This window comes from Microtus oregoni, unplaced genomic scaffold, assembly GCF_018167655.1.
Source record: "Microtus oregoni isolate MIOR12 unplaced genomic scaffold, Mior012 000048F_ref0000485, whole genome shotgun sequence".
In the NCBI taxonomy this organism is placed as follows: domain Eukaryota; kingdom Metazoa; phylum Chordata; class Mammalia; order Rodentia; family Cricetidae; genus Microtus; species Microtus oregoni.
The window spans coordinates 3,467,971-3,537,212 of NW_024543222.1; the positions used below are offsets into that span (position 1 = coordinate 3,467,971).

Here is a 69,242-nt window from a genome sequence, read left to right on the forward strand (position 1 = left end):
GAGGGGGATTAAATTCACCACCCCTGGAAGAACAGCCAGTTCTCTTAATAGCTGAGCCGGTCCAAGTTGGTTTTTTGGTTTTGTTTTGCTTACGTTATAAAACGTAATGTATGCATCTTGCTCTTTGTTTCCCCCCCCTCAGTATTTCTTGGAGATGATTCTGTATCAACACGGAGTTGCCTCATTGCCTTTAGCAGCTGCGATGTGACATTGCCACATTTTACACCCAACCCGTTTCTCGCTCTCCCATGCCCGTCAGGACAGGGCTGGGGCCGCACGGCACAATTCTCTGATGCCGCGGAAGCATCACTATGCATATTCTTGTCCTTGGCCATCCAGGGGTGTGGACTCTGCCCAGATGCTAACGCAGCACCTGTAAGACGGAGGGTCAGATTGTGCCTGGATGCAGTCCCGGTTGCCCCACCAGCGGTCCCTCTGTCTGAATGGTACTCACATCATGGAACTCACATGCATTCCAGGCAAGCTCAGCCACCGACCTGTGCCCCTACCCCCAAGGAGTGGTTCTTTTGCTGCCAACTGCATGGATACACAGGATGTGTTGAGAGCCCATAAAGGCCTCCTGCATTTGCTTTGATGAAATCCCCAGGTTTGGGGTTCTTATCTGCCTTTACTCCAGCCGTGGCTTTCCATGGCAGGGGACTGGGAGGAGAGACTTGTCACCCCAGATAACACAAACTAACTCAGCCTCCAAGGGCTCTTGCACCCTCCTCCAAGCATGTAGTACGCATAAATTCAAATGAGCATGCACACACACGTGCACATTTTATTTTATTATTTTTAAATGTATTTATTTGAACGTGTATGACTGTTTTGCCTGCAGGTACGCATGCATCACGTGCATGTTTGTGGAGGTGAGATGGAAACGTTAGATCTCCCAACATGAGAGTTACAGTGTCTGCAAGCCCCCATGTGGTTGCTGGAGACTGGGCCTGGATCTCTGGAAGAGGAGCGAGTGCTTCCAACCACTGAACCATTTCTCCTGCCCCAAATTTTAAAAACTGAGTAAATGGATTAAGAACAAGATGGGCTGTCCCGAGTGGTCTGGTCACAGGAGAGGGCACAACTGCCTTCCCTCCTGCTTCTTAAACTCTCCAGGTGAGAGAGGACCCAGCCAGGAGGAAACTGAGGAAGTGAGACCGGCCATGAATGACATCCGGGGACCTGGGCTGCTCCCAAAGCAGCTTGGAGTAAATCTGGGCACAGAGCACTATGTGCCATGTGGGTCAGGACCATCAGGACAGCACAGAGCAACCAAAGATAGCGATCAGTGGAGCTCAAGGAAATATCCCCCCTCCCTCCCTCCCTCCCTTCCTTCCTTTTTTTCTTTCTTTCCTTTCTTCACCCCCCCCCCCATGACAGGGTTTCTCTATGTAACCCTAATTGCCCTGGAATTCGCTCTGTAGACCAGGCTGACCTCAAACTCAGAAATCCATCTCTGCCTCCCGAGTGTTCCACCACCACAGAGAGAAAATGCTTTTCTTTTCTTTTCTTTCCTTCTTTCTTTTTTCTTTGTTTTCATTTTGGTTTTGGTTGGTTTTTATTTTAGGGGGCTTTTGTTGTTCTTGTCTGGTTGTTTGGTTTCTTTGTATTTTAGTTTGACGGGTTTTGAGACCAGGTCTCTTTGTGTAGACTAGGCTGGCCTTGAACTCCCAGAGACCGGTCTGCCTTTCCCTCCCTAGTGCTGGGATTAGAGGTGTGCACTGCTGCCACCATGATTTCCTCTCTGTTTCTTCACTCGCTACCCAACCTAGGTTTGTGGCAAAGGCCAGGGTGGTAGACCGGGAGGCAGGGGTTGTCAGGAACACTGTAAGGAGCCAGAGTTTTGACTCAGCTCTGAGACCAGCACAGCACAGACCTCCCTGGCGGGAGTCTCCCCAAAGACTGAGGCCATCGGCACTGGGGCTGAGGATGGGGACTCCAGACCTGGGGGTGCAGGTGAAGGTTCTTCCCTGTGCCATTCCCTTCCTGCCGCAAGTTTCCACTACCAAGTGGGAGGCTAAGCCAGGCCCTTGGAACCTGAAGAAGGGACACCCCCTGCACTTCAACTTCCTACAGCTGGCCTGGACCAATCCTGTGTGAGCTGCTAGGCGGGAGCATAGAAGGGTTGGACAGGGTGTCATAAATTTTGTCCTCAGCCCAGGTCCAGGGCCATGAAAATGAAAAGTGGTACCCTACCTGGGAGTGGGTAAGACGGCCACAAGGGGCCACCTCTCATGATGCAGAAGAGCTAAGGGAGGGCTTCTGGATCCAGGAGGGAGATAAGGAAGAGCAGCTCGCTCCTCTGGACCCGTTGTGGCTAGAGATGGAGGCTGTGGGTGAACTGAGGGAGGTCCTGCCCTCAGTACTGCTAATAATAGCAACCAAAACAGCAGCTGCTAGCTGGAGTCACAGGCCTACAGGGGCTTCCTGCTGCTACCCCTCTCACTCAGAGAGAGGGATGCTGAGGCCCAGGAGGCTTGGGGAGCTCTTCGAGGCCTCAGAGGTAGTCAGTGACAGGTCAGGATTTGAACCCCCCAGCTCCTGAGGATAGCCTGTCAGCTTGGATTATTTATAGTTATTTCTTGTTACAGCCAATAAAGGAAGCCAGAAGGCCTAGCAGGTGCTGCTTCTTGCTCAGTTAAGACTAGGGTAGAGTGCCAAAGGCCTGGACCTGGGCCGCCCACTGTCCAGGAGGCTGGCCACTACTCCAAGATGTGGTGGCCTTCCTCTGTCTGCCACAGGCTCCCAGGTGAACCAACTTTCAACCTCAGCAGGAAGCCTTTGTCCTTGGCTGCAAACAGCGACTTTGCCCTAAGGAAGATTCCTGAGAACTAACTGCCAGTCTGGGGCACCAAGACCAAGGTTCTGCACACCTCAGTTCCCTTCCAACTGCTCTGTGTTTAGTGCTGGGGTGGTTAAAGGGACAAGACCCAGCTTCCAGCAAGACTTGGTCTGGCCTAGAAGGCACAAGAAGAGGTCATTCTAGTGGAGAGAGGAGCACCAGCAGATAGAGAAGACCAAAGGCTCCCTGAAGGAGGGAGTTGCAGCGATTGGGGCAGCTGGAAAGGGAGACAGGGTGTTTTTGTTTGTTTGGGGTTTTTTTTTTTTGCGGTGTTGCGTGCGTGCGTGCGTGAGTGTTGCTGAAAATCGAACCGAAAATCTGTATGCTAGGCAAATGCTTATTTGTGGTCTTCAGTGGAGCAGAGAGACCAACATAGCCCAGGTGGCCCTCCAAGACAGAAGCCGCGGGCCGACCACGCCCCTCTGAAACACCGCCCACACACCAAGAAGCCCCGCCCCAACCAGATCCCGCCCACTCCCAGGCCCCGCCCCTGCGCCCTCGCGCAGGTAGGGAAGAGGCGGAGCGCCAGCGCCCAGCCTTGGTAGAGTCACCGCCTCGCCGCGCTGCCCGCTCAGCTTGCTGCAGCTTCCCGGGTCGTGGGGACTCTTGAGAGGTGAGCGCGGGGCACTGGGCGCGGCGGAGCTCGGGTCCACTAGGCCGCGGGTGTCTGGGGAGTCCCGGGACTGCCCGGCACGGCCGCGGGGAGGGTCGGGGGCTGCGCTCGCCCCAGAGGCTGAGGCTGGACTCACTGTGCCCGCTGGGCCGCTGGATTCCACACGCAGATCCTTGGCCTCACCGGAACCAGGACCCTATGGGGTTCCCCGGGGCACGGTCACCAGATGTCCCGGCGCGTGGTTTGCGCACAAGTTTAAAAGCCCAGGGAGGAAGAGGGCACTGCCTAGTGTTGGAACGTGCGGCCCCGCCTTCCACCCAGAAATCCCTGTTAGACCCTTTTAAGACTATTCCCCTTTCTCCCGCGTGAACTCCCAGAGCCCGCGGGTGAAGTTTGTGCGTGGAGCCTAGCTGAGGTGGAAACAGGTGCGGGGGTGGGGCGAGGCTCACACCGTCAGAGTTGTAGTCAGGAATAGCCTGGTTTATGGACCAAAGCATTTGGGGAGTTGGGCCCCCAAGTGATGTGTCTGCATTGGGTTAAAGGTTGGGGAGCTGTAGGATCTGTAGAACCCAGGCCTCTACCCCCACCCCAGGGCAGAGAGGGAGCCCAGGTCCATGCTTTGACCCAGCTCCAGGAAATACTGAACGGGGCGTCTGTAGGGTTGGCACTCACAGCGCGAAGGTGATGTGTATCTGAGGAACTGCCCCACAAGTGGAGTGGCAGCTGTTCCTCAACCGGCTAGGTCGGGGCTCCAGTGTGTGTGTCTCTGCTGAGGGAATGGAGCACCCCCCCACCCCCCGCTATTGTGACTCTTTAGGTGGGGGCGGGGGAAGAAAACGAAACTTGGTTCTCATAGGGGCGCTTTTGTCCGCTGAGGACATTTGGCAATGTCTGGAGACATGTTGGCTGTCACTGTCCAGGAAGGAAGCATGTATTGTTGCTAGCGTGTTGTGGGTGTGATCAGGGGTCCCCCCCCACAATGCACAGGTCAGACCCACAGCAAAGAGCTGGGCCCTCCAAAAGCCAATATTGAAAAACCGTCGGTCACCAGGCCCATCAGGGTACCCTTGTAAATTCCTCTTCCTGCCTCAGTTTCTCCAGGGACTGTGGGATGAATTAAAGTGAGATGAGAGAGAGAGTAAGGAGGTGTGAGGGCGATTTTTGCCCTGGCAAGTGTCCTGCCATGGTGCTACAAGGCTGTCTTTTGCCTGCTGGCTCCTGGCCCTGTGGAGGAGGAGCTGGGAACAGGGGCCTTCTGGCAGCACAGGCCTGGAGTGCTTCACCCAGGATAAGCCCATGGTGAGCCTAGTAACCCTTGAGCTCACATATTCCTGGAGATGGAGGAAGGGCAGGACCAAGTTCTGTTCCCATAGAGTTTCCCAAAGCTGGACAAGCAGAGGCCTCATGGATGGGGGATGCCATGTGACCCACTGGAATTTTCCTTCTGAACACAGAACTAACTCCTCTGGATATTTACACCAGGAAAATAACACCCAGGGAATAACGGATCTACTAATTCCCCGCGGCTCCCCGCTCTGTTCTTCTAACAGGGTCGGTTGCCTCTGTGGTGGTGTATCCGGGTGGGCTCAGGCCCCAGGGATTAATAGCTGTTAAAGCCACCCTACAGAGCCCCCAAGGGGTGTTGGGCTCCTGCGCTCCTAGCTTTCTGGGAACGGAGGTGGAGGGTGTTGCAGGTTAGGTAGGGGAGGGCCAGAAGAGGCAGTCAGATTCTGTCTCCCCAGAAACTAACATCTCCCTCTCCCCTTGAGCTGTGTGTTTTTAGAATTCTTGCTTGGGAGCTCTGGTGGGTGAGAAAGGAGGTGAGGGGGTCTTGATTGATTGGTTGATTTTTGGTGTTTTTACCCTAAAAGCCTGATGTGCCGCCAGATCTGGTGATGGGCTCTGAAATCCTAGCATTGGCAGGAGAAGCAGGAGCTTGTCATTCTTAGCCACAGAGTGAGTTTGAGGCCATTCTGGGCTGTATGAGACCCTGTCTCAAAAAAATTAGCCAAAGACCTTTTCAGCTGGGTATAACTGTAGTGGTTATCCGACTGTTTGTGCCTCTGAAGGTATAAAGCTAAACACTCAGACTTCCTCAAAGCCACCTACCCCAAACCTGTGACTCACTTGCTCATTCTGGTCAGTGACCCCCCCCCTCCTCCCACACCTTGTATACACGCCACTGCCTGGGGAGGCAGCTTCTGAAAGAGCAGGGACAAATCATAGCAGGCAAGCTCTGGCGGGCCCCTGGGGTCTCAATCCTGCTCTGGGCTCACTGATAGTTTTCTTGCAGCCTGAACTATAGACAGTGCCTGTGTGTGTGTGTGTGTGTGTGTGTGTGTGTGTGTGTTGCCTGCATGCAGGACTTCGCACATGTGTGTGCTTGATGCTTGCTGAAGCCAAAAGAAGGTATTGGATCCCCTGTAACTGGAGTTACAGATGGCTGTGAGCTGCCCTGTAGGTGCTAGGAACTGAATCCAGGACCTCTGGAAGAGCTGCCAGTGCTCTTAACTGCTGAGCCATCTCCTCAGCCTCATTTCTTGTATAAACTGTGTCCTAGACAGGCACCAGATGACAGCAGGAAGAAGCCAAAGGGCACAAGTGTGCAGGCTCTTCAAGCAACTCCCCCCACCCCCAACTCAGCACAGCCCTTGGGACTCGTGGGATCCTGCCTAGGTATTGCCCCATTGCCTGAGGGGATTTCCAAAGTGACCTCACCATCTGCCTCGTTGGGAGCAGCTCCTAGTTTCCTATCCAGATCGGAAGGGCTGGGGGGGAGGAGCGATCAGACTCAGCACTCTTGAGTGCTGGCTGACCTCAGCGGCCACATGGCCCTGAGGCAGGGCCACTGCCAGGGCGGGCAGCTCTTGGCACACAGGCGGCCTCACAAGAGGAGCCAGTCTCGCCTGGCCTGCTGTTGGGAAGAATGAGGGTTTTTCCAGGACTGCCCCCAAGTATCCTTGGCTTCCCTGGGCTGCAGACCCGCATAAGGGAAACCCTTTTTCTCATCTTCAGGGAGCTATGGAGAATTGCTGGGTGTCACCTCCCTTGACCAGATTTCGTCAGGGGCCCAGATACAAGCATTTGGGGTTCAGAAGCTGCTGGAAGGCAGTTTCTGTATGTCCGGGTCTGTCGTGTACTCCCCCTCCCCTGCATAGTGGTTTGAGCCAAGCGAGTGCTGGCAGGGCGTGGGATAGACACTGTGGTTGTCCAGAAGGGCAGGTGATCCTAAGCTCAAAGACCAGGAGGTAAGATACTGGGGCCAGCAGACTCCAGTCTGTGTGAGTGCTCCATAGGACGGGAGTCTCTTAGGTAGTCTCTGCCTCGGTTTCTCCAGATGTACAGTACAGGATTATGAGGTGACCTGTGAACCTCTTCAGCCTGGTTATGGCTGTGGTGGGGACACTGTGAAGTGAAGTGAGCCAGCACCACACTCCTGAGATGTGTTTGGGGATAGGTTGTGGTGCACGGCACAGATTTGATTATTGGAGAGACCCTGTTTTGTAGGCTACTGGGGTGTCAGATGAGAAAGCACGTCCATATCATCTGAACCCTAAAAGGAGCAGTGTCTGGGGCAGAGAACCCCTTGGGCCTGGGGGTGTGTTGGGGAGCCCAGCTCCTCTGTCTCAATTGGTGGCCACTGAACCCATGTCCACAGTATCACAGCTGCTGCTCCTCATTCCTGGCACAGGGTGCATTTTCCCTCTCCAGGTGTGTCTCGGAAGGGTGGGATTCCGGGTAGAAGCAGGACTGAAAACTGAGGGCTCAGCGGAGCCCTAAGGGACTTTATCAGTCAGGCTGCATAGTGACAGCTGCCTCCGCCCAGTCTTAGTGAATGAGATAATGTTTGTGAAAGCTCCTTGATAAGCCGAGAAGTGCTTCTCAAGCAGTTGGTGTTCCCACTCACGGGCACCTCTCCTGGCTGGTGGAGGAGGGAGGGGTTCATGAGCCAAAGGTCTTTGCGCCCGATCTACTTAGACTGAGCCGCCACTCCAGACAAGTCCTTCCACCGCTTGGCTTTTCATGATGCCGAGAGAACCGGCGGGGTGAAAAACCGGCGGAGAGGCGGCTCAGCGGTTAAAAGCGTCTGCTGTTCTCACAGAAGGCTTGGATTCAGCTCCCAGCATCCACATGCTGGTTTGCCACCGTCTGTAATTCTATTTTCAGGGAACCCGAACCCAACACCCTCCCCTGGCTTCCACAGGCAAGGTGGGTATGTGATGAACAGACATCTATGCAGGTAAAACATCCATAAACACCCAGAAAAATATAATAAAAGTAAATCTTTTTTTTCCTTGTTTTGTTTTTCGAGACAGGGTTTCTCTGTGTATCTCTGGCTGTATCTCTGACTGTCCTGGAACTCTGTAGACCAGGCTAGCCTTGAACTCACAGAGATCCACCTACCTCTGCCTCCCTGGTGCTGGGATTAAAGGCGTGCGCCTCTATCGCCTGGCCCATAAAAGTAAATCTTTAAAAAAAACAAAATAAAACTTGCCAGGTGGTAGAGGTACCTTTAATCCTGGCAGAAGCAGGTGGATCTCTCTGAGTTTGAGACCAGCCTGGCCTAGAGAATGAATTCCAGGACAGTCAGGACTACACAGAAAAACCCTGTTTGAAAAGCCCCACCACTTCTTGACTATGGGATCTGGATCAGTGATTTAATGTTGCTGACCCTTGATTCCCCCCCCCCCCCCCCCCCCCCCACACACACACACAACCTGTCAAGTAGAATCCTGACATGTGGCTCTTGGCTAATACATAGGCCACATGGGTCATGATGGTGAAGCTCGGCTAGGGGGGGCAGAAGACCATCAGTTAGCTCCTGGTTGTGTGTCAGGCCTTATACGTGCAGGATCTACCATCCACGTAGGGACTGTCACCCCGTGTCATAGCACAGGAAACTGACAGGGTAGCCAGGCCTCATTCTCCCCCATGAACGTCCTACACCACCCCGGAGTGAGATTGAGAGTGGTGGGCAGGTGAAGGTTCACCTGCTGTGGGCACAGCTTCCATGGTCCCGTGTCTAAGTGCCCTAAATCCCTAGTACCCATTGTGTCTGGGGCTAGCGTCTTCCTGGGGAAGTAGGGTGCCCTAGGGCAGAGTTCTGGGAAATCAAGTTTATTAGCCTATTAATGAGAACGTACAAGCTGAAAAGTGTCTGGCTGGCATATTCCCTGCGGGGGGAGGGGGAGCTCCTAGCCTGCAGAAGCAAATCTTGGCAGGATGCCCAGCAGGGTGTCTTGAGAATACTGAGGATAAACAACATGGGGCAGCTGGCAATCCTTCCTGGCTTTCGGGTGCTCACACCTGGCCTGGTCACCTTCTGACTCCTACCGAATATAGGAGGACGCTGTAGGGTAGGGTGAGACTTTGTCCCTCAGTGGAGCATGCTGTATGATAGGCGAGCCCTGGTTACTGGTGACAGAGACACCAGGTCTCAGACTTCACTGGGCTACATGAACAACAGATTCATCTCAGTTAAGTGACATATTCAAGATCACACGACAGAGCTGGGCCCATGACGTAGCATGATGTGACGTGGCATGCATGCATGTGACGTGGCATGCATGCATGATGTGATGCTGCCTCCCCAGTCAGGCAGTTGCATTATCTGCAGCTGCACTCCCAAGATGGCAGGTGGAAATTGGGTGGGTGATTGGTTTGCAAGTATCAGACAAAAGCCCAGCTGTGTGCATGCATGTGGTGGTCACACCTTGGTGTCAAGGCACCCCAGAGAAGTAAAATGCACCATTTTACTCAACCCTTCCTCCCAGGCTCCACCGCATCCTGCCCCAACCACTAGGCTTGTCTCTTATGGCTTTGAAGACCAATGAAAACCCAATTCCCAGCAGCCAAGGTTGCTTTGACAGGCAGATCATCCATATCGAAGCAAGCTCATGTTGATGTGGTACCCAGCGTTGAGTGCTCTCTCTACAGGGGGCGTCCTGACATCTGGGACTTCTGCCACCCCTCCCAGGGGGAATTTACAATTTTAGGAGACCAGACAGCTGGACAAACATCCTGGACCCCAGCCACCCATTTGCTGTCTTTGAACTGTCCCCTGTCCCCTAAGGCTGTGGCCAGCATCCTAGCCTGTGACCTGCTGCCACCTGCCTGGGTGGGATAGGGCTCTGTCCTAGGTTCTGCCCAAGACACCTGCATCTTTACTCTGTTGCTAGAGGGGGCCTGCCTCCCCCAGCAGCTTCTATAGTCACAATTTCCAGAGGAACTTTGAGCTGGGATTTCTGGCTGCATACCCATTTCCAGTATATTAGTGTGTGTGTGTTAGCAACATGTGTGTTAGTGTGTATGTGTGTTAGCAGGATGTGTGTGTATTAGCAATGTGTACATTAGCATGTGTGTATGTCGCTGTGGTGTGTTAACAGTATGTGTGTTAGCAGTGTGTGTATGTTAGCAGCGTGTGTGTGTATGGGTTAGCTCTGTGTGTTAGCAGTGTGTGTGTTGTGTGTGTGTGTTGGTTAGCTCTGTGTGTGTGTGTTAGCAGTGTGTGTATGTTGGTTAGCTCTGTGTATGTGTGTTAGTTAGCTCTGTGTGTGTGTTAGCATTGTGTGTGTGTGTTGCTGTGATGGAATCCAGGGCCTTGTGTATGCCAGGCAAACTGTCCGCTGAGCTACACTCATGCCCAGGTGCTGCTGCATCCTGAGCCTTAGGGATACAGAACTTGCCCCCTCCTCCACCTGAGCCTGCTGCTAGACTAGAGTCCCCAGCAGAGGAGGGAGGCAGTCACATCTCTGCCTGGCTGGCTTGTGGTCCAGAGAAAGCCCGGATAGATGGAGGCAGAGGGGAAGATAAGAGCAGGGCGCCACACCTACACACAGGCGTCCTCACACTTACTTCTGCCGTTGGCAGCTCCCTGGAGCCTAGTAGCCGCTTCCCGTGTCTGTGGTGGGCTGTGACGCCCAGGTTGCTCTAATTGGGTCAGAGGGAGGCCAGAGCTTAGGGTCTAATGAGGAAAAGCCCAAAGAAGTCAGCAGGTTGCCAAGTCCTTGGACCTGCTCCTGCAGGTCTGGTCTTGTGAAATGAGGTTGGCACAAGCCCTGGGAAGTGAAGGAGAGAAAGAAGTGGGGGCTCTGTCAGCGGGGGGGGGGGGGGGGGGGATGCTGCTTGTGAGATCTGTTCAGGGCGTAAACCCACAAACCATTTTTTTTTGTGGGTGGCCACCAGGCGCAGGCCAGTGGGGTGTGCTGGCTTTGTGTTACCACCTGCTGCTCCATATCTGGGGTTGGGAGGGCACTGGGAAAGGAAGGAGTCCTTTCCCCTCCTTCTCTGTGGTCCTGGCAGCCTCCTGCCAGACCATAGATCCTGCTGCCCCCTGCTCAAGTCTTATGACCTTATGACCCTTCCAAGGTCCTGTCCCGGGACCTCATGTCAGCTTTTCACATTGCTGCCTTGGCTCCATCAATCCCAGCCTCTTATCAGGGCCAGGAGCCGCTCAGCAGTCACTGGCTGTGTGGGACCGATCTGGAGACGTCTTAGATGACAGCTCTGTCTTCCATGGGCTGTCCTCCTCCAGAACCATCAGGGATGGAGAACTTGGAGAGGTCAGCAATGGTAGCTTTTTTTCTTCTTTTTTTATAACAGAGGGTTGCAGCAGTTGAGGGTTCCGCTTCCTCTTTGTCAAGCTTTCTAAAAACTCAGAGGTTCCCAGCAGGGCCCTGGGAGGGAAGGTGCAGTTTTGGTTTTTGTGGCAGGGAAGCCGGGGAGAGAAGTTGCTTCCTTGCCCCCAGCCCATACCGTCATCACCCTGTGACTCAGCAGGGACCTGACAGTAGTCTGTCTGCCGCCGCCCCCTTCTCTGCCCACTCTCTGCATGCTCCAGGACTTGCCTACAGCCCAGAGCTGGCTGTGGCTTCTGGGCCAGGTGTGGTTTGCTTAAGTCCCCTGTTTAGGTGACTTGTAACCCTCTCCTTTAGTCATATTCCGGGGTGAATAATGGTCTTTCTTCCCCTTTCCCTAGAGGGGAGAGGGCCAGCCTTGGCCATCAGCCCTCCCCTCTGCCGCCATTTCTGGCCATATGTGGCTTTGGGTCCCACTCCTTTGGGGAATATAGCTGTCAAGCCACCTTGATGCCCGAGTCTACAGAGCTTAAGGGAGTAGGAACTTATTAATAAAAATTAATAAGAACTTATTAATAAGAATGCTGGGGCTCCAGAATCCCGTTGGGGAGCGCGCATTGATTAGGGAAAGGGACTCAGGTCAGACCTGTGTACAGGTGGACCCTCTCCTGCAGCAGAGTAGGAGGGCAGTGGCACTAATGTCACCTGCCTGGTAAGGGAGGGGCACCCTGCCTGGTGTGGTTGGGGGAGCACTCCCCAGGGGTGACCTTGCCTACCATGCCTGGGTTGGACCTGCCTTGTTTGGGAGTGGCTGGGCCCCACCCTTTGTGGGGAAACCGGATTCTCTGGGCATTCAGGGCAGTTTCTGAGTCTATGTGTCTGTGTGCCCAATCGAGGCCACTGCTGGCTGGCTGCATGGTGCTATCTAAAGGGAGAGCGTGCCGACCCTAGTAGAGGCCGCGGAAGCCATCTGTCAAGGGCACATATGACATCTCAGTGTTGCTGTGCTGTCCTCTGTCTGCCCTGCCCCCATCCCTGCTGGATACCACACTCTACGGGGAAGAGGAAACACCGACCCACCCTCCGCCCTGGTATTTAATCCAAGACCATCTCTGGGGCTCTGACTAGAGACGCTTGTCGGGAAGGCTTCTCCTTAGAGGTTAGACCAGGATCCAACTTGGGCAGGTGGCAGAGGCCATAACCCTTGCCTAGGCCCCTTCCACCCCCACCCATGGGCAGCAGCAAGCCTGGGGTCTTGGAGACCTCAGCGGATATGACTGTGGGCAAGAGGAAGCCTGCTCCCAGGATGTCACAATTTCCTCTGTAGTGAGCAAGCACTTCTGGGGGCGGGAGATAAGTGGCTGCTAGGGCGGTTCCTGCAATTGTCCCCGTAGCCTGCCCTGGACGTCGGGAACCTAGAGTGAGTCTGCTCAGCCCCACTCCTGTGCCAGGCAGCTGCCAGCACACGCGGGATCACCTCTACACAAGCTGGGGCAGAGGGGTCAGGAGAAGATCTGGGAGAAAGTGGTGGAGAAAACCTTCATTATCTGGGCTGTCTGTGGTTGGATATGAGCTGTCGCCTAGCTTAACTGGCAGTGGACAGAAAGGGAAGCTGAGGCACAGGGACTCAGCTACTTATAGATTCACGGCTTTGGTGCAGGTGATGGCGAGACCTTCCTGGTCACCAGCAGCCCTATCCCTGCTATCAGACTTTCTGTGCCACCTAAGATTGTCCCAGAGGTTGTGAACTTCCCCTGTCCTGTGGTCATAGTCTTGTCTGCCTTTTTCATCTGGAGATTGGCCCTGATAGCAGCACAGGGAGATAGGGAAGGGAGGGCTCCTGCATGTATGGGGGGGGGGGGGTAGTCTCCAGCTTGAGTGGCTTGGCCTCTGAATGCAGCTCCTCAGAAGGGAATACAGTGTGTATGGCTAACCAGGGAACCACGCCACTGGGCTCCATTCTCAGTCAGCACCCAGTAACCTCCGTCCAAGCTCTGCGGTGGGACAGGGCAAGGCGAGTGACCCCCAGAGCCTGCCCAGCGTCCATGAAGACTGACGACCTCTCCCCATCTGCAGACTCTCACTCTCCCCAGAGGACTCCATGGGGACAGACTGGGTGTGAGAATAGCACAGGAGACTCCTGACATCAGACAGAGCTGTGGGATGCTGTGAGAGCAGCGTGGTGGCCAGGCAGGCTTCCTGGAGGTGACACTTGAGGGGGAAACACGACACGTATGCCCAGAGTCCTGGCTGGGTTGCCAGCGCTGAGGGCAGGGTCTTGTACAGCAGCCCGGAGGTCACGCAGGTCCTGACACCTGGGACATGCTGCCCAACCACACCATCGCCCTGACGCTGAGCAACAAGAACGGTTCGTTTTCTAGGTTAGGTCTCCTCAGAAGTCTTCCGTGGGGGCAGTGGTGGCACATGCCTTTAATTCCAGCATTTGGGAGGTAGAGGCAGGTGGATCTCCATGAATTTGAGGACAGCCTGGTTTACAGAGTGAGTTCCAGGACAGCCAGGACTTTACACAGAGAGACCCTATCTCGAAAAACCAAAAAAAAAAAAAAACCAACAAATTTCCGTGGTCTGTGCTGCTGCTGCTGGAGGCCGTGTTGGTGTCCATGATCCATGTTGTCACCGGAAACCACACTGATGTCTGTGATCCTCGAGCCACCATGTGGAAGTCCGTAATCCATGCTGCCACCGGTTTCTATGGGCACGAGGGCTTCTGCAGTGGTTTCAATGCCTGCTGACTCATAACTGAGAATGACAGACGATGATGGTGTCTATGACAGCCTCTCCCCACAACCCCCACAAAGCAGTCCAGACATGAGGCTACCGAAGAGAGTCTTTTTTTTTTTATTTTTTATTTTTTGAGACAGGGTTTCTCTGTAGCTTTTGGTTCCTGTCCTGGAACTAGCTCTTGTAGACCAGGCTGGCCTCGAACTCACAGAGATCCGCCTGCCTCTACCTCCCGAGTGCTGGGATTAAAGGCGTGCGCCACCACCGCCTGGCTAAGAGAGTCTTTAATAACCCAAATAAACTTAAGTTTCGCTAGGCAGAGGTGGTGCTCACCTTTAATCCTAGCACTCAGGAGGCAGAGGCAGGTGGATCTCTCTCTGAGTTTGAGGTCAGCCTGGTTTACAGAGCAAGTTCCAGGACAGCCAGTCTGGTTACATAGAAGAACCTTGTCTCAAAATACCAAAAAAAGAAAACAAAATTGAATGAACATGCCGAAATGTGTAATATTCACAGTTGATGGCTTCTGCTGGGAGATGGGGAAGGATTCAGTTTTTATGAAGGGGCTGGCCACGGGCAGTTTCACCATGCTGCAGTCAATACATGGGCAACACAAATTAGACTTGGTGGGTTTTTTTTTTTTTTTTGAAGGGGGAGGAAGGGAGGTTAACCTGGAAGGAAGGAGAAGTAAGTGTGGTTGGGGTACATTGTATGATGTATCGTATGGGGGGAAGCAGTAGGGGCTGGCCAGGTGGACGAGGTGGAGGCATGTGGCTGCAGGGCCTCAGATACAGGAGGTGGGAGCTTGAAGGAGGTACAGGGGGATAAAGCTGTGTCTCAGAACTGTTGCTGTGAAGAGACACCATGACCCAGGCAGTGTATAGAAGAAAGCATTTAATTGGGGTCAACTTACAGTTTCAGAGGATTGGTCGATGGCCATCATGGCAGAGAGCTTGGCAGAAGGCAGAGTGAGAGAAACTGAGCCTGGTGCGGGCTTTTGAAACCAGCAACACACCCCCTTCAACAGGGCTACACCCCTAGTCCTCCCCAGACAGTTCAGCTGGGACCTAAGCATTCAGACATGAGCCTGTTCCATGGCCAGACTGGCGGAATAGGGTTAAACCTGCAGTGCTGACTCCCGGGAGGTACCTTCAGCCCCTCATTCCAGAAGGGTCTAGCTGTTAGCTAGAGAGAGTCACGGGTGATGTTCTCAGGGTACAGCTTCCGAGTTTGAGGTTTCTCTGCCACCTCTCTCGTTCTTGCTGCCTGCCCCTCCCTGTCTGTGCCAGTTCCCCAGGGTAATGCCCGCCTGATGCCCTCTCCCTGCACTCCGGTCCCAGATGATTGTGTAGAGGCCCCAGGTGAGGCTGTTGTCCTGGAGTTATTTGCGAGCAGTGTCCTCCTGTGACTGCCGGTGTTCCTCAGAGTCTGCCAGTCCAATCCCAGCGTCTTCCATCTGTGATCTCAGAGGGTGGTGGGACAGCCCTTGGGGTGATTGACACCTCGGGGTGATGGAGCCAAAGCTGAGGTCGTCGGTCCCTGGTAAAGAAGCAGCAATGTCCTGGGCCAACTCTGCCTCAGTTCTTCGAAGCCCATCCCCCACCCAGTGCCCTGTGTCTGTGATGTGGAGACTTTGGCAGGCCTCAGTGCAGAATATAAAGCACAGAAGACCCTGCAGGTGGAAGCAGAGAGGGGCCTTGACCAGCACCTGCTTCCAGCTCACCCACGGTAGCCTTTGGGCAGCACAGACCTCTGCTGGTCATGGTTTGAAAATCACTAGGGAGCTGAGTGGCGAACACCTTTAATCCCAGCACTCGGGAGACAGAGGCAGGCAGATCTCAAGGCCAGCCTGGTCTACCTACAGAGTGAGTTCCAGGACAGCCAAGACTGTTACATAGAGAAACCCTGTCTTGAAAAAACAAACTAAAATCGCTAGGATGCTAGCCCATGGCTCCGTCTGTGGATGACTCCCTGGCCCCATGATGAGGTGCTTCCAGTCCCAAGTGTACCCTGGAAAAGAGGTTGCCAGGTTCTGAAGGCAGCCTCTCTCAGCTCCTGTCTGAGGACTTGGATCTGAGCTGCACCCCTTGCCTGCTGTGTGAGCTTGAGTAAGTTAATAACCCCTCGGAGCCTCCGCTGCCCACCTACAAATCAGAAGGCGTTTGAGGGACAGTACACGCAGAGGGCCAGGCCAGGCCTGGCGCCTGTGGTGCTCTCCTTGCCCAGACACTCACCCAGACAGCTCCTGGGGCTTACTCCAGGGAGGGTCCGCTGTGCTCCTCTGCCTTGTTTATGATACATGCCTGAACAGGGCTTCCCAAAACACAGATGCCGCGGCTCCCTCTTTCAAATAGTTCATGTTACGTTGTGTGGATTTTACTTCAGTCAATGAGTTAAAAAACAAACACGGCAGAACAGGTCCCCGCCACTTGAACACTGGCCTAGCATCAGGCTGACTGATGGAAAATAAATCTGTTTTATTTGCGGTGCTGGAGGGGACCAAGACCTCCTGCCTATGTGGCAGGCACCAGCCTAAGCTCCAGCCTTGGTCCCTTTCCTTTCTTTCTGTGTGTGTGTGTGTGACTGTCAGTGGTGGTGGTGAGTGTGTTTATGAGGGTGTGTCTGCCTTGGCACATGTGTGGAGGTCAGGAAACAGCCTGGGATGTCAGTCAATCCTCACCATCTGCCTTGTTTGAGACAGGGTCTCTTTGTTGTCTTCTGAGTGTCCACCAGGCTAGCTGGCCCTCTGGCTTCTGAGGATCCTCTGCCTCCACCTCCTGGCTCTCTGGAGGCATGCTGGGATTCCAGGCGCTGCTGTTGTTGGCTCTTCCTGGGTTCTTCACACCTGCGCGCCAAGCACTGTATCTATTAAGTGATCCCTAGCCGCGGACCTAGCCCAGTGTTGTGTGTGTGAGTGTGCGTGTGTGTGTGTGAGCCTGTGCCTGCGATGTACACCAACCTTGGGCATCATTCCTCGGGACCATATACCTTTTTTGTTTTTAGATAAGGTCTCTCACTTCCTTGGAGCATGGCCAAGTAGGCGAGGCTAGCTGGCCAGCAAGCCCCATGCATCTCTTCCTGCTCCCATTGACCCAGGGCTGGGAGGACACATCCATGCTACCATGCCCAGCTCAAGTCTTCACGCTCATATGGAAAGCACTTCAGGACTGAACCCATCTCCCCACCCCAGAGAGTCAATCTTAGTCAGAAGACATGGTTAGGTAGATTCCACTGGCGCTGGAGACATGGCTCAGAGGTTCCATTCCCAGCACCCACATGGCGACTCACAGCCATCTGTAACAGTTCCCAGGGATCCAAAGCCCTCTTCTGGCCTGTGCGGTGACCAGGTGTGCATGTGGTGCACAGGCATACATGCAGGCAAAACACCCACATGTTTTTCAAAAGTGCTTGCTATATAAGCCCGATGTCCTGAGTTTGATCCCTGACCGACAATGGAAGAAGAGATTAAATTAATTTTTTTTTAAATATTTATTTATTATGTATACAATATTCTGTCTGTGTGTATGCCTGCAGGCCAGAAGAGGGCACCAGACCCCATTACTGATGGTTGTGAGCCACCATGTGGTTGCTGGGAATTGAACTCAGGACCTTTGGAAGAGCAGGCAATGCTCTTAACCTCTGAGCCATCTCTCCAGCCCTAAATTAATTTTTTTTTTAAAGACAACAACTCCTGGACTTGTGAATTGAATGTTTCTATTAAAGTCCTAGTGAGCTGGGAGTAGTGGCACACATCTATGATCCCAGCACTCAGAGGCAGAGAACAACAGAAAGATCAGGAGTTCAAGGTCATCCTCAGCCACACAGCAAGTTCAAGGCCAATCTAGACTGCCTGAGACCTTGTCTAAAGGATAAAAGACTTTTTAAAAGTAATATTAAAACAAAATATGGGCAGACCTTCATGCCTGGCTCCAGTGAAGCCCTGGACCAGACCTTGTGCGTGAGTGGTAGTAGATTAATACCCCAAGTTCAGTGGCCACATGGAGCTGGGCTGGACCAGCACTGTGAAGGGTCCTCATTCTGTCTCCTCCTGCCCCTCCTGTGGGAGATGGGTGAGGTCAGGAAAATGGGGCGATTTGGAGGTTGGCCTCCCTTCTCTAACCAGCCCCTCTGTTCTCACAGGTTGACTGCTAAGGCGTACGGCCATCTGTCATTCCATCTGTCCACGGCGACCCAGGAGCATCCGTAGAGCGAGGGAAGGAGGGGAACATGGTGTAAGACACCCTCCAACAGCATAGGAAGTGCGGCTCACACTTGTCTGCAGGTAGGAAGCTGGTGGCCAGGTGGTGGCTGGGTGGTGGCCTCAGAGACGTGGCTGGGGGCTGCTCAGCAGGCAGGGAGAGCCCCTCTGAGGAAGTGGCATCTAGGCTAAACCAGGAGGCCCTCTCTGTCATGGCCCTGTAATAGTCATAGACCAGAGTGACCTGTGCAGGCAGAGGCTCAGCATCCGCGGAACCCAGGACCTTGTAGGTACAAGTCTGATATACTTGACTGTATCTCTAGCTCTGTTTGGTTTTCTTTTCCTGTTGTTTATTTTGAAAGAGGACTTTGCTATAGCCTTGGCTAGCCTTGATTTCAAAGCAGCCCTCTTGTCTCAGTCTCCCAAATGTTGGAATTACAGACACGTACCACCATGCCCGACTTTTTTTTTTAAAAAAAAAAATGTTATTGATGTGTATGTGTGTATTCTGTGTGTGCGGGTGCCTGTGGAAGTCAGAAGGCATCTGGTCGCCTGGAACTGGAGATGCAGGCTATTGTGAGCCACCTGATGGTGCTGGGAACTGAGCTCAGGTCTTCTGGAAGAGCAGCCTTTGTTAACCACTGAGCCATCTGTCTGGTCTCTCTCTCTCTCTCTTTTCTTCTTCTCTTTTTCTTCCAGTGCAATCTCATGTATCAAATCCCTTGAATCCTTTGTGTGGCCCAGACTGTGCCTCGCACTCTCAAATTTTCCACAATGATTTGTTTATTTTGTGAGTATTTAGATTTATATGGTACAGATACCACAGTGTACCATGGAAGTCAAAGGGCAATTTATACAAGAGACCATTCTCTCCTTCCACAGTGTTGGGTTCTAGAGGTCAGACTCATGTTGTCAGGTTTGATGGCAAGCGCCTTTACCTCTGAGCCTTCTCAGCAGCCTTGGCGCTAACTCAGAATCCTCCTGCCTCTGCCTCCTGAGTGCTGGGATGGCAGACACGAGGCTTTTGTGAGTGGCGTCTTAGATGATGCTCTCAAGGTCACAGTCTAGCTTAGCACCTAGGTCCTACTTGTCTTGAGCTGGTGTTAGGATGAGGATGTTGTTCTGCATCTGCACCATTCTGTCTGCCCGGTCCTCCACTGATGGGCATTTGGTGGTTGTCACCTTTTAGCTCTGGTGAATTCACTACTGGGGACGTTCTTGCATGGTATCTGGGGATAGCGCTTGAGGGATGTTTTGGGGGTCCAAACAGGGAGAATGTGTTCTTTTTCTTATGCAAATGTAAGCCCCATGGCAGTGGTTCAGTGCTGTCATTGGGGCAAGTCAAGCTGGGGGCACCCAGCTGAGGGGCCAGAGTGGCACAGTCAGAACAAAGCTTGTGGGGAGGGGGGAGCAAAGGGGGCCTGGAGGCTGCATGGAGGAGCTTGATCTTGAAGAATGGGATCTTGGAACCAAACAGATAGGCATGAGTTTGTCATTGAGATAGGTCCATTGGGAGGGTGGGGAGATTGGTGGGCTCTTTCAGGTGAGAACAGGCTGTGGAGAAGGGTAAAGATGGCTTGAGCTAGGGGTCTGGAGAGATGGCTCAGCGGTTAAGAGCACTTGTTCTTGCAGAGGACCCGGTGTGATTCCCAGCGCCCATGTTGTGGCTTGTAACTATCTGTGACTCTAGTTTCAGGTGATCCATTGCCTTCTTCTGGCCTCCGTAGGCACCAGGTGTATGTAATGGACACTAACGTACAAAACACTCATACACAGAAGATAAAGAAATGAAAGTAAAAGCTAGTAAGAGCTGGACGTGGGCCCATGCAGTGGCTAATGAGCATTACCCTCTGCCCATTGTTGCCTCCTACTGAGCGTCCCAGCGCCGCAGGGGCAGAAGCAGACAGCGGGTGCCTCATCTGGGTGCCATCAAAGGGGAATGGGGTTCAGTAGCCCAGCCCAGGCAGTGAAAAGTTCCCTAACAGGGTGAACAAGCACCTCCTCTTTACGGGACCACCTATCCAGATCCACTGCAATCCTCAACACCCTTGTTCTTCCTGCTAGCCTCCTGCAGGTAGCGCTTGGTCTTCCATACTCCAACATACCCACACATGATCAACACTAAACGTCCTGCGTAACCATCCGTCAGGAATTGAGTCTTGGTGTGTCATTTAGTGAGGGCTTTTCTGTCCTCAAAGAAGGCAAAAATGGCAATCTATGTGTTCCCAAGGGAAAGGGATCCACACCAGACCCGAGAGCCTCGGCTGCTTTAAGAACCTGTGCTGTTTGCTGGAACACAGAGGCCGCCCTGAGGGATGGCCCCAACCTTCTTTTCTGCTTTGCTGTGCTCAGTCTTTTTGTTCAGCGAGCATGACTCACCTTTATTGTTAAAATGTTCCGTGGCTGTGAAAAAAGAAATACCAGGGCTGGGATGTGGCTCTTTTGGGAGAGTACTTGCCTGGCACGCATGGAGCCTGCGCTCGATCCCTGGCACCATATCCACCAGACACAGCGGCCCATGCCTGTGATCCCAGCACATGGCAGGGAGAGGCAGGAGATTTAGGAGTTCGCAGTCACCCTTAGAAACACAGCAAGTTCAAGGCTAGCCTGCAATGAAACCCTCTCTTAAAGGGAAAAAAATATGAGAAATACCAGGATAGTAGCAGTTTCAATTATCGTTCTCTTTTCTAACAGGTATAGCCCAGGCTGACCTAGTCCAGGCCATTCTCAAATTCACAATATTCTCTCCTCAGTCTTCCAAGCACCGGGATTACGGGCTTGTACTAACTACGCAGAGGCTCGTTATGTTGCTGAATCTGGCCTTTAACTCCTGGGCCCAAATGCTATTCCTCCCTCGGCCTCCCAAGCATCTGAGATTATATGTGCCCACCACCATTGAAATGGCTTTCACTTAACTCTGAGGAGAAACTAGGCAGCCTTGGGGGACAGGGACCTGAATGGTGGGTTTCTCTTCCCTCTGGGAATTAGGCAGAGCCACCACTTCCTGTGCATCACAAGGCCTGCTTCCCCCGGAGAAGCACCTGCGCTGTGTAGTTGACCCCTGGTGGCAGCAGCTGGTGCCGGCCCAGCAGCGCTGAGGGCACCAGTTGGCAGCTTGGCGTGCTTGGTTGTCTGGAGCGGTCCTGTCTGTAGAACGTCCCCCCAGAGACCAAGGAAGGACCCTTCGTCCATGCCCACCCTAAGACCCCTGACCTGCTCTGACCACACCCACTCCTTATCTTTCTGCTCCTGGAGCAGAGAGGTCAGAAAGGGACTGAGGCTGGGCCAAGGTTCTCCCCACCCCTGCTGGTCAGAAATGCAAATGAAAGCCAGAAATAGACCCCAAGTTCCTCCACCCGGCCCAGGTGCGGCCTAGCCGCATCTCTCTGGTACTTGGTCTGAGGCCATGTGGGACCAGTTGGTCTGGTCCTGAGCTGCCTTCCCTGGTTTTAAGATCCCCAAGTGTGGTGATATTTTGTTTGTGCTTTAACAAATAAAGCTTGCCTGAAGATCAGAGGGCGGAGCTATCCACACTAGTTAGCATAGAGGCCAGGCCATGGTGGCACACACCTCTAATCCCAGCTCTCAGGAAAAAGAGGCAGATGGATCTCTGTGAGTTCAAGACCACCCTGGGCTACACGAGTTTGAATCAGTCTAAAAGAGAAATAGAGCCAAGGAGTGGCGGCTCACAACATCAATCCCAGCATTAGGGAGGTGGAGACTGGAAGTGATATGGCTGGGTGGGGAGAGGAGTAGAAGGCACGAGGAGACAGGAGCTCAGGATTCAGGCTGAGGTTTCATAGAGATGGCCTTCAGTCTGAGGACTTGTAGAAACAGGATACTCCATTTGATCTGAGGATTCGGTAGTAGTAAGAACTAGTAGCTGGCTTCTCTGCTTCTCCGATCTTTCAGCGTTAACCCCTATATCTGACTCCGGGTTTTTATTCTAAAACCAATTAGAATTCACCCTGCACCCACACCCCATGCTAGTCCTGCCAGCTCTGTGCGCCTGTGCTGATCTCCTTGTTTCCCTGCTAGATCGGCTCCACCATGGCCTCCGCTGACAAGGATGGCAGCAACCTCTCTTCTGTGTCTGGTAGCCGCCTGCAGAGCCGGAAGCCACCCAACCTCTCCATCACTATCCCGCCGCCTGAGGCCCAGGCCCCCAGCGAGCGGGATAGCATGCTTCCTGAGGTGAGAGGCTGGAGGCACAGCCGCAGGCAACAGATGTGCCCACCCACTCAGCACCTGTCCATCACAGTCCACTGGCAGCCCTGCAGCCTCGACGCGGAGCTGCAATACTGTAGGGAGTGAGGCTTTGAACTCTGAAACGTTGTGTGCTGTATTGCCTGGTGGCCACGAGACAGGGAGCAGTGTCCGAAGACTTGCCTAGGCTCTGGCTGTTTATATTTCCCCTCTCTGGCCCTGACTGGCTTCTTCTGAGGGGGTGTGGGCTGTCCAGTGACCTGAGTGGGCGCAGGGTCCCACAGTGCCAGCAACCCACCCCTGTAGCGCCTGACTCTTGGGGGGATGGGTCAGTGTTTCTGTCCATCTGGACTCCTGTCCTATAAAGAGCCCATTGAGAACAGGCCCCAGATAGCGTGGGCTTTGCACACAGCCTGAGACATAAAGAGGAGCAATGTTGGGGCTGCCCGCTCACCACGTGAAAAGAGGCGAGCCCGTCCCACATCATGGGCAGATCATGTATAGGAAGCATTTGCTGGGGTTCACTGGAAAACATTGTGTTTTTATTGTTTTGAGAGAGTGTCTCATGTAGCCCAGGTTAGCCTGGAGCTTGCTATGTAGTCAACAGTGACCTTGAACTCTGATCTTTCTGCCTCTACTTCCTGGGTGCCGGTGTTGCAAGTGTTCACCACTACACCTGGTGTATGCAGTGCTGGGACTCGAACCCAGGGCTTTATGTATGCTGGGCAGGCATTCTACCAACTTGAGCTAGATCCCCAAACCTTGCTAGAAAACACTAGAAAATGCTGATCTTAAGTTCGGAATGAAGCCCTTGCAGAGGGAGGGGGTGCAGGTCAGTGGTCTAGTGTTAAAGTGACCTGGCGTGTTGAAGGGTCTGGGTTCTGTCCCCAACACAAGAAGGGAACGGGCTATGCACTCAGCGCAAGCCCTCCTCGCTCCCCCACAGAGACCTAAGAACCCAGCCTACCTTAAGAGTGTCAGCCTCCAGGAACCCCGAGGACGATGGCAGGATGGCACCGAGAAACGCCCCGGCTTCCGCCGTCAGGCCTCCCTGTCCCAGAGCATCCGCAAGTAAGCACCTGGGCCCCACCTGGACACCCCGGCAGTCTGCACATTCTGGGCACCTGATCTTGCCCAGGGCTTGAGCCCTGAGTCCCTTTTCCAAAAGGCGTAGACAGGGTCAGTAAGAGGCAGCTTCCTGCGGAGAATATGATACGATGTGGTGGCATGGATGGGGAGCCTGGGCCCCACGTGGGCTCCTGACAGGAAGTTTCACGGCATGTGGCAGAGGGGCTCTCGGGGCCTTCCCAGATCCACCTACCTCATGATGTGGCCTTCACTCTAAGCCTGGACATCAGTGGGCTGTGTACACACACCCACACCACACGGTCACCTTCCCAGCACACGCACGCTGTCATCCCCCATGCTACCTCCTTTAAACGTGCACACACGTGTACAATCATCACCTTCCCTGTGCACACACGTGTACCATCACCCCCAGCTCCCCTGCACATACATGTATACCAGGACCCCTCACACGTACCTCCCCCCCCCCCCGGAAGTGCATGCACGACTTTCCACCCACGCTGTATCTCTTTTACAGGGGCACGGCCCAGTGGTTCGGGGTCAGTGGCGACTGGGAAGGCAAGCGACAAAACTGGCAGCGTCGCAGCCTTCACCACTGCAGCGTGCACTATGGCCGGCTCAAGGCCTCGTGCCAGAGGGAACTGGAGCTGCCCAGCCAGGAGGTGCCTTCCTTCCAGGGCACTGAGTCTCCAAAACCCTGCAAGATGCCCAAGGTGGACGTCCTGGAAATGAGGAGCAGTGGGCGGCTCTCCCAGGGCCTGGCCAGCTTCTCTTACCCACTGTCTCTTGCAGATTGTGGATCCCCTGGCCCGGGGTCGGGCCTTCCGCCACCCAGATGAGGTGGACCGGCCTCACGCTCCCCATCCACCTCTGACTCCAGGGGTCCTGTCCCTCACATCCTTCACCAGCGTCCGCTCTGGCTACTCCCACCTGCCCCGCCGCAAAAGGATATCCGTTGCCCACATGAGCTTTCAGGCAGCCGCCGCCCTCCTCAAGGTGAGGCCCATGCTGAAGGATGTAAGTCCTCATCTGAGACAGCCACTAAGCTGGTATACATACCCTGAAGACCAGAGATACCTGTGTCCTTCAGGCCCCAGCTCCCTACGAGACCCTCACCGCCCCTCTGTCTTAGGAAGAATGACAGGAGATAAAGATCAGACGAGTGGGTGAGGGCCTGGTGTGCTGGGCCAAGAGGCAGCAGAGAGGGGACATAGCCCCAGACCAGAGCATGACGGTGTAGAATATAAATGTGAATATATGGTATAGAATATGAATGTGAATATGAACGCCTTGAGTGTTGGAGCGCCAGCTGCTCATGTCAGCAGGCAGGAGGTCGCGAGGGAAAAGCTGGTCCTAAAACCTTGGAAAGAGAGGCTGTGAGGGGGCCAGCAGCAGCTGGAGCCCCATCCTGGCCATTGGCTCTGACCAGTTCCTTCAGCCCACCCCCTTAACATGCCTTTGTCAACCTGCACGCTGCCCCTTTGGCCCTGGGTTCTGGGTCTTGATACTGATGTTGCTCCTGTCCCGCACCCAGGGGCGCTCGGTACTGGACGCCACAGGGCAGCGGTGCCGGAACATCAAGCGCAGCTTTGCCTACCCCAGCTTCCTGGAGGAGGATGCTGTGGATGGAGCAGACACCTTCGACTCCTCCTTTTTTAGTAAGGCAAGCATGGGGTGTGGACTCTGGGCAGGCAGGGGCTGGGGAGGTCCGGGATCTGGAGAAGTAACCTTGGCCTTGACTGTGTCCTACTGGGAGCCCTGAAATGTCCAGAGGCAGGATGGGGTGTGTCCTTTGTGAGCCATTGGTGTGGGCTCCCCTAGAGGGGGCTGCAGAGTGGGAGGTGAACCCACTGGGAAATCAGTTCAGGGCTGACAAGTATGTGGCTTCCCCTTCCATCCTGAAGAGACTACTTAGCGCTGTCTTGCCCTTGAGTGGCGTGCTAGGAGATAGTACTCGGGACACTGATTCCTTACTTACCCTGTCTTTGGTGCCCTCCCTACTCCAGGAAGAAATGAGTTCCATGCATGATGATGTATTTGAGTCTCCTCCACTCTCTGCTAGTAACTTCCGAGGGGTCCCACACTCCGCCTCCCCAGTCTCCCCTGATGGAGTGCAAATCCCTCTGTGAGTACAGGGTGAGGACTCTCCAATGCCCTGCCCTGGCCTCTGCCCGGATCTGACCCCTGTTAAGCCCTGGGAGGCTTCTCAGGCTGAAAGCCTTTGTTACCACCAGGAAAGAGTACAGCAGCCGAACCCCGGTTCCTGGCACCCAGCGCGGCAAGCGCATTGCCTCCAAAGTAAAGCACTTTGCGTTTGACCGGAAGAAGCGGCACTACGGCCTGGGTGTCGTGGGAAACTGGCTGAACCGCAGCTACCGCCGCAGCATCAGCAGCACCGTGCAGAGGCAGCTGGAGAGCTTTGACAGCCACCGGTGAGTTCCGTCCTGTACCCCCCGTGTCCCCCACCCTACTCCAGGAGCTAGCCTGAGCCGGGCTCTGTTTCCAGAGCTTCCAAACCTCTCAGGGTCCTCGCTCCTAACACGGCCCCTTCCGGTTTAGTAAACGTTTCAAGAGCGCCTCCTGAAGGTCTGCCGCGTAATGACAAGCTACCAGGCACATGCGCAGGCTCCCAAGTTCTGGCTCCCACCTGGCGGGTGCCTTCTTATTTACAGCGTGGCTCCCAGACTGCAGCCAGTCAGAAGGACAGGTTGAAGTTGGAGCCTGGGGCTGGCAAGATGGCTTAGTGAGACTGGTGATCTGAGTTTGACCCCTGGGATCCATATAAAGGTGGAAAGAGAGAACTAGTTACACATTCATGTTGTGTCGTCTGCACTCACATGCGCAGGCTCCCAAGTTCTGGCTCCCACCTGGCGGGTGCCTTCTTATTTACAGCGTGGCTCCCAGACTGCAGCCAGTCAGAAGGACAGGTTGAAGTTGGAGCCTGGGGCTGGCAAGATGGCTTAGTGAGACTGGTGATCTGAGTTTGACCCCTGGGATCCATATAAAGGTGGAAAGAGAGAACTAGTTACACATTCATGTTGTGTCGTCTGCACTCCCAATACACGCACGCGCGTGCACACACACACTAATAACAAATAAATAATTTCACGTTTGATGCCAGTATTCAGGAGGCAGTATTCAGACAGAGCTCTGTGAGTTCAAAGCCAGCCTGGTCTATATATTGAGTTCTACCTAATGCTCCATAGAGCTACTTTGTCTCAAAACAAGAAGTTAAAACAGAACAAAAGAAGTTGGAGCCTGGAGCAAGGGGTTCTGGGGGAAGTTGGGCACAGAAACGTTAAGGGAACCTGGAGGTTAAAGAACGAGATGGTCACAGAGTGATTGTGATGTCAGACATTGGACTCCGAATTATACAAAAGTCAGAAATGACAGCTGTGGCGGGTGAGTGCTGGGGGCTGGGGAGGTAGATCTCCAGGTGATGTAAAGTGTGCACAAAGGCCCTGGGCCTTCAGGGTCACTTGGCTGATCCAGGAAGTGCAAGAGGAGGAGCAAGGAAGAGATGAGCACAGCCAGGCTTGCCAGTTAACAGCAGGGGTGATGCACCTTCAGCTTCTCTGAGAAGGCTGAACTAGGGTGAACAAAAGAGCCCAGGGACATCCGCCGGGGTCCAGGGGGAGGGCGGGGCGTGAGCTTGCCAGGCTGATAGAGGCCTCTGCCTACAGGCCTTACTTCACCTACTGGCTGACCTTTGTCCACGTCATCATCACGCTGCTGGTGATCTGCACCTATGGCATTGCGCCTGTGGGCTTTGCCCAGCATGTCACCACCCAGCTGGTGAGTAGGGCTCTGCCAAGGGGCTGCGGCACAGTGGGCACCAGTATCTGCCACCACGGCGACCTGGCCCAAGCTGGAGGTGCTGAGGCTCACCTCCTCTGTTCTAGAGGTGCCAGCCCTCCGCGCTCCCCTCACACTCAGGGCTCTGGCTCCTCTTGTCCTCCCTGATAGGTGCTGAAGAACAGAGGTGTGTACGAGAGCGTGAAATACATCCAGCAGGAGAACTTCTGGATTGGCCCCAGCTCGGTGAGGCCCAAGCTAGGGATGCCTGGGAGCCCGTACCCTGTCCACTCCCCAACAGGCAGATGGGCAGCTGGGGGAGGTTCCAAAGTGGATACAGGGTGCCCTGCCCCTTCTGGAGAGCTGGCTCACCAGCCCCTCTCCCGGTTCCAGATTGACCTGATCCATTTAGGAGCAAAGTTCTCACCCTGTATCCGGAAAGACCAGCAAATTGAGCAGCTGGTGCGGAGGGAGCGTGAGGTTGAGCGAGCCTCGGGCTGCTGTGTCCAGAATGACCGCTCGGGTTGTATCCAGACCCAGAAGAAAGACTGCTCGGTGAGTCCGGCCCCCTGACCCTGCCAGCCCCACCACAGCCCTACCAGATTGCCAGCCTGGCCGGCAAGCCCACAGTCAGGCTGGAAAAGTTGGACTGCTCCTGGGACATACTGAGCCCTGGGAAAGTGGGAATAGCCCTGGTCCTGGAGGGTGACATTGCCCTGGCATGACCTGACCTCCTCTCCACCGTCTAGGAGACCTTGGCCACTTTCGTGAAGTGGCAGAATGACACTGGGTCCTCAGATACGTCTGATCAGGGCCAGAAGCAGCCATCAGCGGTTGTGTGCCACCAAGACCCCAGGTACAGCCTAGAGCCACCCAGCTATCTGAGCTGCCTTCTGGGATGCTGGCGGGTGGGTGTCCCAGTTCTTCCTTTTGCCCCATCCGACCACTGCTTTCAGGACCTGTGAAGAGCCAGCCTCCAGTGGGGCCCACATCTGGCCTGATGATATTACCAAGTGGCCGGTGAGTGACTCATCCAGAAGCTGTCGGATGAGGGTGGGGATGCTTGGCTTTCTGGCACTGAAGCCCACCGCCATCGGTACCCTCTCTCTTAGATCTGCACAGAGCAGGCCCAGAGCAACCACACGGGGTTATTGCACATAGACTGTAAGATCAAAGGCCGCCCCTGCTGCATCGGCACCAAGGGCAGGTGAGCTAGACACCAGCCCCACAGGCTGATGAACCTCTGTAACTGTCCTCCAGTCTCTGCTCTTGGTAGGGAGGCGGCTGGAGGGGGCCGTGAGGCAGGTAGAAAGAGAGCTTGCTCCATCCTGCCTGCCACAGCCAGGTGCTTGGCTCTAGCCTAAGCGATGCCCTGTCTGCTTCCTGTCCACAGCTGTGAGATCACCACCCGGGAGTACTGTGAATTCATGCATGGCTATTTCCATGAGGAGGCAACACTCTGTTCCCAGGTGGGCAAGGCTCTCTGGGGGAACAGAAGCCGTAGGGGTCCTAAGACTCATTGGATCCTTCCCATTTGGAAGCCTCATGCCTGGTCTGCTTCCTCGGGCAACATCAACAACCCTGTGTCCCCCACCCAGGTGCACTGTTTGGACAAGGTGTGCGGGCTACTGCCATTCCTCAACCCTGAGGTTCCTGACCAGTTCTACCGGATCTGGCTGTCTCTATTCCTGCACGCGGGGTAAGAGGTGCCTCGCTGCCCCTTGCCCTGTGCCTTCCCACCCGCATGCTGGAGAAAGGGCTTCTGGACCCTGGCTCACCCTGCCAGTGCCGACTGCCCCTGTGGTGTGCCCAGCTGCTGGCCGTGAGCACACAGGGAAGGCTGATGATGCTCATGTCTCTACCCCCAGCATAGTGCACTGCCTTGTGTCTGTGGTCTTCCAAATGACCATCCTGAGGGACCTGGAGAAGCTGGCCGGTTGGCACCGCATCTCCATCATCTTCATCCTTAGTGGCATCACCGGCAACCTGGCCAGCGCCATCTTCCTCCCCTATCGGGCAGAGGTACTAACTTGGGAGATGAGGGCGAAGAGGGTGGAATGCACCCTTTTGGGCCTGAAGTGTGGCATATGGGGAGAACCAGCCCCGCTGCTTCCTGCTCTAGCCCCACCCCAGGATCTGCAGCAAGGGCACAGAGCCCCACTGGTCCGCCTTAACTACAGGTGGACAGCTAAGCTGGGACTTGCTGATTGGTCTCTTAATTCTTGGCGGGAGGGAACAGGGGTGGTCTTGCGTCACCAGAGGTCCCCACTCCTTGTTCAGGGAATCCCTACATTTGGCTGCTCTCCACTCTTAGGAGGAGAAGTCTGTTGCTCCCTCTGGCCTGTGCTCTGTCCACTGCCTGTGGTCTCCGGCGCAGGCCGGCTTATGCTAAGCAAGTGGGTCCCACACCCAGGTTTTCCACAAGGATGGGCAGAGCAAGTGCAGCAACCCCTGCCTCATCCTCTGAGTGTGAGATGCGCCTCGGGGGGGGGGGGGGTACCCAGAGTCAGCGTGCCACCTCTCTCCTCCTCAGGTGGGCCCAGCTGGGTCACAGTTTGGCCTCCTTGCCTGCCTCTTTGTGGAGCTCTTCCAGAGCTGGCAGCTGCTGGAGCGACCGTGGAAGGCCTTCTTCAACCTGTCGGCCATTGTGCTTTTCCTCTTCATCTGTGGCCTCCTGCCCTGGATAGACAACATTGCGCACATCTTCGGCTTCCTCAGTGGTATGCTGCTGGCCTTTGCCTTCCTACCGTACATCACCTTCGGCACCAGTGACAAGTACCGCAAGCGGGCACTCATCCTGGTGTCGCTGGTTGTCTTCGCCGGGCTCTTCGCCTCCCTGGTGCTCTGGCTCTACATCTACCCCATCAACTGGCCCTGGATCGAGTACCTCACTTGCTTCCCCTTCACCAGTCGCTTCTGTGAGAAGTATGAGCTGGACCAGGTGCTACACTAACTCTGCAGAAACTGTGTCTACCCCGGGCCATGTGCCTGTAGAGACTTGCTGACTGCAGGGCCCCGAGCCCAGGGGCTCGCTCTGTAGGCAAGGCTGACTCCATATGAAACAGGTGGTAAAGACGGGGTTTCCCAGGGACATGAGTCTCCCTTTCTCAGGCCTGAATGTACCTGACTCAAGTTTGGGGGACATCAGGATACCTGTTTCTTCACGGCTCAGGTCCTAGGCCCTGCCTGCCTCTCTTCCCCTGTAGAGACAATAACTTTCCTTCCCAGGGCTCTGGCCTGTGCAGGTGCCGTCTTCCCGTTAACACTGTGACTGTGACCTCCCCAGACACACAGCTGCTCCCTCAGTTGTCCTCAGGGTTGAGGTCCCCACCATGCTGCTATGACCCTTTTCCTGTTTCTCCTCTCCTCCCTGTTCTACAAGCCCTTCCTGCATTTGTCTATGGAGTCACGAGCCTGCTCCTAAGGCTCCCAGACACAGCATCGTAGGATAGACTTTGGCCCTTGTCTGGGGCAGTGATAAGCAAGGAGAGATGGCTCTACAGGGATGCTAAGGGCTATTGTTAAGCAAAGAAGCCAGATCTCTAAGTCACCAGCTCAGCCCTAGCTCCAGCATCTGTATCTGGCCTCACAGGTGGGCTCTGATGCGCGGATTGTCCCCACCACCTCTGCCTCACTCCTCCCTGTGTGGCAAGGGGCTGAGCCACCTTGAGGGCTGACTCCAAGGGATGCTTGCGGCTGTTGGGCCTGGTGTTTTGTTTGTTTTTCCAATTTATATTATGGTCCTAATTTTTTAACGCTAACTTTGTATGAATGATGTCTCGAGTTTATTAAATGACATTCTCTATGAAAATACTGCTTTTAGTCTCAGGCCGCTGAGAAAATGAAAACTAGAGCTTGGAGCTGGAGAGGTGGCGGGCTCACTTTCTGTCCTTGAGGAGGACCTGGGTTCGGATCACAGCTACTGCAACTTCAGCTCCAGGGGACCCAATCCTCTCTTGGGGCCTCCATGACCTCCCTCTCACACAGACACACAGACACATATTTAAAATGAACACTTAAGCCAGGCAGTGGTGGTGCACGCCTTTAATCCCAGCACTCGGGAGGCAGGCGGATCTCTGTGAGTTCTAGGCCAGCCTGAGCTACATAGTAAGACCCTTCCCCAAAAATATTTTTTTTAATTTAAAAAATAAAAACTTGGGAATGAAGGCAGCAATCATGAGGCTGAGGCAGACTGGGGATTTCTCTGGCATTTTAGTTGAGCCAAAAACCAGATTGAGGTTACCACGGAGACACTGAGGACTCTGAGAGATTGGGTTGCACCCTGAGATCTCAACCCCAGCCTCTCTGCCTCTGCTCCAGGGCAGGAACAGGGCTGACCATGTGCAGGAACGGCCTGTTCAGGCAGAGGTGCTCTTAGCCGAAGGCCAGGTGGTATTTGATCCTCCATCAGCTCACTCAGAAGCCCCTGCACACACCCATGAGCCACAGCCATGGCGGACATAGCTGCTTCATTAGCGGGGCTTGGGGGGGAGAAGCATGATGGGAAAGAAACCTGAGCAGGGAGAGGGGGCGGCAGGCACACTGGTGCCCAAGCGCAGTGGGGTGTGGCCCTGCAGCACCCTGCTACCCCAAGGTTGCCATCATTCACAGGTCCCAGCCCCAGGCCCTTCTTAAATTCTTCTCCTGGCTGTCCCTCATTCCCAGTTAGGAGCCAGGAAGGGGTGTCAGTCTGGGGATAGCAAGGACCCCAAGAATCAGGGTCCTGCACTGGGATGCAGAAACAGGGCAGGTAGAGGAGGAGGCGTGGGGGACAGACCTCCACTACTCTGGCTTCCCATCCTGGTCCTGGCTTCGGCACAGTTCAGAATGCAAGAGCTCCTCTGGGGACAGACGGCAGCTTGTGCTGAGGTAAAGCCACCTCCTGTCCCCTTTCCTGACCATTACCGCTCTACTCCAGTTGGCAACGGCTGTCTCCCTTCTTTCTAGCCAGCTCTATCTGGGTGGGTTCTAGGCGGAGGAGGGTGTGGTGCGGGAGTTAGACAGGAGTCCCCAGCCTGCTGCTCCCACCTCTTCATGGCAAAGAGGGCCGCTTGGGTCAGCAGCCGCTGTTTCTGCGCAGAAAGGCGTGGCACCGTAAGGAACACTGCAGCTCCGTGAAGGTGAGGGAGCCCACGGTGACGGCGCATGGGCCTACAACCTGGAAGCCAAATTTCTCATAGAAGGCCACCAGTGGGTGCTCGCACATGAGCACGGCCCGACGGACAGAGGCCTGGCTCCCCAGGTGGTGCAGGTAGCGCCACAGCAGGACAGAGCCCTTGCCCTGCTTCCGGAAGGTACGGTGCACTGCCAGTACGTGCAGGTGCGCTGTGCGGCCTCCAGGCCTGTGTAGTGTCAGCGACTCCTGGGGGTGGGCAAAGGACAGATGTCCTGGTTACTTAGCTAGTACCTGCTCCTCCAGACGGAATCCTAACCAGAAGGGTGTCCCAGGTACCAGAGTAGCCAGGGCTCCCTTCTTATCCAGACAGGGCCCGCCCGACTGGGAGCCACAGTCCCACAGACAAAACTTCAGAGGTCTTTTGAGACTCTAAAGCCACGTTTTTCAGTTTGTGAATTGCAACCCCTCTGGGGGTCTAACGACCCTTTGACAGTGGTCACCTAAGACCATTGGAAAACAGGCATTTATGTTACAATTTATAGAAGTCGCAACAAAAATCTCACCGCCCTGCCACCCGAGGAACCATACTGAAGGGCCTCAGCGTCTGTTGGGAAGGTTGAGAAGGCTGCTCTAGAGGGTCAGGCAGAGGGCCCTCAGGGGCCTGCTGCTTGGGTTTACTCTGCTCAGAAGGAGGGGACGTCCATCTCTGAGGAGCTCACCCTGCCCTCACCTGAGTAAGTCTCTCCTCGTCCCAGAGTGAGCCGATGATGAAGGCCACAAGGCGGCCTTCCTCGAACCAGCCCAAGGACAGCTCTGGACACAGGGTTAGGAAGTGTCGGATCTCATCCAAGTAGAGGGGACAGGTACCGGAGACAGAGATAAAGGCTGTGGCAGAAGGCAAGGATCCTCTATGCCACTTGCCCATTGTGTGGGTACACAAGCACAAATTCTCTCCCTCCCTCCCTCCCTCCCTCCCTCCCTCCCTCTCTCTCTCTCTCTCTCTCTCTCTCTCTCTCTCTGCGCGTGCGCATGCGCGCTTCTCAAATTTAACTCCCAAAGGCAGGCCTCGGAAGAAGACAACAGCCAGCTTAGAGTGCCCCCCCCCCCCAAGGGCCACTCACCTTCACGTTCAATCTCAAACACGCTGATGGCATCCTCCGGAGTGAGGCAGCGGAACTCACTAGCAGGGAGTGTGTGGCGCCGCTGGCAGCCTAGGAACTCCGAGGTCCCAGGTGGCATGTGCGGGGCCACAGGTTTCAGGGAGTGGGTGCTCAGCATGAGCATCTGGCTGCTGAACCCTCCCCCGGGTTCTCCAGCTTCAGAAGTGGTCCCTTAGCACCTGTCAGAGAGGAGAGGGAGCCTGGCCTTCATCTTGAAGAACACAAGTCAGGCATCTCTGGGGACAGAGCCAGGACAATCCTGGGCAAATTCCAGGAACTTGGAATGTTAGTGTATCTCCTCACTTTCACTCAAGAGCTAGAGGCTGACCTGGAGAGATGGCTCAGCAGTTAAGAGCACTGGCTGCTCTTCCAGAGGACCTGGGTTCAATTCCCAGCACCCATATGACAGCTCACAACAGTCTGTAACTCCAAGATCTGACACCCTCACACAGACACACATGCAAGCAAAACACCAATGCACATAAAATAAAAGTTAACTAATATTAAAACAACAACGAAGGAGCCAGAGGTCCCTTAGAGCAGTTGTCCAGAGCTCCAGACAGATTCCAATGCCCTCCAGGTAGACGAGCCTTGATAGATGTGGACACCTCGGCACTGTTGCCCAAGGGGACAGCAGAACAAGGGGGTGTATGAACCTCCAACCTCCTCTACTGAATCTGTGGGGTGGGCAGGCACCCAGGCCTCTGATACAGCCAGTCATGTGGCTTGTCTCATCCAGAGGGAGATTTCTATCTTCTGTGCGAGATAGTATGGCCAGATTTTTTATTTAGTTTTTGTCTTTTAATGGAAGTGTGTCTGTGTGTGAATATGGGCACCAGTGTGCATGAGCGCACAGAGGCCCGGAGCTGGAGCTACAGGTGCTTGTGAGCTGCCCAGTGTGCATGAGCGCACAGAGGCCCGGAGCTGGAGCTACAGGTGCTTGTGAGCTGCCCAGTGTGCATGAGCGCACAGAGGCCCGGAGCTGGAGCTACAGGTGCTTGTGAGCTGCCCAGTGTGCATGAGCGCACAGAGGCCAGGAGCTGGAGCTACAGGTGCTTGTGAGCTGCCCAGTGTGCATGAGCGCACAGAGGCCAGGAGCTGGAGCTACAGGTGCTTGTGAGCTGCCCAGTGTGCATGAGCGCACAGAGGCCCGGAGCTGGAGCTACAGGTGCTTGTGAGCTGCCCAGTGTGCATGAGCGCACAGAGGCCCGGAGCTGGAGCTACAGGTGCTTGTGAGCTGCCCAGTGTGGATGAGCGCACAGAGGCCCGGAGCTGGAGCTACAGGTGCTTGTGAGCTGCCCAGTGTGCATGAGCGCACAGAGGCCCGGAGCTGGAGCTACAGGTGCTTGTGAGCTGCCCAGTGTGCATGAGCGCACAGAGGCCCGGAGCTGGAGCTACAGGTGCTTGTGAGCTGCCCAGTGTGCATGAGCGCACAGAGGCCAGGAGCTGGAGCTACAGGTGCTTGTGAGCTGCCCAGTGTGCATGAGCGCACAGAGGCCAGGAGCTGGAGCTACAGGTGCTTGTGAGCTGCCCAGTGTGCATGAGCGCACAGAGGCCCGGAGCTGGAGCTACAGGTGCTTGTGAGCTGCCCAGTGTGGATGAGCGCACAGAGGCCCGGAGCTGGAGCTACAGGTGCTTGTGAGCTGCCCAGTGTGCATGAGCGCACAGAGGCCCGGAGCTGGAGCTACAGGTGCTTGTGAGCTGCCCAGTGTGCATGAGCGCACAGAGGCCCGGAGCTGGAGCTACAGGTGCTTGTGAGCTGCCCAGTGTGCATGAGCGCACAGAGGCCCGGAGCTGGAGCTACAGGTGCTTGTGAGCTGCCCAGTGTGCATGAGCGCACAGAGGCCCGGAGCTGGAGCTACAGGTGCTTGTGAGCTGCCCAGTGTGCATGAGCGCACAGAGGCCCGGAGCTGGAGCTACAGGTGCTTGTGAGCTGCCCAGTGTGCATGAGCGCACAGAGGCCTGGAGCTGGAGCTACAGGTGCTTGTGAGCTGCCCAGTGTGCATGAGCGCACAGAGGCCCGGAGCTGGAGCTACAGGTGCTTGTGAGCTGCCCAGTGTGCATGAGCGCACAGAGGCCCGGAGCTGGAGCTACAGGTGCTTGTGAGCTGCCCAGTGTGCATGAGCGCACAGAGGCCCGGAGCTGGAGCTACAGGTGCTTGTGAGCTGCCCAGTGTGCATGAGCGCACAGAGGCCCGGAGCTGGAGCTACAGGTGCTTGTGAGCTGCCCAGTGTGCACGCTCAACCTGAACTCCAGTCTGCAGGGAGAGAGATAGGAGCTCTTAATCTCTGAGCCATCTTCCCTCCCTCCCCAGACTAGGGGCTTTTTAGGTTGCCTCAGACTTTAGTCCAGAAGAAAAAGCTCTTTACTTAATGGGAGCCTGAGCGCCACATTTTCCTGGATGACGTCAGACTAGGTCATGTTCAGGAGATGGGGAATAAGACGGTTAAAGAGTCTGAGACTGCTGAGTTCCAGGTGGGGGGGGGTCAGGTATGGAGGGCACTCAGGGGAACCGTCTGTCAGCTTAGGCTCACAGGACATGCCCAGGGACTATCGTCTTTCCTGTGACCCCTGACAACGCGGTGGTCCTTCCATACCTCTGCCTTCAAAGGGGCTAGGAAGTTAAGGTGCAATCGCTCAGCAGGAAAAGGGACTTGCCACCACGCCTAAGAACCTGAGTTTGCTGCCGGGACTCACATGATAGGAGAGAACCGACTCCCACAAGACTCCTCTGTCTTGAACACATACACACACACAATAAATAAAATGGAATAAAAATGTCCTTTTTTAGATGGGCATTGGGGATAGCTCAAACAGGACTTAAGCACAATCCCCAAAACGCAAGAAAAACCCAGGTGCAATGCCCATAGCCCAGTATCTGCAAACCTAGCACTGGGTGAGTCAGGGACGGGCAAACCTGGGGTTCACTAGCTCCCTTAGCCAGCCCAGCCTACTTGGTGAGCGTCAGAATAGTGAGAGATCCCATCCCAAAAGATGAAGTAGACGGTTCCTGAGGAATGACAGCAAACCCCTGGCCCCCGTTACACACGCACACGCATACATACAGAGAGAGAGAGGGGCCCACTTACCAGAACTGTAAGGAGTCCAAGTGTCCCCCACACAGAGTTAGTCACCTTGAGGGCTGTCACCAGTTGCGAGAGCTAGGAGAACCAGAGACTCCTGTCTGCAAGACAGCTGTAGCATGTATCCCCCTGGCAGCGTGTGGTGAGCTTGGAGGTTTCTAATCCCCCTGGCCCTGCCTCCCACGTTACTCCATGTGGTACAATGCCAGCATGATTAGGCAGTCAGGGCTGGCCCCATCCTGCTGAGGACAGGCGTCAGCAATGCCATAGAGGACGTAAAAGGAATTACTAGTAGCTGTATCAGGCCCTGGGAAGAGCACAGGCTAAGCTTGGGGGTGTGACTTTAATCCCTGCCCTCTCCCCAGCTGGCTGGGCACCAGCAATAATGTCTTTCAGAGGTCAGCGTGCCCATACTCGTGAGGGTCTTTCCTGGTCAGGTAGCCTGCTACTGCTTAGAGTCATGTACCTGGGGAGGCAGTTTCTACAATCCACAGGACATCTTACCAGGGGAGTGAAGCATTAATCTAATGAACCTTATCAATAAAAACCCAGAGTCAGATATCAGGGTAAAAGCTGAAAGATCAGAGAAGCAGCCACTAGAGACTTCTTACCTCTCTGAATTCTCTGACCAAAAAAGGCAAAGATCCTGTCTCTGCCCCTCATCACTTCCTTGCTCTGCCCAGCCTTTTCTGTCTCCTGTCTATTCAGACTTCCAGACCTCCAGACCTCCATGGTTAACTAGTGGCTAGCTCCACCCTCTGATCTCCAGGCAAGCTTTATTTGTCAGAACACAAACAAAATATCACACAACATTTCTCCCTTTTTGTCTAAATAAAAAGTGAAGGTTGTAACTAACATAGAAAAACTATATGCAATAAGTACAATAACTATATATAATATATACAGTCAAGGATTATGTTAACAATGTCCAGTCCATTTGTATTTGACAAATGCAGAGAAAATACTCCATTATCTATTATATCCCTGTGAGTCTGGAGTATTGTACCTAATCCACTTTCTATCCTAACTTGTATTACCAACCCAAAACCATCCTTTTTTGTCTCTCAACCTTATATACTTTACCTTTCTTTTGTGAGTTTCTTTTCTGAATTCGTTAACAAGGAAAACTATAAATATCTAGTCTTCAACTCCATCAGAGGCCCAAGAAGGAAATATTACCTGAGTAAAGAGGAAGTACAAGCAAGCAACTTCCAAAAAATGTGAGAAAGGACAGAAACAGCTGGCTGCCTGGACAGTCACCCAAGGTTCTTCTGTAACACTGGGGCATCCATTTTCAGCCTATAGGCCAAGAATATCTGACAGACTTTTCTGTGAAGCAGGATATTCTGAAGGGCTGTTCTACCTTGCCTTGGCAAAGTTTGACAGTTACTTTCTTTTGTGTCCTGCTTGTCCAATTTGGACAGCGTTCCTGACAGCAGTAAAGGAGCCCAGGTGCCTGTGGAGTTTGCTGCAGAGAGACTGCAACAAAAAATCCCAGACTCGCTCAGAGGGCTGGCGGGGGGAGAGAAACCTAGCAGGCTGGGCGAGGACTCCGGTGGGAGCCCCCATATACAGCTCAGGCGTGTCACAGGCAAGCATCTTTTTCATGAATTCATGCCCCAAAAGTTGGACACCAGATGAAGCGTTAATCTAATTAATCTTATCAATAAAAACGCAGAGTCAGATATGAGATAAAAGCTGAAAGATCAGAGCAGCAGCCACCAGAGATTCTTACCTCTCTGAATTCTCTGACTAAGAAAGGTCAAGATCCTGTCTCCACCCCTTCATTATCGGTTCTTCTCTCTGCCCAGCCTTATCACTTCCTGTCTCCAGTCCATACAGACCTCCGTGGTTAACTAGTGGCTAGCTCCACCCTCTGATCTCCAGGCAAGCTTTGTCAGAACACAAATAACTGTCCCCATTTTACAGAGGAGGAAACTGAGGCTCTGTTCAATAATTTCATGGACCCAGTCAGGTGCCAAAAGAGTCGGAAAGTCCCCAGAAACAGTATTCATGGTCTTCAGATTAGAAACGCCTAAATGCCAGCAACCACAGAGAGAGCTATGGGTCTATATAAAATGTCACTCTGAGCCTCCACCATGCAGCACCCTGGAGGACAGCAACAGAAGGGTGACAGAAGCCAGAGAAACACACGGTGGTTTCCAGGTGGTGATCCAGGTGTTGGGAACGGGCTGGTGGCAGCCCAGGGACTGCCCTTAGGAATACTGGAGAGGTAACTGTCCCATTGAACAATGCTAATTCACACAACTCTCTATATATGTGCTACATTTAACGTTTCCTTAAACTCCAAATATCTCCGGACACCATTCGTCTCAGCTCCAATCACCCACCTCGAGGACCTTCGGTGCCCGCGATCTCACTGTCCCTGGCGCAGGCAGCCCTCCTCCCCCTTCCTTCCCACTCACACCGCACTCTGCCTCCCTTAGCTCAGCTCTGCCCAGCACCTGCTCTGTCCTCTGACCAAGTGCTGCCTGTTGGTACCAGGCCCCTCCTCTGCTCAAGGTGTGGAGCCAGGAGGTGCATTCCCTGGAGCTACCATCAGAGGGTGCACTTAATCCATGATCCTTGAAGGACAGCGGCCCCAACCTTGATCCTTGGGGAGACCAGGGCCAGTACAGACACCGCCGCCACCGCCGCCACCACCACACACACACACACACACACACACACACACGCACACACACACACATTTTGCGATCTGTGGGATCCTCTTTCCTGAGACCCCTCTCTGCTATTTGTTGCCCTAGGGACTCCTGTCCTTGCCTCAACTGCTTGTTCCCCGGCTACTTCCACTTTTCCCCTGTAGGAGACCCTCAGCAGACTTTCCATGGTTGATCAGAAAGACCTCCTTAGGGTTAGCCCTTGGGCCTGATGGGGAACACAGTCAGCGCCCCAGCTAAGTGCCCATACTGCCAACACAGTTCCCTGTGAGTCCACGTCCTTCCTCATTGGCCATCCTCATGGCTAGGCACCATCTGGAAAACACCTCTCCACATGGTGACCCTCTGAGACCAGGGAAGGGCAATCAATGTATTAGACATGGCTAAACTAGGGAATCCCATGCTGCACCAGCCAAGAGAGGGACGTGAAGGGGAGGGAAGGTGACGGCTTGGTTCTCTGCTGGCTAACAGGAAGACAGCATGCGCTGAGCTGTTGTGGCTCAGCTGGTAGAATGCCTACCTAGCCTAGCCTATCGCTGTATATACCCAGTGTGGTGGCACAGGCCTGTGATCCCAGCGTGTGGGACCGGGAGGCAGGATCAGGAGTTCGAGGTCATCCCCAGCTACACAGTGAGTTTAGGGTTAATCTTAGTTACAACAGAGCCAGTTCTAACCACTGATCCATCTCTAGCCCCCCTAGTTATTTTTATTTTATGTGTATGGGTGTTTTGCCTGCATGTATGGTCTGTGTGCCACATGCATGTCTGGTGCCCACAGAGGCCAGAGGAGGGTAATAGATCCCCTTGAACCGGAGTTATAGATGGGTGTGAAATACAAGTGCATGCAGGAAATTGAACCCAGTTTTTCTGGAAGAGAAGTCAATGCTGTTAAAGGCTGAGCCATCTCTCCAGCATCGCCAAGCCCCCGGATCCCAATCTGCAGGCAAGAATGAGGACCACTGGTTGGAGTGGGGGTGTTTGCTTGGAGCCAACACAACTTATACACCAAGTCGGTGTAGATGACAAGAATGTATTTTAATCAAGCCAGGCGGTAATGGTGCACACCTTTTATCCCAGCATTCTGGAGGCAAAGGCAGGCAGATCTCTTTGAGTTCGAGGCCATCCGGTCTATAGAACCAGTTCCAGGACAGCCAGAGCTGTTACCCAGAGAAACCTTGTCCCCCAAACCCAAACAAACAAACAAAAGCTGAGGTCAGGTTAATTTAATCATGGTCTCTCGAGAGCCGGAGTCCCTGAGGTGGGAGGGGGCTTGGGCATCTGAAGGGCCTTGGTGAGGTCCACATGGCTGGAGCTAGAAAGGGAAACCCACCCTCTCGATATTGAGGGCTTTGATGTATCCGTTCAGGGCATCCTATCTTTGATCATTGTTCCTATCAATCTGGGATGCTTTACCCTCTCCCACTTTCCTTCTCTCTCTCTCTCTCTCCCGCCTCCCTGTCTTGTGCACTGGGATCACAGGCCTGTGCCAACACACCAGGTATATACAGCGATAGGCTAGGCTAGGTAGGCATTCTACCAGCTGAGCCACATCCCCAGCTCAGCAGCATGCTGTCTTCCTACTGGCCAGCAGAGAACCAAGCCGTCACCTTCCCTCCCCTTTCACGTCCCTCTCTTGGCTGGTACAGCATGGGATTCCCTGGTTTAGCCATGTCTAATACATTGCCCTTCCCTGGTCTCTGAGGGTCACCATGTGGAGAGGTGTTTTCCAGATGGTGCCTAGCCATGAGGATGGCCAATGAGGAAGGACGTGGACTCACAGGGAACTGTGGGCATCCACCGGTGGTTGCGATTGGACGCCAGGGGGTGCAATGGAGCCAGCAACTAAGAAGGGCACAAGCCTTGGGAAACCCTGACTGTTTTTTCTTCCTCATGGAGAGTCAGTGCCTCAGCCCCCACTGGCCAGAAGGTCTGCTAAGAGTCGAGGAGGGGGAAATGAGGACCCCCAAAGAGAATCCCTGGAGAGAAACAGATGGCACAGAAACGAAGCCCTCTCACAGCAAGCACCCTGTCCCCTGATTTCCCTTGGGGTACCATCCCTCCCTGGAAATGGCATTTGCTTCTGTCCGCTCTGCCTGCCTGTGGCTGATTAGAACAGAGTATGCCGACCATCGGCCCAGGCTCAGGGGATGGAGGGAAAAACACCATCCATGTAAGGGGGTTCAATATGCACGTGATCCCCGAGGTCTTTGTTCTTGGTGCCTCCTCCATCCTCCAGCTGCAACCTGTGATCAGGTGACTTGGATGTGTCTGGAGTGGGTCCCTCAGGGGTACATGTGATGAGAGGTTGCTCTTCAGTGTGTCAGTGTTGGGAGGAGGGGTGTGGACCCTTTAAGGGGTGGGTCCCTGCGGGAAGTAATTGAGCATCCTGCTTTCAAAAAGCACTGACGTAATTCTCAGAGGACCCCGGTTATTTCTGTCAAGAGGGTTGTTGCCTGGTACTCTCTCTCTGACTTGCTATCTTGACATACGATATCTTTTCACACACATGCTCCCACTATAATGTGACGTCATGTCGTCACGGGGCCTTTCCAGAAACTGAGTGCACGGGGCTCTGAGTTCTGGGACATCCATCCTCCAAAACTGTACTGTTGGGGGAAGAGCCATTAGAGGAAGAACGGTGAGGTCATAGGCTGGGGACAATCAGGACATGTTCCAGAATCCAAAGGAGACGACAGACAGCACCATCAAATGCCAACAAGAATGAGGAACAGACCTCAGAGTCTGCTAATAAGGGCGCTCCTGAGGTCCCCGCCCCACCGCCCCACGTGTGTGTGTGTGTGTGTGTGTGTGTGTGTGTGTTTGTGTGTGTGTGAAGCAGAGTCTCAGGTTGAAGCCTAGACCGGCCTAGAGTCTAGTCTCACACTGTAGCCCAGGCTAGGTTCAAATTTACTGTGGCCATCCTGTTTCAGCCTCCTGAGTGCTGGGATTACAGGATAAGAACCACAGTAAACTAAGCTCTGATGACTGGGGGAGGGGAGGATGACGGGACTCCATGGTTAAAAGTGCTTGCTACACGAGCCCGGACTCTCAAGTTCATCCCCTGAACTCAGGAGAACATTGGCGGTCTACCTGTAATTCTGACCGTAGAAGGCAGAGACCAGGGATCTCTAGAGCAAGCTGTCTACCAAAACGAGCTGAACCAGCAAGCTCTGGGTTTGATTGAGAGACTGTTTCAATGAATCATGTAGGCGAGTGATGGAGAATGCGTCTTTGCATCAACCTTGGGCGCATGCGCAGACACACGTGCAAACACAATTGCACTCTCTCTGAAAACTAAGAGTTCTTTCTGGAGGACGGGATAGTGCCAGGTACAGAGGAGTAGCAGGCAGAGGTGGTGGGGGTGGTCGTTGGCTGAAGGCATGCTGACTGACTAAGGCCTGCAACCATTGGAGAGCCCAGTGCTGCAACAGCGGGGAGTATCTGCCTAGGCCTGCGGCAGGACGCAGGTCTCTGGGCCAAGGAAGCGGCCAACTGTTTTCGCTTGAAGTCGGCCTTGAAGATCCTGCGCTATCTCATTTTGAGTTATTTTCTTCACCTTTGTGCCGCCCGCTGCTTCCTAGAGGAATGGAAGAGTCCTGAGCAGGGAAGCAGGGGCTGCTCGGGTAGCCAGCACACTCATGGGTGCGCCCCCTGTTGAACATCAGAGGAAGTGCATCTGGGCAGTGAAGACTTGCGGGGTCTCCTCGGGGAGGAGACACGACTGGGGAGGACTGACGACAGGACACGCAGGACTCTGGGGCTAGAAGCGCCGGCAACTCAAGGCCAGGCCACCCTGGGTGAAGTGGATTTCTTCAGTCAAGGGAACAGCTGGGAGCTGGGAGCAGGCGGTCAGATGGGTAGGGAACGTACTCCAGTACCCACACACCGTCCTTACCCAGCATCCTTCGGGCTCCGTCTCCTGGTCTGTAGACACTGAGCTCCCAGAGTTGTCCCTTTCTTGCCTTGGAAGTTTTTGTTTGTTTGTTTTTCGACACAGAGTTTCTCTGTAGCTTTGGTGGCTCACGCCTTTAATCCCAGCACTGAAGAGGCAGAGGCAGGCGGATCTCTGTGAGTCCGAGGCCAGCCTGATCTACAAGAGCTAGTTCCGGGACAGGAACCAAAAGCTACGGAGAAACCCTGTCTCAAAAATAAATAAAAATAAAAAAAAATTAAAGGGAGAGCGATGGGGCAGAATCTAGGTGCTGGGGGAGGGGAGCACACATTTGCTCAGGCAAGGAGTGGGGCTGGGGCTGTTGGTGGAAGGCTGTTAGTTTGTTCCCAGCTGCTGAGCCCTGAAATAATCATACAGAAACTATATTATTTGCAATATATACTGTTTGGCCAATAGCTTAAGTGTGTTTCTAGCTAATCACTAGGATTGTGGCCTACCGGAGAGGTTCCACCAGGCAGCTGGCATCTTTCCCCTCTGGCAGCTCCATGACATCTCTCTGATTCCACCTACTCTCTGTATACACCTTTTCCAGCCTGACTATATTCTGCTAAGCCATTGGCCGAAAGCAGCTTCTTTATTCATTAATCAATAAAAGCAGCACATATACAGAGGGAATCCCACATCAGGGGGCAGACTGTTGTAAATCCAAAAGGCTCCAGAAGCTGGGTATAGTGACATAAACCTTTAATTCCAGCACTCAGAAGACAGAGGGAGGCCTCTGGGAGTTCAAGGTCAGCCTGGAAGTGCTTGCACAGCCAGGGCTACATAGTGAGACCCTGTCCTGAAAACAAAATAAAACAACAAAAGGGGTCAAGAAGTTGGCACTTAAAGATTTTGTGGCCATGCAAGGGTGTACATGTGCGTAGCATTGAAGCTGATGCCAGGAATCATTCCCCGCTTTATTTATCCAAGCCAAGTGTTTTTGTTTTTTGTCATTGTTGGGTTTTTTTTTTTTGTTTTGTTTTTGTTTTTCAAGGCAGGGTTTCTCTGTAGTTTTGGAGCCTGTCCTGGAACTTGCTCTGTAGACCAGGCTGGCCTCGAACCCACAGAGACCCACCTTTCTCTGACTCCTGAGTGCTGGGATTAAAGGCGTGCACTACAACCACCCGGCTAAACAGGTTTTCTTGTTTACTGATTCTAGCTAGTTATTCATACCCACCAGTTTGCCCAGGTGGCCTTTGTATTTGTCTCCAACTAGCGGTAACAGGCTGCCACCAAGCCTGCCTAGGTTTGAAGTACTTCAGGATTTTCTTGAGTGCAGCAAGCCATATATCCCTGCATGGCATGGAGTTCCACTTTTCCTAGCCAGGATCCTCCAGTTGGCAAGTAAAACTTTATAAAGACAGGACCTCTCTATATAGTCCTGTCCTGAGACTCACTCTGTAGACCAGCTAGCCTTGAACTCACAGAGATCCTCCTGCCTCTGCCTTTCTAGTGCAAGGATAAAAGGCACACCTGACAATTAAGCTAGATCCTGATCTTCAGTTCAATCTGCCCCCATCTTCAGATCAATTTCTTTAAGGAGACCCTCTAACTTTTCTAGTTTGCTTCTTTTTTTTTTTTTAAATGATTTGTGGGGTTTTTTGTTTGTTTGTTTGTTTTTTGAGAAAGGGTTTCTCTGTAGCTTTGGAGCCTGTCCTGGCACTCTCTCTGTAGGCCAGGCTGGCCTCGAACTCACAGAGATCCGCCCATCTCTGCCTCCCGAGTGCTGGGATTAAAGGATTGCGCCACCACCGCCCGGCTGCCACCCCTTTTTTAAAAAATGTATTTTCATTTTATATGTATAGATGTTTTGCCTGAATCTGTGTAGCACATGGGTGCAGTGCCTGCAGAGGCCAGAAGAGGGCACCAGACCCTGGCGCTAGAGTTACCAAAGGCAGTGAGCCACAGCATAGCTGCAGTTCAGGGTCACACCCCAAGGCTTGGGAGCATCTGGGGTCTGGTGAAATCCCTGAAAGACACCAAAAGGTGGGAAGGAACTTTTAGAGGCTCAGTCTCCACAGTGGCTCCCATAGAGCTCAAACTGGGGAGGAAGCGGGGAGATGAGGGGTTTGGAGCATCAGCAGCCTGAAGACCTCTGCCCATTCCTGGCTTCAATGTGTGAATTGCATGTGGGGCATAGGAAACTCACCAAAGCTGGAGGTTCCGAAATGTCAGGTCTTTTTGTATCTACCCATGTGACACATTACCAAACTCCAAGGCTCTGGCCAGGTGCTACACTGGGCACCAGGATTAAACACACAGCGAGGACACGAGACACACAGTTCAGTTTATCTAGGGGTGGTGAGATGGGCATTTAACATCAGCTGTTCTCACCTCCACCCTGGCAGGTTCTGAATGATCTTTGCAAAGCACTGGGTGTAGAACTGGGCATGAAGTCACACCTCAGTGAGTGGAGCTATTATTAGCCATGATTACCAGAAGCTGTGGAAGAAATGGGCCATTTCTTCCTGTTCTACTCAATGATTAGGAAGGGAAGAAGCCGGGCGGTGGTGGCGCAAACCTTTAACCCCAGCACTCAGGAGGCAGAGGCAGGCGGATCTCTGTGAGTTTGAGGCCAGCCTGCTCTAGAAGAGCTAGTTCCAGGACAGGTTCTAAAACTAGAGAAACCCTGTCTCAAAAAACAAAGAAACAAACAGGGTTCTTTATGTAACAGCCCTGGCTTTCCTGGAACTCAATAGCAGGCTGGTCTTGAACTCACAAAGATCCATCTGCCTCTGCCTCCCTAGCCTAGCAAAATCTTTACAAAAAAAATTATTTTTGTTTTGTTTTTTGAGACAGGGTTTCTTTCTTTTTTTTTAAAATTTACTTATTATGTATATAACATTTTGCCTCCATGTATGCCTGCAGGCCAGAAGAGGGCACCAGATCTCATTACAGATGGTTGTGAGCCACTATGTGGTTGCTGGGAATTGAACTCAGGACCTCTGGAAGAGCAGCCAGTGCTCTTAACCACTGAGCCATCTCTCCAGCCCGAGACAGGGTTTCTCTGTGTAGCCCTGCTGTCCTGGAACTATCTCCATAGACCAGGCTGACCTCGAAATCACAGAAATCCGCCTGCCTCTGCCTCCCAAGTGCTGGGATTAAAGGTTTGCACCACCACCGCCCGGCATAAATTTATTTATTTTCTTTCTTTCTTTCTTTTTTTTTTTTTTTGAGATAGGATCTGGAATTTGATTTGTAGACTAGGCTGCCTTCAAACTCACAGAGATCTGCCTTGGTTCAGCCTCCTGAGGACTAAGACTAAAGGTGTTTTCCAAGCCGGGGCGATGGTGGCGCACGCCTTTAATCCCAGCACTTGGGAGGCAGAGACAGGTGGATCTCTGTGAGTTCGAGACAAGCCTGGTCTACAGAGCTAGTTCCAGGACAGGCTCCAAAGCCACAGAGAAACCCTGTCTCGAAAAACCAAAAAAAAAAAAAAAGGGGGTGTTTTCTACCATGCCATGTGTAAATTTTAATTATATTTTATGTGTATGGGTGTTTTGCCTGTGAGAATGGCTGTGTACGACATGTATGCAGTGCTGGAGGAGGCCAGAAGACAGCATCAGATCCCTGGAACTAGAGTTGTGAGCCTCCACTTGGGTGCTGGAAATTGAGCCTGGGTCCTCTGAAGAGACACCAGTGCTCTTAACTGCTGAGCCACCTCTCCAGCCCCAGTGCACGTCCATCCTTCCCCGAGTGTCATATCCCCAGTAAGTGGAAGACTACCCAAAGTTCAGGCTTCTGCCCTTTTTCCCTTTTGAAGAGCCTACATACTGAAATCACAAACCGCCTGACCAATTGTCATTGACTGTCTTGAAGGGAAATGCGTGATAAACACTTTTTATTGAGAAAGGTTGGGGTAGATCTCGAGTAGTCTTGATTTCTTTTAAACAGTCCATTAGAAATCCTCCTGAGCATGTGTCTAAATCTTTAGGGCCTTACTAAGGTGGCACACCAAATTAGTAGAATTACTATTTATATTCTACAGTGGTAATAAGGAGCCAGCCACAGGGAGGCTGCATAACAGCTCTCCCAGTCTGTAGTGTAGTCTAAGCAGGGGGTTGGAGTATTACAGTAATGACTAAATGTTATTGAGAGAGCTGTGCGCCAGGCACTGTTCTACATTATGTAATGGCAGCCCCACAGTGATGCAGGCAGTGCTAGCATCAACCCTATTTTACACACAAGAAGACTGAGCTGAGGAGAAGCAAACCTGAACTGGTTCACTCCTTCAAGTTCTCCTCTGACTTCTACAGGAGGCTGGGGCATGCCTAGACCCACTCTTAAACAAATCACACAACACACACACACACACACACACACACACACACACGAACAGATATAATAAAAATTTTAAAATGGCTGGCAAGAAGGCTCAGAGGGTAAAGGCATTTGCTATCAAGCCTGACGACCTGAGTTCAAACCCCAGGACCCATGTGATGGAAGGAGAGGACAGTTCCTGCAAGTTGTTGTTTGACTTCCAGCGTGTACCACGGCTCCTTCTCCCCAAAATAACAGCTTCAGAAGGAAGAAAAAAACTTAGTTGCTTGGGTTTTTGTTTTTGTTTTGATTGCTTTGTTTTGTTTTGTTTTTCCAGACAGGGTTTCTCTGTAGCTTTGGTGCCTTCCTGGAACTCGCTCTATAGACCAGGCTAGCCTCGAACCCACAGAGATCCGCCTGCTTCTGCCTCCCAAGTGCTGGGATGAAAGGTGTGCGCCACCACGGCCCGGCTCAATTGCTCATTTTTTATAGATCAGCCATAGACAGCCAAGATTTAGAATCACAGTTCCTTCTTTTTGTTTTGTTTTTTTTTTTTGTTGTGGCTGCTTTGTTTTTTCAAGATGGGGTCTTACTATGTAGCTCTCTGGCTGTCCTAGAACACACTATGTAGACCAGGCTGGCCTAGAACTCAGAAATCCGCCTGGTTATTACTTTTAATCACTCCCGGTTCCCCTCTTGCTGTGTGCACTGAATTCCCTCACTGTACTCTCCGTCCACTAAGAGGGGTTTAAAGACAAAACACTGGTACTTTGGAACTCACGGAGAACCGCCTGTCTCTGCCTCCCCAGTGCTGGGATTAAAGGCGTGCACCACCACTGCCCAGCTGCTAATTTTCCTTATCTATATCTGGGCTCCTGTCACAACCTTTAGACCCTAAGGGGTCATGACCTTCCAAGCTCTGCTGGGGACTCTACATACTCTATACCTATCTATTACAGCCTTGCTTACAAGCTACCTTGGAGTTGCTTCAGATATGTAATGAGTATTTGTTTTATGTGTCCAACTAGACTGTTCTCTAAGCACATGTTAAAGGTATGCACCGCCACACATAGCTGACAACTTTTTACAAAAAATTATTAATTATATGTGTGTGTATGACAGGTATGGGCACAAGTGTGCCACAGCAACATGTGGGCACCTAGAGGACAAAGATAATGTCACTCTGCAGGGCTACGGCTAGGCTGGAACGCCAAGGGAGCTTAGAATGTGTTGACTCACTAGAGTGGTAGCACACACCTTTAATCCCAGTGCTCATCTGGGGGGCAGAGCCAGGCAGATCTCTGCGTTTGAGCCCAGTCCGATTTACCATAGTGAATTCCAGGCTAGCCAGGGTTGCTTGGTAAGACCCTGTCTCAATAAATAAATTATTATAGGAAAAAAAAAGTTGGGGGATTGATGAGATGGTTCAGTAGGCAAAGCATTTGCCACACAAGCCTAATGGCCTGAGCTCAATCCCCAGAACCCCACATAAAGGTGAAAAGAGGGAACCAACTGCACTAAGTTGGACTCTGGTCTCTGTTTTGTCACTTGTGCAACGCCCATCATATGCACACATATAATCATAATCAATAATTTTAAATTTTAATTTAATTTTTTTTGTGTGACAGGGTTTCTCTGTGTACCCCTGACTGTCCTGTCCTGGAAATCACTCTGTAGACCAGGCTGGCCTCGAACTCAGGAGCTCCGTCTACCTCTGCTTCCAAGTGCTGGGATTAAAGGCGTGTGCATCCACCCAGCGGCTTCATTTTTTTCAAAAAAGTTGCTGTCAGGGCTGGAGAAATGGCTCAGTGGTTAAGAGCATTGCCTGCTCTTCCAAAGGTCCTGAGTTCAATTCCCAGCAACCACATGGTGGCTCACAACCATCTGTAATGAGGTCTGGTGCCTGCTTCTGGCTTGCAGGCATACATGTAGAAATTGTATACATAATAAATAAATAAATATTTAAAAAAAAAAAGTTGCTGTCAGCCAGGTGTGCAGTCTCCGCCCCTCTCCTCCTCTGCGACCACTGCCCTTCCTTCCACCCCAGATCCAGCCTCTTCATTGCCGGCTGCCCTGCCACGCCCCGCGGCAGTCCTTCCGCCCCCCCCCCCCCCCAAGCATCTTCAGCGTCCCCTAGCGACCGGGAGGCGGCTCCTAGCAACAGCATCCCAGCGCCCTAACGACGGCGGCACGCAGGGCCACGTCAGCGCGCTTGGCCCCGCCCCCGCGCCTCCGGCCCCGCCTCCCCGCGCTTAGGCTGCTGCCGCCGCTGCCGCCGCTGCCGCCGCCGCCGCCGCCCGAGACTCGCGCAGAGCAGTTATGGCGGATCCCGCAGCGTCTGCGCCCGCGCCCGCCCAGGCCCCGGCCGCCGCCCCGACCCCGGCCGCAGCCCCCGCCGCCGCCCCGCCGCCCGCGCCCGCCACGGACTCGGCCTCAGGGCCGTCCTCCGAATCCGGCCCCGAAGCGGGCTCGCAGCGCCTACTGTTCTCTCACGACCTGGTGTCGGGCCGTTACCGCGGCTCGGTGCACTTCGGGCTGGTGCGCCTTATCCACGGCGAGGACTCGGACTCGGAGGGCGAGGAGGACGGCCGCGGCAGCTCGGGCTGCTCCGAGGCCGGGGGCGCGGGCCACGAGGAGGGCCGGGCCAGCCCGCTGCGGCGCGGCTACGTGCGCGTCCAGTGGTACCCGGAGGGCGTCAAGCAGCACGTAAAGGAGACCAAGGTGAGGCGGGCCGGGGTGGCCGGGAGGGCAGGTTGGGGAGCGCCGTCTCAGCACTCGGTGCACCGTCATCGCACCGGCCTGGGCGCGCACGCCGGCAGGGTTCCCGGCTCGGGGCGCGGGGAGGGGCCTGGCGAGCGATGCTCGGCTGTGGTGTGGGCCTCGGGTTGATGGACGTACACGGATGCCGGTGGGGACCGCCTCAGGCACCGAGACGCTCTCGGCATTGCACTAGTGCGGCGTTTTGCTGACACCCTCCCTCTTCCCCCACCAAAAACCCCCTCAGCTTCATGCTGCATTGTGCTTCCAGAAGGGAAGGCCGTGCCGGGGAAGGTTTGGCTGTGGGCATTCCAAAACAAAGATCGAGGTGAAAACCCAAGAAGTTGAGCAGATGCTGCCGGAATGCATGGTGGGGAAGCGGCCGGCGTCTTTTTTTTTTTTTTTTAACCCCGCTACCTCCTTTGAATCGCTGCGGAGAACTTTGAGGGAAGCGATGAACAGTCCAGAGCCATGATATTCATAGTGCTGGGGGAGATGGTGGCAGCTGCAACTTGGTGTCTTTGGACTCCTTGGGGTGGGGTGTCCTTCCTGTGCAGCCGTGGGTAGAGGAGAGGAACCACCCTGGAGCTGGTAGGCACATATCACACTCTCCCACAGTGTGGCAAACGGGAGAGGTCTGTCATCATAAACCTTAAACCAAGGTTGGCCGGAGGAGGCCTGTTTTCCTGAGAGTAATTTTCTTCAGGGAGTCTCTCTCAAACACTTATCCCTCAGCTCTCCCTGCCACATGAGGACACCTTTCTAAGCATGAATCAGGCTTGCCTCATTTTAGGTCCCCCGGAAGGTGAGAAGTCTGATTTTGGGGGGTGCTGTTAATTCACTCATTAATTTTTGCAGTGCTAAGGAGTGGACCCAGAAACTTGACCCGTGCTTTTCTGCAGAGCTACACCCTCGACCCATTTTACTTTATTTTGAGAGTAAATAATGCCAAGTTGCCCAGGCTGGCCTGGAAAATTGTGGTTTTCCCACCTCAGCTTGTCCAATATGGAGGATTAAAGAAGCCACACCACCAAACCCATCATGGGAGGCTCTTTGGAAGTTCTAGGGCCAGGCGGTGTGGCATGCCCTTAATCCCAGCATTTGGGAGGCCGAGGCAGGTGGATCTCTGAGTTCAACGCCAGCCTGGTCTACAAGAGCTAGTTCCAGGACAGGCTCCAAAGCTACAAAAAAAGTAGTTAATCTAGGGATGGGTGTGGTGGCAGACACCTTTAATCCCCAGCATTCTGGAGGCCGAGGCAGCAGGATCTCTTGAGTTTGAGGCCAGCTTTAGACCGCCAGAACTACATAATGAGACCCCGTCTCAAAAAACAAAAAGTAAAAAGAAAAATCTGGGATTTTCCTACTTGGAGAAAAAGGCAACAGAAGAGTATGATTCCATGCCAGGCTAAAAAGGGAGACACTGCGGAGACGTAGGACGGCAGGAGACCAGCGAGGACAAAGTCTGACTCCTGAGTTCTAGTTCTTGTACGGGAGTGATCGCTGATGCCAGCATCTCTTTTTCTTTAATGATTGTGCATCCCAAATCCACACACCTCAGCTTCTCCTCAGAAAAATGTAAATCAGGCCACAGCTTCTTGGTTCTTAAGAAAACAGTTCGTTTGCAAAAATATTTGGAAAATAGTCCGTTTTGAAGCGGAATGGCTATTAAAAACTATCAGTGTTGTGTCGGGGAAAAGGAGTTGCTGCTTTCCTCTGTGGTGTGTTGCCAGTGGTTTCCTGGAAGTTTCAGAAATGCGTCCGTCTCCCAGCTTCTCCGGAGGTTTGTGACTCCAGCCCTAGCTCAGGGAGCTCGGCCTCGCTCTGCCCACCTGGCTCTGCCGTTGATGTCAGTAGTTTCCGTTCATCATGGCTTTGGACCTGAGGAGCCTATTTTGGAGTTACATAGAAAAAACTTTTGGAGGGAGTGGGTTGAGACAGGGTTTTTCTACGTAACCCTAACCCTAACTGTCCTAGAACTAGCTCTGTAGACCAGGCTGGCCTTGAGCTCACAGAGATCCCCCTGCCTCTGCCTCTGCCTCTGCCTGGGATTAAAGTGCTGGGATTAAAGGTGTGTGTGCAACCCCGCCTGGCAACCTCTGTTTTGGTAGGTTTTGAAGATTCCCTCTGTGACTTGGTTTGAGTGCATTGGAGCCCATCCTACAGCTCTGGTGGTATTTCCTCTACTGTTGCAAATTTTGTAGTTTCCAACAAAGGGAGTCCAAGGAATGGTGGTCTGTGAGTGTCCACTGCCGTGTAGGACTCCTGTTGCTAAGGACTAGAGAACAGATGTTTTGGGGAGGGTGGCAGCTCTCTGTCCCCGTAAGCTGCAGACACGCGTGACAGGAGTGGGTCCTGGATCTTGCTGCACTCCCCTCCCCCGTCTCATCCAGTCTAACATCAGGGTGACTGAAAAGAAAGGTCTCAGTGGTCAGTGTCTTGATTTCTGCTCGTCATGAATCTGCTTATGTTATTGGCAGAATAAAATGGCTGGATTTCTCTGGGTAGCCTTGGCTGTCCTGGAACTCACTATGTAGTCCAGGCTGGCCTCACATCAGATCTGCCTGACTCTGCCTCTCAAGTACTGGAATTAAAGATACACACTATACTCAGTCTTTTGTTTTTGGGTTTTTCGTTATCTGTTGGTTGGTTTTCAGAGACAAATTCTCTATGTAGCTCTGGCTGTCCTGGAACTCTCTAGATCAGATTAGCCTAGAACTTACTATTTAAATCAGGCTGGGCTCAAGCTCACAGAGATCCACCTGCCTCTGCTTCCTGAATGCTGGGATTAAAAGCATGTGCCCCCGCTGCCCGGTTGTTTTTTTTTTTTTTTTTTTTAAGTTGATAGTTACTAGAGTAGTTTTAACTGTGTCTGTTTGGAGTATTCCTTATACCCTGGGCAGTATTTTTGTAGTTTACATGTTTAGTAGGATAATATGAATGAGACTTAATACTAATGTCCCTCCCCTGGGTCTCACCGTCACCCAGGCTGCTAAGACATTTTATTATAGCCATGCTGGCCAGTAACTCACCCTTCTGCCTCAGCTTCCTAAATAGCTGGGATTTCAGTGTGTTCTGCCATGCCTGACTTAATACCTCCCTCTCTTAAAAAGGATTTGTTTTTATTTTTAATTATGTGTAGGTATATATGTCTTTGTAGCGTTATGTTAACTCCCTAACATGGGTACTGGGAACTGAACTTGGGTCCTGGAAGAGCAGCAAACACTCTTTAATTGCTGAGCCATCTCTCCAGCCCTAATACTTTTCTCTAAATGTAAGTTTCTAGTGAACGTATTTAGAAAGAAAGATGACGAGATAGGCAAGCCCTCCTCTTCCTGTGTCCTCCATGTAAATGAGCAGCGGCAATAAAGCTGCTTCCGTGAAGCATGGAATTTGTGGTTGTGTTCCTGAAGTTCCTAGCAGTTTAGATTAAGCTTCTTTAGAACAGCCAGGTGGGTTGTGCACACCTTTAGTGCTAGCACACTCATCTGTGCACACCTTTAATCCTAGCCCTCTTCATCCGAGTTCCAGGCCAGCTTGCTTTACATAGTGAACTCACAACAGCCTGAACTACATAGTTCCAAAAACGCCGGCAGTTGTATTTCCTTTCATCCCAGCACTCCATCCCAGCACTCCGGAGGCAGAGACAGGCGGATCTCTGTGAGTTCAAGGCCAGCCTAGTCTACAGAAGTTCCAGGACAGGCTCCAAAGCTACTGGAGAAACCCTGTTTCGAAAAACAAAAGAACAAACACACACACACACACCTCCACCTCCCCACCACCTGGAAACAAACTTAAAGAAGACAGCTAGAGTCTTCTCCCCAACTTCCTGGCCAGTGCAGAACTTCCCTCCTGTTCTCTGGGGGTTGCCCTTTCCCATCACACCAGTGAGCACCCTTCTGAAGGAAAGCCAACAGCTGCCAGCCCCTTCAGGTCCTCCCCGCTGTCACCTGTGTGCTGGGACGGAGCAGGCCTAGGAAGAAAGAGCCCAACTGCTGTCAGTCAGCTCAAGATTCCTTCAGCTTTTCCCTTTCTCTTCCCCGTTCTCCTCCCCTCCTTGCTGCTTTCCCTCCCTCAGTAGGGTCTCATGTCACCATGTTACCCTCAAACTCACCTTGTAGCAGAGACTGACTTTGTACTTCTCACTCTTCTCATTCCTCTGCCTCCCAAGTGCTGGGTGCAGGCAGGTGTGTGCCACCACGCCCATTGTTGCTTTCCCACCTCTTGTACATCGTCTTTTAAGTCGCCAAAACATTTAGTGTCTCCAAGATTTGAGACGTGGTGTCTCTAAGTTCAAGCTGCCTGCTATTACATTGCTTTTGTGAGGCTGTGTGTGGGGTGTGTACTCCCTGATGACAGGTCCCTCCGGAATTTGCTTTGCAGTTTATTTTTGGTTCCTACTCAGGCCAGCATTTCCATGGGGAAAGCTATTTAGGTGTAGCATCATAGCCCAAGAAGTTTGTCTCACTTGTCCAGGTACGGAGGCCCATTAAAAGAAATTGTTCTTAGTGATGTAATAGGAAAGAGTTATGTAAGGTTAAAACAAAGGCGCAGGACTAAGTGCTTCTAAATTGCATTCTCTTCAGATAGGATCACAGCTTGGAGACTCTTAACAGCTGTCCTGTGAGTTTATTCTGTCCCTTGATTTTCCCTCTTCAAACTCCTTGGCCTTGAGGCCACAATTGTGTCTCCCTGCTAATTGCCTGACTCAAAGGCACTTTGACCAGAGAGGGAAGTGTGTTTTTGTATTTCAGTTGGAAGACAAAACCCTTGGGTGTTCCTCTGGCTAGCACCTGCTCTGATTGACCTTGGCTAAGTCATTGCCTCATCTCTTTGGTGGAAAATGAGATGATTCTCTAGCCTCTGAAATGAGCCTGCACTGGTGGAGTGCTCAGAAGCGTAGCCTTGCTCTCCTGGGGCAACCACTTGATCCTATTCTGATACGTGGGATGTCACCTCTCTGGGTCCCAGGATAGTGCTAAAGAAGAGAGGCCCCTGGGAAGGCTTGTTTCAGTGGCATGGGATTCCTCATTCTTGTGTCATGAGTGACTGTGGTAAGTGACTGACTTCAGGAGCCCTTTTCTTCAGTGCTCATGAAATCTCAACTTCGTGACTTTAGAAGAAATTTAGCTGGGCAGGTGGTGGCACATGCATTTAATCCCAGCCCTTGGGAGGCAGAAGCAGGCAGATCTCTGAGTTTGAGGTCAATCTAGTCTGCAGAGCTAGTGCCAGGGATGCATAGAGAAGCCCTGTCGTGAAAAACCAAAGGGGGGTGGGGGAGAAATTTAGTAATGCAAGTAATGCTCGATTGAAGTGGTACCTGCCTACTTCCAGGAGCAGCCAGAACAGATCTGTGGGTATACAGCTGACTGAATGCTTCTCCAAATCTGGAGGACAGCGTCATCATCATTTTTGTCAACAGCAGAGTAGGATTTTTTGAGGCATAGTCTCACTATGTAGACTGGAATTTAGTGTGTAAGTATGTAGACCAGCCTGGGCTCCAACTTACTGTGATCCACTGACTCTGCCTCCCAAATGCTATGGTTTAAAGGTGCGCTCCAACTTGACTGGAAGATCTCTTTGGAAGATCCCAGAAGATAGGTGATAAGGATAAACCCCAGGGATTAGAAGGATCACAGCTCAGAACTGCCCTGTTGTGCACCAGGCGCTCAGTGCGTTACACAGTGCTCACAGCACGGGTCTAAATGAGATGCTGCTGCTGACTCAGGAGGGCTAAGTGCAGGGACCTGAAAACAGGCTGAAGGAAATGGCAGTGTGCTTACCTAAGACTATAAAGGTTTAGGATTCATCTACCCTGTGTACATACAGAAACCATAAACTGGGGTTGATACAGCCCTCCAGTTGCTGAATATGGAAAGCCTTAGTGGGATAGGGAGGGGCCCCAGGTGAACAAAGTAGGGGGTGCAACCCATATGCCACTGTGAGCACATGGCTTCTCTCATCTCTCAGTCATCCTCAGAACCATGACAAATACTCTGTATTTCAGGGGAGCCCTTGAGTTCCCTAGAATGTTAAATGAATACAGCACTGGCCCGACTCAGTCCAGCACTCAGTGCCACCTAGAGCAAATGGGGGGGACCCTCAGTAGTTGGCACCTCCTTATCCCCTGAAAACCATCAACAATGGGACTCCAACCTGACCTGCTGCCCCCTCTGTTGTTGCCACCCTCATCCTACTTCTGGGAACGCTGACTCAGGAATCAGGGCAGGAAGGATTCCTTGGAGAGGCAGAGGTCCCTATCACTTCCTTGCCTTCCATCTGTCCTGTGTTCTGCTTTAGAGCATGGAAGGTGTTTCAGTGTTCCCTGCCGGGAGTAAAGGCATGTGCCACCACTGCCTGGTACTAAACCCTGCTTTTATCTTTTTCATTTTCCTGTTTAATCAAGAACTCTGTCTTTTACTCTTTTACACAGTACTGGGCTTCATGGAATCCTCTAGAACCTCTTTGGGGCCCACATTTTTAAAAGGAATGCAGTTATCATGTTTAACTGAATGGCATGGGCACATGATCTGTGTCAGCTGTCCCTGCTGGTCCCCATAGTGGGAGTCAGGGCAATTGCTGTGGCTTCTCCCAGGACAGTAGGATCTGAACTCCTGTTTTGGTCCATGGAAACTTTGAGAGTCCCTGCCTGTGACTAGCCTGGCTTGGGGTGAGGTGGGACACTTTACGGTGGGAAAGCAGCACTTAGGAAGGGTTAGAGAGCCTTCCAGATGATGGGCTCTGTGCTTACTCACTAGGAGCTCCTCCCCCAGGCCCTGCCTCCAGCTGGGTTCAGGGACAAGATTTCAGCACTGCAGGCCTGGAGCCTCTTTAGGACCCCCTGTATCTGACATCTCAGCCTGCTCCATGGGTCTGTTAGGTTAGGAACCACCTGATGTGGGACTCTAAGACAGGGAAGAACCAAGGGCTTACTGGAAATTTTTTTGTAGCTCAGAATAAAATTGATTTACCTTAATTGCTGTCTGAGTTTGTCTATTCTAGGGTTTTGCTCTTCAGCTCAGAGGGACTGTGTTGAATGACCCGTTGGTCATGTGTGGCCAGGTTGCCCAGAGTCCTAGACAAATTGTGCTATATTCTTCCAGGGGAGTATAATTCAAAGCAACTTTCTCTGATTTAGTAGACCTCCTCCTACCTTTGGTCTTCCGTCTGACCTCTCACACACAGTAGACAAATGTTATGTTCCTCACAAGGACCCAGTCAGCAGTAAATATGGAATGGCTACCATTTAGGGATTCAATCTGGTTGGTTATCTATATGACTGGGGCATTTTCGGGTGTTTTTTCTTTTGCCTGTTTGGAGGACTGCAGCAGCAGCGTTTACTGTTCTGCAGCTGGGTCAAGGGACTGAGACACTTGCTGTGTCATTTTTGGTTCAACCTGATAACGTGGCCACATCTGGGAAAGTCTGACTATGGCAATTTAAAGGTTTAAAAAAAATATGAAGATACTGAGTCATTCTTGGGGGTTGAGGGAGAGCCAGTCAGTCAGCGCTACCCAACACCCAGAAAGACGAAAACACAGCTAGCACCGACAGATTTCCTGCAGGCTCCCTCAAAGAGAGCGTCCTTCATTTGCATACTGCAGCAAGAGCCTGGCTTCTGGCAGACTTTGTGCCTGTCTCATCTCTGAGCCTTTTGTGAGAGCCACTGCTGCGGTATGCAGGCTTGCTGAAGCAGCCTTGATGGCTTTCTCCCCTGGTTCGACTGTTGGCCCCTGAAGGCAGGTGGGACGCTTACAGGCACACCTATGCATCTCTCCTAGAGGGCCAGGCTTGGCATATGTGCTGCTGGAAGCATCTCATATTTGTCTGCCTCTGCTTAATGACTTAAGGGACTTTAAGGGCACTGAAGGTTGATGACATCATCTTCTAGCCAGGGAGGAAAAGCTCTTCCTGCTTCTGGGGCATCCCAGTCCTTAATTTTTGCTGGTGGAATTGGTTGTCTCTCCCATCTCTCGAGACCTTCCATCTGGTTTATCACGCTGGATGTGATGGCTCCCCAGAGACCGTAGGTGACTAGGGAGTTCCTGGTCACATTTGCTGTCTTAGTCATTATCCTCCTTTAGGCCTGTGAACTGTCCACACACAGCCCCCGACCTTGCCCTTGGAGCCTTCTGTGCGCTCTCATTGTATATGACTTTTCTTCCTCCAAGGCCTTCGTCAACCTCTTTCTTCCTGGGTTTTGAATGCATCTGGTACCTGCCTCTGGATGAAACGCCACATGGGCATCGCCTTCCTAGCTTCCTGCTGAAAAGCCCTGTCAAGCCATCTAGCACCTCAGACTTTGTACCGGGTGTGAAGTTTGTGATGTGACTGCCTTCTCCTCCCCCAAGTCTGAGGGATTAAAAACACCACCCCCCAACTTTTTAATATGAAAACATTTCAGACATCCAGAAGAGCTGAAAGACTAGACCACTGATTACTAATCGCCAGCCACCGTGAGTCAGCAGCTGTTGTTACTCTGCCATCTGGCTTCATCTGTGTGTATGAAAATGTTTCCTTGGGAGCCACTCCTGAGTTAGGCACAGATACGGTGGTGGCAGTGCACTCTCAGTGCTGAGGCTCACAACTTTTGGCACTGAGAACATTGCCACCAATAAAAAGTCCCCCTCAATCCCAGTTCTTTCCCCTTTGCTGTCAGTGTCTCGTTGAGCTGTCCTTTGTTTTATGTGTTTGTGTTTCCTTTATTCCCTACTCCTTGTTTACTTGTAATTGAAGCCATAGCCTCGTGCATGCTAGGTGGGTCCTCTCGCTGTATCCTCTCGTGACTCTGATGCTGGCCTTGAACTGACTCTTGAATCTGCCCTAGTCCTTTGTCAGTTTTTGGAGCAGTTAATCCTACAGGCCTGCTCGCTCAGTTCTTCCCTACAGTTCCTTTCCTGGGCTAGAGCTACATCTCCGCCTCTCCCTGTCTCCAGGCTCTCCTCCAGCCCAGACACCTTCAGGGTGACCTGCAGGTGACTATGTACACTCCCAGACCAGCTTGTCCCTGTCTGAGGTGCCTGTCCTGCCTTCCCAGTTGTCTACAGCCAGTCTGACAGCTTTTCCCCAGTTCACAAGTACCTCTAATGCCCAGGGCTCACTGGCATTTCTTCTTGAAGCAAGGATAGCAAAGGAGCTGTAGATGTGGATTCTGGGGAAACCCGAGGACCAGTGTTTACTCTTCCAACTCATGAGAGAGTCTTCCAGTATTTGTCATTTATTTTCTCTCTCTCTCTCTCTCTTTTTGTGGTGCTGGAACTTGAACCTGGTGCCTTGTACAAACTGGGCACTCTGTTGCTGAGCTATCTCTGTAGATACCCCCCCCCCCATCTTCAGATGTCTCGTGATTCTGGAGCTGTGGGTCCCTTACCTGCCCCTCATGCCAGCCCTTCTCTACTCTTGGTTGGCACATTGATCATGTCATTTGTTGCCCAAGCGGGGCTCCTTTGAAAGCACTGTGAAGAATTACTCCAGGACCAACCCACGTGAGTATCCTAATACTAGGAGCAGATTAGTCATAAGATGCCATATTGTAGTTTACTATTCTGGCTGCTTCCATCACAAGGCTTGCAGGCAGAGTACACGTTTAGAGGGCTAGGACAGAGCTTTCCAGAACAGGCTGGGTGAGAACTGAAGAGGTCACATTGGGGAAAGCCACCTGTTTGTCACTGGTCTGAGTCACCTTCTGGGCCTCTCAGCAGCACTGTTCAGAATGACCTGCACACACCTGGTATTTCTGTGCCTGTAGTAACTAAGTTTTAGTAACTTGTGTGTGTTTCCTCCCTGATCAGTGTGACTCCTTTGTGGCCGGCTCCGGTCTTGTGTGCAGCCGCACACACTCTGGGGGAGGAGTTTCAGCACAGCCTGCAGTTGTAGTGATTATGGCAGGCCTGCTGCTTGGAAGAAGTTGGAAACTGTTAAATGGGTAGGACCACCACAGTTCTCAGGGTGGCGGTGGCGGTGGCGGAGGGCATGAGGGGAGCGTGCGTGAACATTGCCTAGGCTAGCTCTGCACAGATGCACCTGCCCACAGAGGGGCCTCTCCTGTGCCAATTGCTCAGTCAGTCTAACCAGCTCCAATGATGCTCCTGTTAGCTGGGCCTGCCCTGTGACTCACACTGGTGGCGTGTGGGTCCTTCAAAGCCCTGTGGGTTCCGAGGTTCACTTTTTGTTTTGTTTGTTTGTTTTGGTTTTTCAAGACAGGGTTTCTCTAGCTTTGGAGCCTGTCCTGAAACTCACTCTATAGACCAGGCTGGCCTCGAACTCAGAGATCCGCCTGCCTCTGCCTCTGCCTCCTGAGTGCTGGGATTAAAGGATTAAAGGTGTGCGCCACCACCACCTGACATGTTAGAAGTTTTGGTCTCCGGCTTCCTAAAGGTATCTCACAGACACTGGGACTGTGTTTAGAGAATTGAGCTAGAGGTAGAATAGAAGGAGAGGGGCTAAAGAGATGGCTCAGAGGTTAAGAGAACTGACTGCTGTTCCCGAGGTCCTGAGTTCAATTCCCAGCAACCACATGATGGCTCACACCCATCTATAATGAGATCTGGTCTCCAGAACACTATATACATAATAAATAAATTTAAAAAGAAAAAGAATAGAAGGAGAGTGTGCTGCTAAGAGATGCTGGTTCTTTTAATTATTTCTTTATGTCTGTGTTTTGGTTGTATGCATGTCTGTGCACCACCTGTTTTCCTGGTACTCTGAGAGATTAGATCCTGGACCTGGAGATATGGACAGGAATCAACCAGGGCCCTCTTGAAAAGCAGAAGTTCTCTAAACCAAAGAGCCATCTCCAGCTCCTTGTTCACTTTCTGATTTTGGTTTTTTGGGACACTGTTTCTCTGTGAGACAGGGTCTATCTGTGTGGCTTTGGAGACTAGCTCTGTAGACCAGGCTGGCCTTGAACTCAGAGATCAGCCTGCCTCTGCCTCCTCACTATTCTGTTCACTTCCTTAAGCCTTCTTTCCCGAGCCCAAATGAACCATTTACAAATGAGGACAAGTCTGAGTCAGTGTCGCGAGTCTAACCTAAAAGAGGTCAGGTTAAATCTGGGCAGTGTCCCCAAGCTCCCCAGTAGCTGCCCCTTAGAAGACTTTGCAGCATGTTTGCTTTGTGGCATGCAGGTCTCTGGGTGACAGATCCAAGGCAGATGAGCAGTAGATGACCTGGCAGTGGAGAGTGTGCAGACAGGAAACTTCTGCAGTGCAGATGAGCTCTCTTAGGACATTTCACGGGCATGACTTTGCATGCGCGCCAGGAATGGAGTGTTGAATATGCTGGATTTTAGAACAAAATGACCCCAACTGTGAACTAGCGCCTTCATCAGAATCCAGAGAAGAGAGCCTGTGTTGACTCAAAATAGACTGGAAAGGCTTTCCAAGGTCAGCTTAACTGATGCTCTTTAACGTTAGGCCTAACTCCCCAGTGAGAACCTCAGACAGTGTTAAGCTTCAAATGAGAGTGAGCAGTGGGGGAGAGGGAGAGCCATTGGAAGGTCTGTCAGATGGCATCCATGAAAGGCATCTGGGGAGTAACAGGTACCTGCCTGGCACACAGCTGAGGCTGGTGTGCTGGGAGATGGGGAACAGCATAACAGTGGTCATAGTTATGCCAGGGTTTCAGAAGATCCCGGGAGAGATGAGGTACCATTTTCTTCTGTTTTAATTATTGTAAAATATTGAAGTAACAATAGCATTGTGTGCCTTCCCAGAGTCACACAGATGGCACTGGCCATCTCAGCCTTACCACCATCCTGCCAGGACCTGGTCTCTATCAAACTCCCTAAACCTCTCAAAGGTTTTTTAACTTTTAGAGAAACCTTTTATAAAAGTAGATTTTATCCTGTGACTCCAGCTCCAAGGGGATTTGATTCCCTCTTCTGGTCTCTGGTCAGGTTCACTGTATGTTCACTGTAAACATACGGTTACCTACTGTGAGGTTCTGGAAGAGCAACAGGGATCAGGCTCTGCTGTTTATGTTCCTTCAGGAGAATAATGTGCACAGAAGACCAATGTGGGGAGATTCTGTTCTCTGTGTGTGCATGTGTGTGCTTGGGTGTGCTGCATGTATGGGGAAGCTAGAGGTCAACATTGGGTGTTTTTCTTTATTTCTTTTCCCCATCTTTTAGTTTTTGTTTTTGAGACAAGGTTTCTCTGTGTAGCCCGCTGGCTTGGAACTTTCTATGTAGTAGACTGGTCTCAAACTCAAAGGAATCCCCCTGCCTCTGCCTCTCAAGTACTGTAATTAAAAGTGTGCACCACGATGCCAGCATAATTTTATATGTTTATATTTTCAGTTTTTAAAATATTTATTTTATGTTGATGAGTGTTTTGCTTGTATGTCTTTATACCATGTGTGTGCCTGGTGCCTGTAGATATCAGAAGACGACGTCAGATCCTCTGGGCTGGAGTTGTATAGAGGGTTGTGAGCTGCCATGTGCATGCTTGTCTGTGTACCATGAGTGTGTCTGGAGTGTGCAGATATCAGAAGAGGACATCAGATGCTCTGTCTGGGCTGGAGTTGTAGAAGGTTGTGAGCTTATATTCATGCTTGGAATTAAACCCATGGCCTCTGGAAGAGCAGCCACCTCTCCACTCCTAAATCCAAGCCTTTTTAGGATAATATTCGTGTTTCAGATTTTAGAGCATTTCAAACTTTTGGGTAAGGATGCCCAATCTGTACTCCCCCCAAAATCCAAGAACCCCCATAGACTTGGGGTCTTCTATAATGTAGTCACTTAGATAACTGCTGTTTTATATTTCAGTGAATGTTTATTTTAATCTTTTATAAGTATATACATATTTCTGTTTAGAAAAATCTGTCATGCTAACTCCTAGCACTTAGCAAAGCTGTGCAAAGGGATAAGGTTCCAAAGGACCTATTAGCACGTGCTGAGAGGGGCCAAGTTTGCAGCACCTTATGCTTCTGTTCCAGCCTTGGAAACCTGGAAGTCACTTAACCTCCTCACTGTTGATGAATGTTCTAGAGAGTATGGCCGCTTGCACTGACGGTTTTGCTTTAGTGCAGTTTACCCCTACTGGATGACGTCGCAGACTAGCGCTCAGCTTCTGAAGTCACCCTCTACCCCCGTCAGGGTCCGACCTTGACCGCTTGCAAGGATTCCCTTCATCTGTGCTCCTGCTGTAGGCCAGCACATCGATGTGTTCTGAAGTATCTTGGTTTCCTCCCTTGTTTCTTTAGTAGGCGTTTGTGGCATTCCTGCTCAAGTTCCCTTCTGAAGGGCTGTTGCAGTGTGCAGGACCTTTGCTCTAGTCGGGTGCAGTGGGTCCGTGTTTCTCAAGCGTGTAAACCCAGCACTTGGCACAGGTTAGATGAAGTGACTGTGCTCTTTTTCAGGAGCCCCTTTGGGTCTTTCTTTTTCCATAGTGCTCCTGAGATGGAGGTTCATAACAAAGGGTATGTGTGTCAGAAAGTCTTTCTGTTTCAAAAAAAGTAATGTTTGTATGTGTGTATATGTGTGTGTGGTGTGTGCATGTATGTATGAGGTCAGGAGCATGTACATGTAGAATCGAAGGTCATCTTATGTCTTCAAATCATTTTCTGCCTTATGTTCCAGACAGGTTTCTGACTGATTGAACTAGGTTGATCTTGTGAGCGGTGGAATGTGAACTCCAGTTTCCATGCTTGTTTGGTAGGCACACTACTGATGGAGCCGCCCACCCAGTCCTAGAAAACCATCTTGATGGTTCTGCTGATGCATGCAGTGCCCCTAGAGAGGCGCTGACTCTCTGGTCTGTCTCCTCGGGCCTGTTCTGACGGTTTTACAGTTTAAAGAAGGGGGCAACTTTATTACGTTCTCACATTATACCTTTTCCTTAAAGATTTATTTGTTTAGTGTACACTGGGGCTTTTGCCAGCATGTATGCTTATATGAGGGTGTCAGAGCTCCTGGCACTGGAGTTACAGACAGTTGTGAGCTGCCATGTGGGTACTGAGAATTGAACCCAGGTCCTTTGGAAGAGCAACCAGTGCTCTTAAACCACTGAGCCATCTCTTCAGCCCCAAATTATACTTTTTTTTAACTTCTTTATCTTAATTTGCTTAGGATAAGTTCCCCCATTTAATTACTGGGTACATTTAAAAACCTTTGGTTCATTTTAGCTGTCTTCTCAGCAGGTAGTGTCTGTTTACAGTGCATCTCAAAATGCCTGTTGCCTAGCATGATGGTGAAGATTTGGGGTGACATGCCAGACCTAGAGGGCTGGGGTACAGTTGGCTGTCTCCTGCACCCCGGTGCTGGACTGCCCTTCTCTGGGATAAACTGGTCTGTAGAATCTTGAGCTTAGGGGACAATCCAGCCCCCGTGCATATGACTAGACCAGGGGTGTAGTGAGCCAGGAGGACATGTGCAGAGCTGTGATTGCCATGTCCGCAAATAAATAAATAACCTGGGAATGAGGATTAGATAAGGTTACCTCTGAGGTGCTGAGCAGATAACCTGACCTTACGGAACAGCTAACTTTGCCTTTCCCTACTGTTGTTAGAAGCCACTTAATACAATTGAAGTAGTTTGTGGGGGGGGGGGGGGGAAGCACTGCTGCTAGTTTGCCCCTTAAAACTCTACTCGCTGAGCTGGAGCTCAGTCCCAGAGCCATCACATGCTAGCCAAGTGCTCCACCACTAGCCCCAGCTGAAATTTGATAGTTTTTCCCGGTGGAAACCATCAAACTCTCTCCTCCAGTCTTTTGAAATCGTCGGGCTAACTTGAAACCCGAATGTTTGTGTCTGAAAAGACACATGCAAATGGCAGTGTCCAAAAAGCCAGAAGAGCGAGCGTGTTTGCCATGTTCCTGTGTTTCCATTCGCTAGAGATGAGCTCTGTGACCAGATATGTCCCATGGATATTCTAGAGTGTATGTCTGGATTATTTTTGTGTTTTCTTGTTCTTATTTTACGTGGTGGTTTTGTACATCTAGCTGAGCATGACCTTGAACTTCTGGTCCTTCCTCTACCTTCTGAGTGTTGAGATACTCGGGTGCTGTGTCCTCACGTCGTGACCTAGTGCCTGGTTTATGTAGTTCTGAGAACTCTACCCATAGAGCCACATTCCTGGCCCTAGCCCCCTCCTATATTCTTTGTGCGTTTGTTTTGTTTAATGTCTTTATTCTTTTTAGGGTCTATATAGCTCTGGCAGTCCTGGAACTCTCTATGTAGACGATGCTGGGCTCAAACTCTGAGATCCCCCTGCCTAGGCCTCCTAAGTAGCTGGGATTCTGAGCTCACACCATTGCAGATCTCTTGCCCCTGCTCCATATGCATGACGTTTTTCATGTGACTGCGCTGCACTGTCGGGTTATGCTCTGGATCTGGATAACCCAGGGTCCAGCTCAGACAGTTCTTTTGAATGGTTCTTTGGTTCCCATCTGCTTTGTGGATTCTGTCCTTCAGAGCCATTCAGGCATGTTGCTTCCTTCCTTTCTTCTCTGTAATGTGGCCTTTTTGCCAGTCTGCTGAGATGGATCCAGGTTAGAGCTGGCTCTGCTGTTTAGGGAATCCTGGGATCCCTTTTGGGGTGGAGTTTTCTCAGTAGCCTGTGGTGTCACAGACGGGGTGGGGGAATCAGGACTGTTTGAATTAGAACAGTTTTATGTGTGTGTTTGTTTTTTTGTTTGTTTTGTTTTTTAACACTTAAGGAGCCGGGCATTGGTGGCACATGCGTTTAATTCCAACACTCGGGAGGCAGAGGCAGGTGGATCGAGGCCAGCTTGGTATACAAGAGCTAGTTCTAGGACAGGCTCCAAAGCAACACAGAGAAACCTTGCCTTGAATCCCCTCAATAAAAAACTTAAGGGCCCAAGTATTTCTATCAATATCCCTGAACTTTTTTCAGCCCTGCCTTTGGTATTTTGCCCATCAGACTTGTTCTGTTGGTTTTCTCTCTCTACCTTTACTTGGGTTCTGGGCATCAAGCTCAGGCTGCCAGGCTTGAACTGAAGAACTTTATCCACAGCCCACATCTGTGATAGACTGGCCATTGTGTGTCTTTGTTGGACATGTGACTGTTTAAGTTTTGTGCTTGCTTTTTGAGACAGAATTTCTTTGTGTATCCTTGGCAGTCCTGGAATTTACTCTGTAGATCAGGCTGGCCTCAAACTCACAAAGATCTGTCTGCCTCTGCCTCCTCAGTGCTGGGATTAAATGCATGTACCACTACCTCCAAACTGTTTTTGACTTTTTAAAAGATTACTTTATGTATGAGTATTTGCCTGCATGTATGTCTTGTATATATGCTTTGAATCCCTTGGAACTGGTTACAGATGGTTGTGAGCCACTATATAGGTGCTGGGAACTGAACTTGAGACCTCAGTAAGATCAGCCTGTGTTCATAACCATTGAGCCATCTCTCCAGCTCCCTCTTCTGTTTGTTTTTGAAGTGGGTTATTTGTTGGCCAACTTGCTAAGCCTTGAACCTGGGATCCTATTCGTCCTTGGAGTTTGACCGCTTGTGTGCAGGTGTCTTCCATGGTTTTGGCAGGAACCCTGTTCCTACTTACTTACACTGTTAAAGATTTGAGACCCTTAGCAGCTGAAAGCATTAAGTCCCAAATCTTCCTAGCAACAGCATTGTAGTTGTAAGTCTCGAGCTGCTCACCGTCCACGGCTCTTCTTGGACAATGTGCAAGCTTCCAGTGTCCTGTCGGTCCAGCTCTAGTGTACCAGGCCCAGTGCTGGCTTGAAAGGGAAGGATCGTGGGCATGGTCTTGTGACCTCTGAGGTTTGGTGGGTGATCCTCTCTATGCAGCAGGATGGGCTGTTTGTTGCCTGATAGGCAGTAGCACTTGGGAAACTGCAGTGCTCTCGGGTCATTTGGCACTGGACGGTCATGGAAGAGAGGATCCTGCCTATGTGCTTTGGGTGAGAGGCCGACTTTCCCCGGTGTGTCTTGGCTGCTAGCTGGCCTTTGTGGAGATGTGTCACTGGGCAGGCTCTGATATTTCAGAGGACCCTCCGTATTCCCAGGGTGTTTTTTCTCTTTGCCTCCTGCTTGTGGATCAGGATGTTAGCTCTCAGCTGCTCCTTCTGACATGCCTTTGCTCTGCCCTCAGGGACTGTAACCCTCTGAAACTGGGGGCTGGATTAAACACTTTAAAAGTTGCCTTAGTCATAAGGTTTTGTCACGGCAGTGGAAAAGTAACTAATATAGAAGACAAACAATTTGACCAGGATATTGGCCAGAGGTGTTGTGCAAGTTCATATGCCTGCTGTGGCCAGCCATTGTGGATTGCCTCCCACCCCAGCAGTGCTGGGCTACCTGAGAGGGAGCCATATATCAAAAAGGTGGCTTTTAGGACCTGTCAGTTCACCCGTCTTTGTGGTTCTAGTGTAAAGCCACTGTGGCCTCTGTGTGACAGCCGAGGTGCTGCTCTGGGCTTGGTCTTTCCCGGCCTGGGAATCCTGGCAACCACTGGCATGGATGTCAGCCTCCTCCTGTGCACCAATTCTTTGTAGACATTGTGTAGACCACCTCCGTGAGCTACCCTCATCCGTCCCAGCTTTCCTCTGTAACTTCCTTCCTGACCACTTTAAAAAAAAAGGATTATCTTATTCTTAATTATGTGTATACATGTGTTTTTCTCTGTGTGTGTGTCCAGAGAGACCTGAAGAGGGCGTTGGATCCTAAAGCTGGAATTACAGGTGATTGTGAGCCGCTCGGTGTGTTGTTTTTTTTTTTTTTATTTGGATCTAAGGATATGTTGCTTTGAGAAAGAGGTTCTGCTTTTGTTTCTATTTATTTATTTATTTATTTATTTATTTATTTATTATGTATACAACATTCTGCCTCCATGTATGCTCCCATACCAGAGAAGAGCGCCAGATTTCATTACAGATGGTTGTGAGCCACCATGTGGTTCCTGGGAATTGAACTCAGGACCTCTGGAAGAGCAGCTAGTGCTCTTAACCACTGAGCCATCTCTCCAGCCCCTCGGTGTGTGTTTTTGTATTGAACTCATGTCCTTTGATTGCACATTGTTTTAACCTTAACCAATGGGCCATCTCTCCAGGCCCACACCTTTCCTCTGCCTGCATTTTCTTGCCTACCTCCTTTTTCTCCTCTTCTTTGGCCCTAGTCCTCCAAGAAGCATGACCCTATCCCTCTTTCCTGGGTTCTCCAGTCCCACCAGTGAGGCTTCTGCACATATCACCCTGTGGGACCCTTGTGTTGTGTTGAATGTGAGTGTACCTTTCTGTGACACTGGGTCTCTCAGCAGCACTGGGAACTGTCCTGTCTCAGAGGGCTTCCCTTCAGTGTGGCACTAGCAGCCCCATGGCTTTATCTTCCTGTGCTGGGAACTTGCTTGAGGATGCCATGGGGAATAGTGCCTACCCATATGGGATTCACACTTGGATGAACAGACAGACAGACACGGAATCAGGGACTGTAAAGTGCTGTCAGGAAAAGAAAAGCCAGGGGCAGGGATCCCATGGAGAGTGCTTCCAGACAGGACTGTCAGAGAAGCCCTTCTAATGAGGTAGCATCTGAGGCGAAGATGAGTATTCCCCACCCTACACTAGTCCATTCTAGTCCCAGGTGGTTTTTGTTTTGTTGGGTTTTTTGTTTGTTTTTTGTTTTTTCTTTTTCGAGACAGGGTTTCTCTGTAGATTTGGAATCTGTCCTGGAACTAGCTCTTGTAGACCAGACTGGCCTCAAGCTCACAGAAATCCGCCTGCCTCTGCAGTGCAAGAATTAAAGGCGTGTGCTGCCACCACCCGGCTAGTCTCAGATGTTCTGGGACAGGGCTTTTTGACCTCCTAGACAACCAGTAGTTGATTGAAGGAATGAGCAGTCTGTGAACGAGTGAGTAGTGTAGTAAAAGAAAGCCAGTCAGCAGGAGTCTAGACTTCCTTATTGAGTAGCTTAGGGGAGGAGACATGAGCTTGGAGTTCAGGCTTGGAGACCGCCAGGGTAAAGTTAGATGCCTCCTGCCATGTGCCTTGTGTAAGTTGGGCTCTGCATATTACCTGCCTTCCTGCGAGTTCACACTGAGATGGCTTGGGTAGGGTGGGCGTGTGGGAAAGCAAGAGAGGGAATCTGGCTTGGGCTTAGCATTAGCAAACAGATCTGCAAGCAGGGCCACCACCCACCCTTAAAAGACAGACACAAGAGGCCCCTGAGATGCCCTCTCTTCTCTGCCTCTGTGCTGGGGATTTGTGGTCTTTGCGCACGGGGCTATTGC

At 52.1% G+C, this 69,242-nt stretch overlaps 3 protein-coding genes across 4 annotated transcripts in view; 2 read left to right on the forward strand and 1 right to left on the reverse strand.

Annotated features, from left to right (window-relative positions):
- The first annotated feature begins 3,393 nt into the window (after window positions 1–3,393).
- Window positions 3,394–30,861, forward strand: Rhbdf2 (rhomboid 5 homolog 2). Its single transcript, XM_041635820.1, has 19 exons — window positions 3,394–3,455; window positions 17,912–18,053; window positions 22,008–22,163; window positions 23,122–23,246; window positions 23,779–23,974; window positions 24,054–24,257; window positions 24,796–24,924; window positions 25,268–25,386; window positions 25,496–25,693; window positions 26,945–27,056; window positions 27,228–27,302; window positions 27,450–27,611; window positions 27,806–27,912; window positions 28,013–28,076; window positions 28,169–28,263; window positions 28,450–28,525; window positions 28,655–28,755; window positions 28,925–29,078; window positions 29,590–30,861. Exons 3-19 carry the CDS (start codon window positions 22,020–22,022, stop codon window positions 30,007–30,009), a joined length of 2,481 nt encoding a protein of 826 aa, XP_041491754.1. The 5' UTR covers window positions 3,394–3,455; window positions 17,912–18,053; window positions 22,008–22,019; the 3' UTR covers window positions 30,010–30,861.
- Window positions 30,862–31,238: 377 nt separating this feature from the next.
- Window positions 31,239–36,545, reverse strand: Aanat (aralkylamine N-acetyltransferase). Its single transcript, XM_041636101.1, has 4 exons — window positions 36,422–36,545; window positions 33,294–33,511; window positions 32,903–33,057; window positions 31,239–32,418 (listed from the first exon to the last, which is right to left on the reverse strand). Exons 2-4 carry the CDS (start codon window positions 33,454–33,456, stop codon window positions 32,113–32,115), a joined length of 624 nt encoding a protein of 207 aa, XP_041492035.1. The 5' UTR covers window positions 33,457–33,511; window positions 36,422–36,545; the 3' UTR covers window positions 31,239–32,112.
- Window positions 36,546–49,534: 12,989 nt separating this feature from the next.
- Window positions 49,535–69,242, forward strand: part of Ube2o (ubiquitin conjugating enzyme E2 O) — a 42,788-nt gene continuing 23,080 nt past the window's right edge. For both annotated transcript variants that reach the window (XM_041635848.1, XM_041635849.1), the window contains exon 1: window positions 49,535–50,010. In XM_041635848.1, the coding sequence (XP_041491782.1) occupies window positions 49,609–50,010 (402 nt within the window). In that variant the 5' untranslated portion in view covers window positions 49,535–49,608. The remainder of the gene's footprint in view (window positions 50,011–69,242) is intronic.

Bases quoted from the DNA above. Each gene is read 5' to 3' on its own strand.
- Rhbdf2 (XM_041635820.1), top strand. From the start codon at position 22,020: ATGGCCTCCGCTGACAAGGATGGCAGCAACCTCTCTTCTGTGTCTGGT. The intron at 27,612-27,805 runs GTGAGTCCGGCC...TCCACCGTCTAG, and splicing joins CCCAGAAGAAAGACTGCTCG to GAGACCTTGGCCACTTTCGT. The intron at 28,264-28,449 runs GTGAGCTAGACA...TCCTGTCCACAG, and splicing joins TGCATCGGCACCAAGGGCAG to CTGTGAGATCACCACCCGGG.
- Aanat (XM_041636101.1), bottom strand. From the start codon at position 33,456: ATGCTCATGCTGAGCACCCACTCCCTGAAACCTGTGGCCCCGCACATG. The intron at 33,058-33,293 runs GTGAGTGGCCCT...CTTCTGCCACAG, and splicing joins GTTTGAGATTGAACGTGAAG to CCTTTATCTCTGTCTCCGGT. The intron at 32,419-32,902 runs GTGAGGGCAGGG...GCCCACCCCCAG, and splicing joins ACGAGGAGAGACTTACTCAG to GAGTCGCTGACACTACACAG.